This window comes from Vigna unguiculata, chromosome 4 (assembly GCF_037176805.1).
Source record: "Vigna unguiculata cultivar grain cowpea cultivar isolate G323 ecotype 2 chromosome 4, ASM3717680v1, whole genome shotgun sequence".
NCBI classification, from domain to species: Eukaryota; Viridiplantae; Streptophyta; class Magnoliopsida; order Fabales; family Fabaceae; genus Vigna; species Vigna unguiculata.
This window is the reverse complement of record NC_140795.1, coordinates 13,321,435-13,393,523: the sequence shown is the minus strand read 5'-3', so window position 1 is coordinate 13,393,523 and position 72,089 is coordinate 13,321,435. Positions and strand designations below refer to the sequence as shown.

The following is a 72,089-nucleotide window of genomic DNA, read 5'->3' as shown; positions in this document are numbered from 1 at the left end:
TAATTAATATGCATGATAAACAAAGTGGTAAATGTGATATTTGTGTAGAATCTAAAATAACAAAGAAAACTTGTTATCCTATAGAACGTCAATCTGAATTATTAGGGTTAATTCATTCTGATCTAGCCGACTTAAAACAGACTATGTCTAGAGGTGGTAAAAATTATTTTGTAACCTTTATAGATGATTATTCTAGATACACTAAAGTGTACTTAATCAGGCATAAAGATGAAGCTTGCGATGTGTTTTTAAAATATAAAGCAGAAGTAGAAAATCAATTGAATAAGAAAATTAAAAGGATTAGATCAGAAAGAGGTGGTGAATATGTTCTGTTTAATGAATATTGTGTTAGAGAAGGTATCATCCATGAAGTAACCCCACCATATTCACCTGAGTCTAATGGAGTAGCTGAGAGAAAGAATAGAACTTTTAAGGAAATGATGAATGCCATGCTTATTAGTTCTAGCGCACCTAATAACCTTTGGGGAGAAGCCCTTCTTACTGCATGTTTTTTACAAAATAGGATACCTCATAAGAAAACTGGTAAAACACCTTATGAATTGTGGAGAGGTTATCAACCTAATCTTAAATATCTAAGAGTGTGGGGGTGCCTAGCTAAGGTAATGTTACCCGATCCTAAGAAAAGAAAAATAGGCTCTAAAACCTCTGATTATATATTTTTAGGCTATGCCGAACATAGTGCTGTCTATAGGTTTCTTGTTCTTAAAAGTGATGTAATTGAACATAATACTATTGTGGAGACAAAAAATGTGGATTTCTTTGAACATATATTTCCTTTAAAGGATAGTGAGACACCTGAACAGTCTATAGATAATAATAGTGATGCCATGTGTGAAGTTTTGAGAAGAAGTAAAAGACAAAGGAAGGAAACTTCTTTTGGAAATGACTTTTATACCTATCTAGTTGAAAATGATCCAACAAGCTTTTTTGAGGCTACTAGAGTTCCTGATGCAAAACAGTGGGATAAGGCCATTAGGACTGAAATTGAATCAATTCAGAAAAATAATACTTGGACCTTAGTAGATTTGCCTAAAGGAGCAAAACCCATTGGTTGTAAGTGGATATTTAAGAAAAAATATCACCCATATGGATCCATAGATAAGTATAAAGCAAGGTTAGTAGCAAAAGGTTTTACTCAAAAACCCAACATAGATTACTTTGACACCTTTTCCCCTGTGACTAGGATTTCCTCAATCCAAGTTTTGTTAGCCTTAGCAGCTACCTATAAGCTAGTGATACATCAAATGGATGTTAAGACTGCTTTTCTAAATGGTGATTTAGAGGAGGAAATCTATATGACTAAACCTGACGGGTGTGTTGTCCCTGGTCAAGAAAATAAGGTATGCAAGCTTTTAAAATCTTTGTATGGGTTAAAACAAGCACGTAAACAGTGGCATGAAAAAATAGATAGTGTCTTACTATGTGATGGTTTCTTACCTAATGATGTTGATAAATGTGTGTATTCTAAATTTGAAAATGCTGAATGTGTCATTATATGTGGATGACATGTTAATATTTGGTACATGCATTGATATAGTTTCTAAAACTAAATTGTTTCTAGGATCTAATTTTGAAATGAAAAACATGGGTGAAGCCAGTGTGATTTTAGGTGTTAGAATCATAAGGAAGGGAGATAGTATATTACTATCCCAAGAACAATACATTGAGAAACTTCTTAGGAAATTTGGTTATTATGAGTTCAAACCAGTGAGTACCCCTTATGATGCTAACTCTAAATTAATGAAAAATAGAGGAGAATTTGTTTCTCAACCTCAGTATGCCCAGATAATTGGGAGCTTACTGCACTTAATGAGCTTTTCAAGACCTGATATTGCTTATGCAGTAGGTAGACTGAGTAGATACACTCAATGTCCTAATCAGGAACATTGGGATGCACTTGCAAGACTTATGAAATACTTACGAGGTTCAATGGATTCTGCCATTGAATATAGTGGATTTCCCGCTGTACTAGAAAGGTACAGTGATGCTAACTGGATCTTTGATTCAGATGAGACAAAATCCATTAGTGGTTATGTATTCACACTTGGGGGGTGGTGCGATTACATGGAGATCAGCCAGGCAAACAATTATTGCAAGATCAATAATGGAATCTGAGTTTGTTGCTCTCGAAATGGCTGGTAGTGAGGCTGAGTGGTTGAAAAACTTCTTAGCAAACATTCCTCTAGGAATGAAACCAACCCCATCTGTTTCAATTCATTGTGATTGCCAATCGGCAATAGCTATAGCTAAAAACAAGAACTACAATGGGAAGAACAGACATATTCAATTGAGACATAATTTGGTTAAGCAGCTGCTAAAGAGTGTAATTATTTCCATTGATTATGTGAGGTCAGAACAAAATCTAGCAGATCCTCTGACTAAACCCTTGGGAGGAAACATGATATTAGAAACATCAAGGGGAATGGGACTTAAGCCACTTGCAAACAAACAAGTGATGGCAACCCAACCTTTGTGATTGGAGATCCCATGAATAAGGTTCATATGGGTAAAAACAAGTCACTTGTTAGTTCTGATAGCACTAAAATGATTTTAAATCAATTATGTCCATTCCTATGGTGTGTGTGAAAGTGCTAGAGACTACATTTTTAGAGGTTAAACTTTGTCATTAAAATTCTTTACGGTGTAAGAATTTTAGTTTAAACAAAGTTTTAATGATTTTCATATCCCTTACGGGTGGTGTATGATTTGTAGCATACACTTGATGAAATCACCTGTATGAGATCTTGGCATTATTTCTAGAGCACTCATGAACACCGGGCACGCGCATGGCCTAGTAAGCGCAACACAGCGATAACAGCAAAGAATTGTGGGGGTGTATTGTGATTGATGAACCGCTAACACACATCAAGTGTCCTTGGTTCATATAGCTTGCTATACCAACTACACTGTGTGTTAAGTTTCCCAATCTAAGACTGGTTCATATAGCTTGCTATACCAGTTCTGATGCATTACATCTTATATGAAACCCATAATTTTCTCTTTTCTTCTTTCTATCTCTTATCTTTTGCAATATGTGGGGGATTGTTATATATAATAATTTGAATATTGTAAAAGCTGTCAGTTGCAACGACGAGACCGTGATCTTCGGATGCAAAATTGGTGCATGGTTGCAACCATATCCTTTTAAACATTGGGATATTTTATTTCCTTCGCAGGCCATGCATTTTGGCCCATTTATGCCCCCATCCACCATCTATAAATAGAGCATCATTCTCCTCCTTAAAACACACACTTTCATACTTTCATTCTTTCTCTCTAATTCTCTCCTCCTTTCTCTCTTATATCTCTTCTCTCATTCTGGGTTTATTTATTTACTCTTTTTAAGAGTTACTTTGCTAGTTCTGAGATCCTTGGAAATTCTGAGAAATTCCTATTGTATCCTGGGGGGCTTGCGCAATACACCGCAGATAAGTCCTTAAGGGCGGTGAATCTACACGCCTTGGGAAGTTTATTTGGTTCATGATTTGTCAGCTACTATAACAACTATAAACCATATTATGCTTTTTTGAGTTTGTAGACAAAATTAGGATGCGTGGTATTTTCAAAACGATAGGGTTTTCTACATAGACTCTTTCTTGACGTGGAGTTTGCATTTAGCATTGTTCTTGCCATCTCTTATAAAGCTCAATTTTTCCTTTCAACAACACCATTTTGTTGTGGTGTCCTTGGAGTGGAAAAAATATGTTTTATTCCAAAGTTTTCAAATAGGCTATAAAAAAAAATTTGAAATTCCCCATTGTGATCACTTCTAACAAAAATAATACATAAGCTTTTTTTCGTTATAAACTTGTTTTAAAAATTTGCTAAAGATTTTGTAAGACTCATCCTTATGGCTTGAGAATTTCACCCATGTCCATCTAGTATAATCATCTACAATAACTAGACCATACCTCTTACAATTTAAGGATTCAATTCTTGTAGGAACAAATAGATCTATGTTATCATCTTAAGAGGTCTTTGAGTGGAAATTTCAATTTTTCTTTCAAAAGAACTTTGGATTTGCTTGCTCTTAACGCATGACTCATAGAGAATATTATTTTTCAATGAAACTTCTTCCATGCCTCTCACAATACTATGTTTATTCAACTTTGAGAGTAATCAAACTTACATGGCCACACTTTATGTGCCACAGCTAGTGATCTTGTTTTATGGTCATTAGACAAGACACTTTTTGGGCTCACAACTTATCCATATCAATCTTATAAAAATTGTCTTATCTTTTAGAGGTAAATAAGTGTGTTTTATTATAGTTTTTTTAATATGTCTTTATCCTTATTAAACATTACATCACACCCATTGTCACATAATTAGCTTATGCTAAACATGTTGTGATTTAATCCATCAACTAAAAGAACATAACTAATGAATAAAGAAGGTATGAGACTTACTTGACTGATATCAATTATCCTTCCATGCTGGTCTCCTTCAAATGTTATCTTTCCTCCTCTCTTCAACTAAAAGTCTCATAATGTAGTCCTTTCTCCAGTCATATGTCGCAAGTATCAACTATCAAGTACCATGATAGGGGTCTTCTTTGTTGGATTGAAGATGTCTGCAAAATATTTGTTACATATATTACAATTTGTTTTTGTGTTTATACAACTTATTAGAAAGAAAATAAATTTTATAAGATACAAGTACTAAAAAAGAATCAAATAATTCTACACCAAATATTTTTAAAAATATAACATTATAATTATAAAGAAATATATAAATTAATTATTGCCATATATGTGATATACTATTGAATTACTTGTTTTTATTTAAAATTCATAAATTATTTATAATCAAATCTTTGAATTATATATAATATAGAGACACAATAAGTTTATATGAATTTAGTAAATTACAATTTCAATAAATGTTTATTTCCTAAAATTGATTTTAATAATAGTATCTTAATGATAATGTGTTTCAAATTTTACATAATTAATTTATATATATATATATATATATATATATATATATATATATATATATATATATATATATATTAAAATGAATATTTAAATGTTTTGAAATTATATCATATCCTAAATTTAAGTGATGAAATAAAACTATAAAAAATTTTAAGAATTTATGAAATTTTTATGTATAATTCAATTCGTAAGATTAAAAAATTTAACAGTACAACGAATTAAATTTACATTTTATAAAATTTATTAAAGTTGTAGTTTGACTAAATTTTTGTTGTTATATACATGTTTAATCACACGAAAGGTCCCCATTTTTATTAAAAAATCTTAATTGAGTCCTCCATTTCTAAGTCGTCCCAATTGATCTTATTTTTTGAAAATTTATTTTAATTTGACCATTTTCGTTAGGGTATCATTGACGACCTTAATTGTGTGCCACGTGTCAACTCGTGGTTTTTTTTATTTTTTTATTTTTTATTTTTTATTTTTTTCTAAATTTTTCTAATTATTAATATATAAATGGTTAAATTATGTCTTTAGTCCCCATTTTCGTAGAAAAATATCGATTTGGTCCCTTTTTTTATTTGTCTCAATTTGGTCCGTATTTTGGAAAATTTGATGTAATCAAGTCCTTTCTGTTAGTATTGTAATAAAAACGTTAAAGAGGTACCACATGTCGGTCCGTAGTTTTTTTATCTTTATTTTTATTTTTAATTTTTTTTAATTTTTAATTTTTAATTTTTTTTTATTTTAAAAAAAATTAAAAACTTTTCACGTGTCAAGTTGACGTCATGCCACATAGCAGTGATAATGTGAATGTCACAACAACAATGTCATGCGTCATTGTCTCATTCTTAATTTCGTACCTGTCTTTTTATTTGGTCTAAATTTAGTCCTAATTTTTATAAAAAATTTACAATTTCGTCTCTCTCCTAATTGAAACAAAGATTAATTTTTTATATAAATGTTATACAAATAATTTTATTAAATTTGATATTTTTATTCAAAAAGATATTTTTGTTATATATTTTTAACAAAACTAAGTTTATATAAAATTTGTATTTCACATTTAATTTATTTTTCAAAAATATACAATTATTTAAAATATAAATTCAAATAAAAACCTAATATTAAAGTATGATGTAATAAAATATCAATACAATAATTTGAATTTTTTTCTACTAGCATTATTTTCTATTAACAACTTCAAAATAATTTTAAATAAAATTCAATGTGAAATATAATATTAAATAAACTTAATTTTATTAAAATCATTTAATAAAAATATCAATTTTAATAAAAATATTTTATACTATTTATATAAAAATTAAATTTGGTTTCAATTTGGAAAGAGACAAAATTGCTAAATATATACAAATATTAGGACTAGATTGAGACAAAATCAAAATACAAAAACCAAATTGAGATGAGAAAATGACACCTAGAGTGACAGTGATACGTGACATTGTCATTGCTGTAAGACCCACTTTTATTGAGTGCCCTAATGTTAAGGGCTGCCACACTATTGGGCCTAAAGGGCTGGCCCATAGGGTGCCAAGGCCCCTAAAGCAGCCAAGGTCCCTCAATTGCAAGTCATTTTGAAAAATCAGTGCCCTAACTCACCCATTTTCTCTCCACAGAACCTCTGCTAGGGTTTGGATATCTACCCAAGTTCAAGTGAGCTCAACCTCCATCTCCTGTTCACATAAGTTAGTTCTCGAACCTAGTCTTTCTAAGTTGTTTTAGTGGTTTATGTCGGGACTCACTGTGTGAATCCAATCTCCTTTGTCGTGCCACTGTTTTCGTTCATAGATTTGTCCTTGGAGCTACTGGTTTCGCTGGCTTAAGAGTCAAAGTCCAATATTAGCCCTTTTCAATGTAAGGGAAGCTAGGGTTTCACATTAATTCTATTTTATGTGATTAATGTTTTGTGAAATATGAGAAAAGATTGGGGGGTTTTGGTATATTTCTGAGTTAGGGGTTCAAATGTTCATGAAACTGTGATATTTGACGTTATTTCTCGTTGCTGGATGGGTCGCACAGTCGTTGGGCGAGTACCTTTGGTCGCTGGGCGACTCTATGTTTTTCTCATATGCGTATTTTTAGTAAAATTGAATTTACCGACTCCTTAACCGTTGGATTGAGCTCAAATTTTGACATTTGGTTCATAACATGCTATTTTATGGTTTGACCGGTTGGATCGTCGATTAGATGTTTGTAGCTTGAGAAATGTGTCACGCATTACTGCAATGATTTTGGTTTTTGCTGATAATAAATTTTCTTAGGAATTTTGGTGTATAGAATTTTGCTGATTATGGTTGTGGGTTGTGCTTGATTGTATAGAATTGCAGGTACTTAAATGTTGGCACACATTTATTTGGGATGAATACTATTTTGTGATATATGTATGTCTTGGTATGCATTTATAAAGTATGAGATGAATGAATTTGCATGAGTGATGTGATTCATGGATTGTGAATGATGAACTTGGATAAATCTTAGCATGCAATTTCAATGAAATGTTTGGTTTATGATGTACCTTATATAATGCATGAGACCTACGAAATGATATGCATGATATAAGTTGTGGTTACAAATTGGATTGATATGATTGTATGATCTCGGCATGTGAAACAAATGAGATGGTTGGTGTTAGAGTGGCATGGTATTGGCATGAGATGAAATTCCACAACTATGGTTTGAGAGTAATGAATGGGTATGGAACCACTGGGAAAGAAATGAAAGGGGTGAATTATAAAGAGCTGGTATGTGATGTATATGTATGTGTGTGATACATCTTTCTTAATTAGTCTGGTATGCTTGGTCTATGTCAGTGCGTAATTCCTTGGAAATCTCTAGGTGGGATTTCAGGGTCATGCTTCAGTGGTCGGGACGTAATTCCATGGCTCCTGTTAGTGGGTGTCCATGGTTGTGCCCCATCTATCTAACTTGGTAAGGATTCAAGGTAAGGATTGCATCCTAACACTCTAAGGAGTTAGTTAGTCTCACTTAGAGCAAACTGACTCTTGTGGTGAGAGTAGCAGGAGGCCTGAAACCCATTAAGGGCTAACCTTGTGTGTAGGGGAATTTGATTCATTGTAACACTTGTAACACATAGCTCAGGGGTGAGCAGCTCGGGGTGAGGAGAGGTATCCACCACAAGTGTAAGCATCCGCTGAGTCCGACCGGGTTATATGTATCCGGATGAGTCGAGTCGAGTCTTAGTGTATTGATTTGGAAGGTCATAACATGCTTCGATGATGTATGTATATTGGACTGTGAAAGTATATCTGATTGCATTGATGAAATCTTTTTGGCTCTAGCTAACCCTTTTCTCGTTTGAATGTCTTGTATGTTATTCTTCTACTTATGCAATGATCATCAATTTATTGATGGGAGCAGATGCGAGAGGTACTTGTGGTCAACAGGGGAGAGATGATTTCGCTGCATAGTCTACTTGGGCTGGACTTCACGTTTTATTTGGGATTTTCTTTAGGGCTAAGGCCCGTGTATTGTATTGTCCCTAAGGCTTTATTTCGAATATTGGCTATCTCTTACTTCTTTTGGGTTGTAGGCATTGTAGTGAGCTTTAGTATTTTCTTTTAAGTACCTTGGATAACTGTAAGGAGTGACCTTATACTTCGCAACTTGGCTTTTTATATTATCCGGTGTAAGATTTCATTTAATTATGTTATTATTTAAATGGGGTGTTACATTAATGGTATCAGAGTAGTTCCTCCTTAGGATGACCTGAGGTTGTAGGTTTGTCATGCCTCGAGGGCGTAAGGTTTCAAGTATAGTCGAGTTTGTCAGTGAAACCAAAAGTTTTAAGAACAGAAAATATCTTGATAAAGTGATGAGGGTGCACACTCATGACTAGATCGAAGGTTGTTTTTCCTTTCGTAATTCTAATGGTTTGGGGAAGGAAGGGTAACAGACGAAATGTTTGGTTGTCTGTAGATGATTGAGTGTTGCCTTGTATGTTCTAGTTTGTCTTGTTACGCCTCTGTGTTTTGTGTCTCGTGTCTGTAGCGATGAGGGAATGCAGATTTAAGCTCAACTTGACCTACTCACCCTTACCAGGGTTGGTGGGGCCTTTGAGAAAATCTTTTGTCTCAAGGGTGCGAAGATGTAGAGGATTGTATATTGATAGATGATGAAAGTTGAGTATTGGTTTAGAAGGCTGAGAAATGATGTTGAAAGTTAAGAAGCAACGCTTTGGACTGAGAGAGAGGTACAAGATCAAGTTCTAAGATCGTACACCACAAGTTTTAGGAGAAGAGTTGAGTTCAGAGATTAGTATATGAGAAGATATCGGGGCGTGCTCATGCGGTAGGGTGTGAGAAATCAACTTGGTTTTACACCTTGACAATGTCTAAGGTTCGAAGTGTAATAGTGTGGGAGGTTTGAGGTTGAGGGTGGAGGCCATGAACTGTATAGGGAAAGTAGACGTGTAGTTGGAAGCTTATGAGAGGCAGAGCTTTGAAGATCAGCCAAGTGTGATGATGTTATAGGAGAAGGGAATATATTACGAGTTATATACCAGATCAATTCAGTAAGTAGTAGTCGGGTCTCCTTAGCAGTAGTTACCCAAGTTAGGAGGAGAGGGGATGTTTTAAGTAAAGTGGGCCACAAAATAGGAAGGTTTGACATTGGATATGAGATGAACGATTTCAAGCATCAGAAGGAGAAGCACATGGTTAAGTTTGTTGTTGTAGGGAAGGACAATTAGTAATGTCACAACACGAGGAAAGGGGAAAGGAAAACAAAAGTTTTGAGTAGCTATGAGAGTGTTTGCGATGATTAGCGCTAAAGTGGCCAACACGGGTGGTGATTGGATTATGGGCTTTGGCTTCGCTTAGGGTCGTACACTCTTTGATGTCTCTAGTATGGTATAGGAGTCATGGTTGTCTACAAGAAGGAGCTGAGTTTGAGAAGGTGGTTTTTGTTATAGTAGCGACCAAGTGAAGATTCGCTCGGGTGTGTGGTGCCTTCGTGGTGATCAAAGTGTTTAAATTCAAACCCAATTCAAATTGTTTCCTTTGCAAGGTTGGGACATAGTCTCCAAGGTGAATTGGTTATTTTCTCAATCCCATTCCAATGAGCTGAGACGACCAACAAGGTGATGTTCTTTGATTAAAAAAAGGATAAGTCAGTGATTACGTATGAAGTACAGAACAAACTAAATAGTTGGGGCAAAGTGTCACGTGAATCAGAGTCATCTGACAAAGGAAAGTGAATAATAGACGCAAAGGATCCCGGTAGCAGAAGAGTTTGTAGACGTGTTCTGAAACAAGTATTAGAATTTTAACCTTGGTGTGGTGGCGTTCACTTTTGCATTGGTGTCTGAAGGAGGACTTGTGCCAATAATTTCTAATTGGATGGTTCCTACTGAGAATTTGAAGTAAATACAGAGTGAGGGAGATGTTGGAGAAGTAGTGGCTTATACTAAATATAACAACAAGGATGACTGCGAGTTTGGTGAATCTTAAAGGAGAGGTAGTGGGAGGATAGACTGTTCAAGGGTAAACGTTGGATAAGGGAGGATAGACTTTTTGACCTATGGTTTAAAAAAGGTGGATGTGATGTTGAGAAAATAGGAGGTTAAGGCTATAAACAAGGGAGTCAAAAGGATTTTGCAAGTTCCATAGAAGTTTTGGAGGAAGGTTTCTTAGCGATGATTGATTCCTTGTCACGGCATACATGAAAGGAACATCATTTTGAGTAAACAAATAAGTGACTTTGTGTGTTGATCAGAGTAGTGCAACGGGATTACGACAAGTGATGCTTATGAAGGGTAAGAGGTGCGTGAAAAGAACTATCTTACTCACGACCTAGAGTATTACTACGACAACCAGTTCTTGTTGAACAACAAAAGTGTCGTTCTTATGAGTATCAATTAAAGATGTTCAAAGAATCAATTAGAGTCGGAATTATGGGGTTACTCAGAGAAAGTTGTGCAAGAGTAGTAGGAGATTTGATTTATGATTTCAAGTTAGAGTGTCAACTTGGAGTTTATAAAGTGAGAGTAGATGTTTAGCCAGGGAATGGAATTCAAGATCTGTGATTTGACGAGTTAAGAGTAAGGGTTGATTGAGAAACCTAAGTGTTTGGGGTGGAAAGAGAATATGTGAGGAGATTTCATTAGTTTAGTCATCCGACTAGAACTAATCAGCCTCCCAACAAGGTTGGGGAAGAAGCAATTCAGAAAAATCTTAATTGAGAAGTATCTTTGAGTTGATAGGTATAAATCAAACTAAAAATTTCCAAGTCAAGGAAAGAATGGTTCTAAGGCTTTTGTGGAGGGATGGTTACAAGTTAATAGATCAGAAACTAAGGTGAGATGCCGAAATGAATTTGGTGGTTGTAAAAGAGGGAAGCTTAATTTGGAAATGGAATGACTTGGTTGTGGATTTTGTTACCATTGGTTGAAGTTAGTACAAGAGATAAGATGTTATGAGTGTCGTTATGCATAAAAGTGGTCAAGGGTGTTGGTGGTGAGGTAGTAGGCCATAACTCAATAGTGATCAAGTTAGTGGAGTGATGTATAAAGGGGTGAACAAGATGACGGGAAGTGATAACAAACATGCTTTGGTTTGAGACTTAAAGTGATATGAGACTTTGATAAAAACCTACAAGAGGTGTGGAAGAGCATATGTTGGGTGAGTCAGTATATCAGATACAAGTTAGTTGGGCAAGTACGAAAGAGCAACTCCAGTGTTAAGGTTGTAAGTTAGAAGTTTCTTCGAGTGTAATGACTAAACCAATTTACATTGTTGGACACATATCGTATAGTACAAAGGTAAAGTTTCCAGTGACTATAGGTGTTGGAGTCATCAAATATGTCATGTCTAGGTGGTGGTTGTCGGAGGATGTGAGGGAAACGCGGTTTTCTTTCTATCCCATCGGTGAACTTTCAAGGTCGAAAATTTTCTTGTTGGGGAGAATGTAAGACCCACTTTTATTGAGTGCCCTAATGTTAAGGGCTGCCACACTATTGGGCCTAAAGGGCTGACCCATAGGGTGCTAAGGCCCCTAAAGCAGCCAAGGTCCCTCAATTACAAGTCATTCTGAAAAATTAGTGCCCTAACTCACCCATTTTCTCTCCACAGAACCTCTGCTAGGGTTTGGAGATCTACCCAAGTTCAAGTGAGCTCAACCTCCGTCTCCCATTCACGTAAGTTAGTTCTCAAACCTAACCTTTCTAAGTTGTTTTCGTGGTTTATGTCGGGACTCACTGTGTGAATCCAATCTCCTTTGTCGTGCCACTGTTTCAGTTCATAGCTTTGTCCTTGGAGCTACTGGTTTCGCTGGCTTAAGAGTCGAAGTCCAATATTAGCCCTTTTCTAGGTAAGGGAAGCTAAGGTTTCACGTTATTTCTATTTTATGTGATTAATGTTTTGTGAAACATGAGAAAAGATTGGGGGCTTTTGGTATATTTCTGAGTTAGGGGTTCAAATGTTCATGAAACTATGATATCTGACGTTATTTCTCGTTGTTGGATGCGTCGCACAGTCGTTGGGCGAATGTGTGTTTTTCTGATATGCGCAGTTTTAGTAAAATTGAATTTTCCGACTCCTTAACCGTTGGATTGAGCTCAAATTTTGACATTTGGTTCATAACATGCTATTGTATGGTTTGACCGGTTGGATCGTCGATTAGATGTCTGTAGCTTGAGAAATGTGTCACGCATTACTGCAATGATTTTGGTTTTTGCTGATAATAAATTTTCTTAGGAAATTTGGTGTAAGAATTATGGTTGTGGGTTGTGGTTGATTGTATGGAATTGCAGGTACTTAACTGTTGGCACACATTTATTTGGGATGAATACTATTTTGTGATATATGTATGTCTTGGTATGCATTTATAAAGTATGAGATGAATGAATTTGCATGAGTGATGTGATTCATGGATTGTGAATGATGAACTTGGATAAATCTTAGCATGCGATTTCAATGAAATGTTTGGTTTATGATGTACCTTATATAATGCATTAGACCTACGAAATGATATGCATGATATAAGTTGTGGTTACAAATTGGATTGATATGATTGTATGATCTCGGCATGTGAAAACAAATGAGATGGTTGGTGTTAGAGTGGCATGGTATTGGCATGAGATGAAATTCCACAACTATGGTTTGAGAGTAATGAATGGGTATGGAACCACTGGGAAAGAAATGAAAGGGGTGAATTATAAAGAGCTGGTATGTGATGTATATGTATGTGTGTGATACATCTTTCTTGATTGGTTTGGTATGCCTCGTCTGTGTCAGCGTAATTCCTTGGAAATCTCTAGGTGGGATTTCAGGGTCGTGCTTCAGTGGTCGGGACGTAATTCCATGGCTCCTGTTAGTGGGTGTCCATGGTGGTGCCCCATCTATATAACTTGGTAAGGATTCAAGGTAAGGATTGCATCCTGACACTCTAAGGAGTTAGTTAGTCTCACTTAGAGCAGACTGACTCTTGTGGTAAGAGTAGCAAGAGGCCTGAAACCCATTAAGGGCTAACCTTGTGTGGGGGGGGGGGGAATTTGATTCATTGTAACACTTGTAACACATAGCTTAGAGGTGAGCAGCTCTGGGTGAGCAGAGGTATCCACCACAAGTGTAAGCATCCACTACATCCGACCGGGTTATATGTATCCGGATGAGTCGAGTCGAGTCTTAGTGTATTGATTTGGAAGGTCATAACATGCTTGGATGATGTATGTATACTGGACTGTGAAAGTTTATCTGATTGCATTGATGAAATCTTTTTGGCTCTAGCTTACCGTTTTCTCGTTTGAATGTCTTGTATGTTATTCTTCTACTTTTGTGATGATCATCAATTTATTGATGGGAGCAGATGCGAGAGGTACTCGTGGTCAACATGGGTGAGATGATTCCGCTGCATAGTCTACTTGGGTTGGACTTCACGTTTTATTTGGGCTTTTCTTTAGGGCTAAGGCCCGTGTATTGTATTGTCCATAAGGCTTTATTTCGAATACTGGTTATCTCTTACTCCTTTTGGGTTGTAGGCATTGTAGTGAGCTTTAGTATTTTCTTTTAAGTACCTTAGATAACTGTAAGGAGTGACCTTATACTCTGCAACTTAGCTCTTTATATTATCCGGTGTAAAATTTCATTTAATTATGTTATTATTTAAATGGGGTGTTAGAATTGCCACATTACATTGTTATTGCCACATGACACGATGTTAACTTGACATATGACATTTTTTATTTTTTATAAAAAAATTAAATTTGAAAAGAAATTAAAAAAAATAAAAAAAATCATAAACTGATATGTGACACTTATTTAATGTTGTTAGTACAGAATTAGTGAAAAGAACCTAAGTACATCAAATATTTAAAAACAGAACAATAAAACCAAATTAATATTTTTCTAAAAAAGTAGAAACTAAAATCATAATTTAACTTTTATAAATTACAATATTATACTTAATCACGGCCATTTGACCTTTTGTAAGAGTGGCTTCCAGATTATCTGTTTCGAAAATCTTTCAAGAATTGTGAAAACAAAACATTTGGAACAGAGTTTAGAATAAGCTTTCTATAATGAAAATTTCAAAATAACCTCTTTGAAATATATAAAATGATTCTAAAATAAGTTAAATAAAATTTTTAGAATAAATTTTCCAGAATATATATAATACTTTTCTAGAATAAGTTTTCCGAAATAAAATTTTTAAAACAAGGTTTTTCGAATAAAATTTTCGGAAGCTTTCTGTTACAATAAAATTTGTTACCCAACGTGTTCTCGCTTCTTTTTATACAGCCACAATAATGATGGCAATGACAGAGACAATGATACATGGTGCTGTGTGCAGCGGGAGAACAACTTAGAGTATGTTTTTATGAGGCGATGAATTAAGAGAGGAGATGATTGATTTGGGTTGATTAGAAGGTGATATTTATGTTTTTTTTTATGGATTTGGGAGTGATAGTTGAGTATATTTAAGAGTGATTTTTGTGAAAGCTTGTGAAAGATTTGACTGATATGACTAAAAAAAATTTAATTTAATAAATGAAAATGTATAATGACCTATTTGTCTTTGATGTTAAAAAAGTATAATTAAATGATATTTAGATAAATTGTAATTAATTTTTCATAAATAAAAATATTATAAATGTGGTGTGTAATCGGATACAAGTAACATGTATCTGTATACTGAACCATTGATACAACCATTTCTTCCAATATTCTTCATATATCAGGCATCAGTAATCTTGTTCCATGACTACGAGTACAACAACTACGCAACTACGTGATTTTTTTCATAAGGATACTGTAGTAATTTACCACACCTTCAAATCTCTTCAAAAAATAGAGATTCATTTATCTACTAATCCAGTAGTTAATCGTTTTTCCATCGTTGCCTTTTCCCAAAAGCAAACAATTGTTTCTCCTCCTATTCATCGCTTTCCATTCTACTTCTATAGTCTTTCTTCGTATGAGAGTAGGTACTTTTTTTTTTCTTAAAATTTGAGGTGCTATTAATAATAATGTGGTATTTTATTTCATTAGATAATTTAAGATACCAATTTATGTCAAACTTCATTGGATAATCTTTACCAATTTTCTGTCAACAAGTTTAATTCTAAGACTGTGAAAACAAATTTAAATTTTCTTTACTTCCACAGATTTTAAAACTTTTGTAACTAAAATATGTGATATACACACCATGTATTCTTTACATATAAATACAATATGAATACAGACAAATGGAATACAAACAAAATATTTTTCTGTTTTTGAAACAAATCATTGAACCCATAAGCACTTTATTGTCAACTCAAAAGAAAAACCATGCATCACTTTCGATAAAATAAATTAAAATAAATGAGGCATTATAACTTAGAGAGCGCAACTTTACTTAAATCCTTTTCCTGAAGCATTCTTGGGAATGGAATCAACAAATGCTACACGCCTTATTTTCTTGTATGGTGTAACCTGAATCCAAGACAATCACACCAAAATAAAAGTAGAAATATTATTTATGCCATAAATATTTATTTAAAGCTCAAATATTTTTCAGTATATTAATTTAGCAATTGTTTCTTTTGTCCTTAAAAGAAATTTTGCAAAAATTTGTCCTACAAAAAATATAACTGTCCTCTCTACTCCTTGAAAGAATCTACAAAAATAGTTTTAATAAACCGTGTTTGGTCCTCAACACTCATTCTACTACTATTATTGTTAAGGTGACAAATGAAGGATACACCACCCACTTCCATTGAATAATATATTGATTAGAAAATTTCACGGGTATCATTGCACCACTAGAAAAGCATAATTTAATTTATTTTACTTTTATAGCGGAAATAACGCATGTACTGTCAAAGATTTAGTGTTTCTATTGGAAGATCTTCAAACGTTTTTTTATATAAAAAAATGATATTATGATTTTCATGAATTTCATCTCTTATTTTTTAGTAATTTAGTGTGAATAATGCATTATTTGTTTCTTTAAAAAAATAAATAATTTACAACAAAATAGGGAAAAAAAAGGATTTATAATATATTTTTCTTTTTATTATAAAATATTTGTGAAACTACATATGACTGAAAATTGGAAGGAAAAAAGACCTGTTTGGCAACAAAATCTATGACTTGAGCTACGCCAAGGGAACTTTGAGGTTGTCTCACAACAAACGCCATGGGCACTTCGCCTGCTTCATTGTCAGGGTATCTGTAAATCATACGTCAACCTTATTACTTCTTTCTCAGATAACATGTTCAAACTATGTATGGTATGTAGTGTAGCATTTAGTCAGGGATGTTGAAATTTTTAATCCGGTAAAATTAAATTAAACAGAGGTTAAGGTTTTTCTTTCCTTTCACAAAATCGATTTACAACAAATAACCCTTTGTGGATTTTGATAATATGTTAGAAGTGAAAATTTAAATCCAACTTAATCTTATAAAATTAGTTTAGTTTATGATTTAAAATTTAAACTCTATTTATATATAATAAAATTGTCTTATCTTTAATCAGAGTTTCTAATATTAATCGATTCTTTTTTCTTTTCAAAAAGATTTAATGTGATTTTTTTTTCTAAATTAAATTTAACGTCATTTTATTTGATTTGCTTCTGAAACCAAAAAACAACCATATTTTTAGTGATTATATTAACTTATTTATCAATATTATTCTCTAAATAATACAATAAATATTTACAAAAATAAAATAAATCACCTTAAATAAAAAACAGATAATAAAATATTCAACCATCACTTTAAATACATAAATCAAAATGTTTTTTTTAAGTCTATTTTTAGTTAACAACTTTTTATTCCTCTCTTTTGGTAGGTTCTGGTAGGTGTACGACTCTGTAAAACCATTAAAAGAATATAGATATGAAGGCTAAAATATACAAAAAAACAATTTCAATATAAACTAAAACATATGCTTTTAAAAATACTAGACAAAAGCAAAAGAGTTAGTACTAGTATCACAGAAATGGAATGATTAATGAAATAAATAATAGAAGTAATCGATTACAAAAACTAGCGTCCAAATCTTAAAAACAACTTCGTATTTCACAGGGGACAAATGAATATTTTAAAGAAGTATGATGGTATAGTGGAAAAACACATTGAATTGTATAATAATCCATAATTGAATATCAGTGTAGAAAACAATTGAATTTCCTTTTTTCTTTTCCAACAACTTTGTCACTATAAATATAATAACATGTACACCAAACACGATGAAAACCATAAAAATATGCCCGAATCAGATTGGAATAAGACAGTTTGAAAAGTAGAGGAGTGAAAATATAAAATGAAGACCAATTGCCATTTTTTATTCTTTAGGCCCAAGCCAGATTTTGATTAATGAGACTACTTTTGGATTATAATCTTCCATAATTTAAACATAATTCATATAAATTTTAAAAGTCATCTAATAATATATATGTTTTCCTTTTATATTCTCGTTTGAAGAAAATATTTTACAAATTAAGCAAATTATATATATGAACCACCAATTATTATTTTTGTTATAAAAAGGAGTTATTTTTTGTAAGTTTTGATAATCTCTTTGAGAAATGTCTCTCCACTATATTTCATATTAAGTGTAACAAAATATTTTTGTCTTCAACAACGTATTCATATAAAACTATTTAGCAAAAGGTAGCATAATTGGTTGCTAAAAAATTAGAATCTTACGGAATAACTGCAGCATCAAGTATGTCTGGGTGAGATAGGAGCAACTCTTCTAGCTCTGCTGGAGCAACCTGCAATGTACAAAGATATATATTATTTGTAAAAGAAAATTTAGAAAACTAACCCGTAATAAAATAGTAAGATTAAGTCTAACTTATTATTATAAAATTAATTTGAAAAATGAGAAAGAAGAATGTTGGATTTTTAAGATAAAAAAAAATACTAATAATTATATAATAAAACACAGGTTTACTGTGTAATTTAATTAAAACTCATTTTACCTGGTAGCCCTTGTATTTGATAAACTCTTTGAACCTATCGACAACATACAAAAAACCATCATTATCGAAATAACAAAGGTCTCCAGTCCTTAACCACCCATTCACCAAAGTTGCTGAAGTTGCTTCTGGATCATCAACATAACCTACTTCAACATAGTCCATGCATGGGTTAAGTTATAATAATAATAATAATAATAATAATAATAATAATAATATAATTCAATCTTAAGTATAACATATAATGAGATTAGATATTACTAATAATTTGATAACAATAATAAATTTTGTTAAGATATTTTAAGTGAATTTAATACATGTTCATAAGTGTAAGATGATATATGTACCCTTTTATATGCAATAGATTCACCGTAATTAATTGATATAAATTATAATTACCTTTCATAACATAAGGTCCTCTGATCCATAGCTCTCCCCTTTCACCAGGAAACATGAGTTTCCCTGTTTGTGGGTTAACAATTCTTGCTTCTATGTTGGGTATGAGTGTACCTACTGTTCCCACGTGATTAGCCTCCTCAGGAGTCGTTCGGGTAACCGCAGACTCAGTTAAACCGTATCCCTACATTAATATTTACATACCAGATATTCAATTCCTATCATTTCTTCATGGAAAAAAATATATATAAACGAAATTTTATGAAAATCCAATATATTAATCATGTCCTCCTTGCATGATTTTCTCCACAATAATTATTAGTAAAGAAAGATAATAAAAACTTAAAATTAACTTTATGTATAACTTAACTAAAAAAGTTATGTTGGTTTATGTACTCTCCTGAATTTGGACTCGTCAAGCTCGGAAGCATCGAACACCTCGGACAGCTTGCTGAGCTCGGCAAACCTTATAATTAAAGAATATCGTTCACCACGATTTCTTAGGTAACTGACAAGTGAGTATCCCCTTTTTTCTAGGAACATCACCGTGCGAAGTTATTGGAGAAGTTACGGAAAGATAGAGTGGAGGAAATGGTTAGTGGTTAGCTAGAATCCAGGAAACAAGGTAATTGAAGAGAGAAGGGACCTGATAAATCGGAAAAGGAGAAACAACAGAGGACGGTCGTGAAATAAAGAGAGGGAGAGAGTGAGAACACAAAGAAAAAGAAGAGAAGAAACGCTCTGGTCCCATCGGCAATTTCTCGGACCGAAACATTGGCGCCCACCGTGGGGTCCGGTAAAACTTGAAACCGGCACCACTTATAGAGAAAAGACGTCTAAAAATGGTGATTATGACATCAGAAAATAATAACAACAATCAAGCAACCCTGGAGCAGATCATGCAACACATTGAAACTCTAAGACAGGAAAATGAGGTTATCAGAAAGCAAGCTGACGGTGAGCGAACTCAATGGTTAGCGGAGAGCGAGAGACGACGAGTGGAAATGGAAGTCAAACACGAAAGATTAAGGAAAGAGACGGCGGAGGCAAGGCAATGTTTAGACGAATTGATGCGTCAACAGGAACAATTGCAGAAAAGTAACGAAGAACTACGAGCTTGGATGCGGGAGCATAGCAATCTTGGAGACTCCAATATCAGTCGAAGAGGGGCAGAGCAGGACGAAAGTCATCCATTGGCTAGGGCGATCATGGAGGAGGTAATCCCACCTCATTTCCTTATCCCTAAAGTATCTCCTTTCACCAGTGAGGGTGATCCGGAAGCGCATCTGAAAGCTTTCGAGCACAAATGCTGATATCGAGCGGAAGTGATGCAGTGCATTGCAAAATGTTTGTGGGGACACTCGGGCTCAGCACTGAAGTGGTTCGGCAAGTTACCCAACGCTGCCATCCCTTCTTTCACTGTTTTTTCCCGCCTCTTCCTAGAAAGGTTTGCGGTAAATCGTCCCAAGCAGCTACAAATTGCAGATATGTTCGATATGAAACAACGACAGGAGGAGTCACTGAAACAGTTCCTTAACCAGTTCTGTGACGTTAGCATGGGACTCACAAATCCGAGCGAAGAGATGTTGGTGGGAGCCTTTGTGAAAAGGTTACGAGCAAATCCTTTTAGCGAATCCTTAATCCGAGCCCTAGCCGCTACTTTGGCGGAAGTAAGGAACCGAGCCACCATATGCATAGAAACCGAGGAAGCAATGCAGAGGAAGAGATTGGAAGAAAGGTGACCTCCCTCGCAGGAATATAAGGGAAAGGATGTTCGTCGACAAGTATTGGAAACATCCTCTCCCCACAAAAGAGCCAGTCGCAAGTTCACACCATACAATCCACCTCGTCCATTCGATAAGAAGATAACTAAGTCCATGTGTCCCCAGTTGTCGGAGCCCAAGATTCGAATCTTGAGGGATCATGAACTGATCAAACATCTACGCTTCCCCTTGGAGACTAGTTGGCTTCTTGGAAGAGAGCTATCATCTTGGTGTGAGTTCCACAAAACCCATGGGCACAATACTGAAAATTGTTATTCCCTGACATGTCAGTTGATTAGCTTAGCTCGCCAAGGGCTTATGAACAAATACATCAAAGATTACCTACCCAAGACAGAACCCGCTAAATCATCACTTAAGCCGACGCAAGGGTCTCACGAGATTCCTATCCTGGGGAACTTCAACACAATAGGTGCGGATCGACAAGGTCGGCTAGAAAGCGATACGCCCGAAGTGTAATCATGGCCACAACATTGGGACCGCCATTGCCGATCGTCGATCTGATTTTTACGAAAAAAGATCTAGAGGATGTGGTTCCTCATGAAGACGACCCAGTGGTGTTGTTTGTAATTTTGATGGGGAGAAACGTGCATCGAGTATTGATTGATCAAGGAAGTTCCACCGATGTCATGTTCTGGGAAGCATTCGTCGGTTTGCAGATCCCTAGAGATCAACTTCTGCCATTTGATGGAGTCTTAGTAGGATTCTCGGGAGAACAAGTAGAAGTCCGTGGTTATGTAAACTTGAGAACAACTTTCTCCGACGAGCATGCCGCAAAAACGATAATAATAAAATATATTGTCGTCAATGCTCCATCATCTTACAACATGCTGCTTGGACGACCCTCCCTCAATATGCTTGGAGCCGTGGTCTCCACCACTCACTTAAAAATGAAATTTCCAGCGGAAGGGAGAGTAGTGACAATGAGAGTGGATCAAGAGGTTGCATGTAAATGTTACGAAAGAAGTCTACGCTCACGACGAGATACTTACAATGTCTCTCAACTCCCTGCTCGTACAGATCTTCCAGAAACGGAACTCGACCCTAGGCCGACTACAGACCAAGGACCGAGACCTATAGGTGAACTAAAAGAAGTTGAGATCCTCCCGGGGAGAAAGATGAAAATTGGCGCAGATCTTGACCCAATTACCGAGATGGCCTTGTGCCGTGTCCTGCGTACGAACATGACGTCATTTGCATGGCCGGCCCGAGATATGCCTGGGATCAACCCGGACATACTTTGTCATAGGTTGAATATAAATCCCCAAGTAAAGCCATGAATTCAGAGATGACGCAGGCTCAATGAGGAAAAAGCTCGGGCCGCATCCGAAGAGATAAGGAAACTGATGGAGGCTGAGCATATCCGAGAGAAACAATACCCGGATTGGCTCGCCAATGTAGTAATGGTGAAAAAGGCCAATGGGAAGTGGAGGATGTGTGTTGATTTCACCGACTTGAATTTAGCTTGCCCAAAAGATTCTTATCCATTGCCCAATATCGACATACTCGTAGACCGAGTCTCTGGCTGCGGGTTGCTAAGTTTCATGGATGCATATTCGGGTTACAATCAAATCCGAATGCATCCTTCCGATGAGGATAAAACCGCGTTCATGGGCATTAAGGCGAACTTTTGCTACAAAGTAATGCCTTTTGGCCTTAAAAATGCGGGAGCAACATATCAAAGGATGATGGACAAGATTCTTCAACCTATGTTAGGTCGGAATGTCGAGGCATATTTTGATGATATGGTGGTGACCTCCGTAGGAAATGAAACTCATGCCTTGGATTTGCAGGAACTTTTCGATACGATCAACAAATATCAATTGAAGCTGAATCCTGAAAAATGCGTATTCAGCGTCAAAGCTGGAAAATTCTTAGGATTTATGCTAACCGAGCGAGGCATAGAAGCAAATCCGGACAAATGTCAAGCAATTATAAACATGAGAAGTCCAGGTTGTATGAAGGAGGTCCAACAACTGACAGGTAGGATGGCGGCATTGTCTAGATTCCTCGCAAGAAGTGGAGATAAAGGACGTCCCTATTTCCAATGTTTAAAGAAGAACGAGAAATTCCAATGGGCCTCGGAGTGTGAGGAATCTTTTCTTCAAGTAAGAACTGACTTACCAGTAAAGCAAATACTCAAACGACCAGACATGACAGGGCGACTCGTCAAGTGGGCGATAGAATTGGCGAAATACAATGTATCTTACGAATTCCGAGGTCCTATCTAAGCACAAGTTTTATCAGACTTCGTTGCCGAGCTCACCTTGCCCGCCCCAAACGGATCTGACCTTACTGACCAGAATAACGAAGTGTCTGAATGAATACTATTGGTTGATGGTGCATCTAATCAAAAAGGCAGCGGAGCAGGCGTGGTATTAGAGGGTCTAGGTGGGATCCTTGTAGAACAATCCTTAAAATTTTCCTTCAAAGCTAGCAACAACCAAGCTGAATACAAGGCTCTGATTGCCGGTATGTTATTAGCAAAGGAAATAGGAGCGACTCAACTGGCTGCTCGGAGCGATTCTTTGTTGGTTACAGGCCAAGTCAATGGAGAATTTACTGCCAAAGATCCCCAGCTAGCTAAGTATTTAGATTATGTAAAAACATTGGCTACAGCTTTCCATACTTTTCGATTGACTCATGTCCCACGAGAAGAAAATAGTCGGGCCGACCTCCTGTCTAAACTCGCCAGCTGTACCAAACCCGGTCAACAGAGGTCAGTAATAAAAGAGACCCTAACAACTCCTAGGGTCAACTCGTCTAATGATTTCAGGGTAATGACACTGAACAGAACGCCCACTCCAGAATCTTGGATGACTTCCATCAAAACCTTTTTAGTTGACGGAGTCTTACCAATAGATACCGTTGAGGCACAACGTCTCAAGAAAAGTTCAGCACGGTACACCTTAATAGATGGACATCTGTTTCGTTTTGGGTTCTCGAGGCCTTTATTGACGTGTATTGAGAAAGAAGAGTCTAATAGAGTCATGTCAGAGTTACATGAAGGAATCTGTGGCAATCACGTTGGAGGTCGGACCTTGCTATTGAGGGTCTTAAGAGCAGGGTATTTCTGGCCTACAATGAAAAAAGACTGCATGGAACATGCCAAACGATGTGATCAGTGCCAAAGGCACGGAGATTTCTATCGATCTCCTCCTGAAGGACTACACTCTATACATCCTCCTTGGCCTTTCCATACCTGGGGTATAGATATTCTGGGTCCTTTCCCAACAGTTATTCGGCAATTGAAATACCTTATAGTGGCGATGGAATATCTAACGAAATGGATAGAAGCAGAGCCAGTCGCTTCAATCACTGCATCAAAATAGAAAAATTCTTATGGAAGAACATAGTTTGCCGGTTCGGTGTTCCTTGCAGACTCATATCCGACAATGGCACCCAATTCACCAGTGCGCAGGTTCGACACACATGTAAGCAACTAGAAATCACCCAATGTTTTTCTTCTGTTGAACATCCGTAGACAAATGGCCAGGCAGAAGCAGCGAATAAGGTAATTCTGAAAGCACTTAAGCGCCGAGTACTTGCTTCCAAAACTTCCTGGTCGGATGAAATTCCCAAAATCTTGTGGGCATACCACACCAAACCTCAATCAACTACTCATGAAACTCCCTTCAGTCTAGTTTACGGAACGAACGCCTTATTACCAGTTGAGATCGAGAATTTTTCAGATAGCAGAACTAAAATCACCATGGAGGAGAACAACGAAGGAATCCGAGCTAACTTGGATGTCCTAGACGAAATACGAGAATTGGCACGAATCACCGGAGAGGCCACAAAACGAAGAGTTGAACGAAGGTACCAAACCAAAGTCGTTCCACGCGACTTCAAAGTCGGTGACTTGGTGTTGAGAATAGCACATATGACTGAGGTGGAGGACAAACTATCACCCAAATGGGTCGGTCCTTTTCGGATTAGGGAAGTATTACCTGGAGGCGAATACAAAATGGAAACCTTGGACGGGACCTCTATACCCAGGACATGCAACGCCGCCAATCTGCGCTTCTATTTTAGTTAGCACTCTATTTCCTTTTCTTCTCCATTTTTTGTAACAAACTGTTGGCACATTTTCTTTCCTTTGAAATAATAAAACCCCACACTCTTTTTCCCTGTCACACGACACGGTTTTTTAACGAGGTGGGAGTTGTTCAAGTAATGTGTTTAAAATTTTCTCTCTCAATTCATATAACAAAACCTCAGTACGCTGAGGGCTAAGTCGGTCCGACTACTCGATAAAAGGATAATAAAACCTCAGTACGTTGAGGGCTCAATGCGATCCGACTTTATCGTTAAAACCTCAGTACACTGAGGGCTCAATGCGGTCCGACTTTACCGTGAAACCTCAGTACGCTGAGGGCTCAATGCGGTCCGACTTTATCTTCAAAACCTTAGTACGCTGAGGGCTAAGTCGGTCCGACTTCTCAATAAAAAGAAGTTTAAACCTCAGTACGCTGAGGGCTCAATGCGGTCCGACTTTATCGTTAAAACCTTAGTACGCTGAGGGCTCGATGCGATCCGAATTTATCTTCAAAACCTCAGTATGCTGAGGGCTTAGTCGGTCCGAATTCTCGATCAAATGAAGTTAAAACCTCAATACGCTGAGGGTTGAGTTGGTCCGACTCCTCGATAAAAAGAAGTTAAAACCTCAGTACGCTGAGGGCTAAGTCGGTCCGACTCCTCAATAAAAAGAAGTTAAAACCTCAGTATGCTGAGGGCTAAGTCGGTCCGACTCCTTGATAAAAAGAAGATAAAACCTCAGTACACTGAGGGCTAAATCGGTTCGATCTAGCCACACAAAACGTTGAGGATTTCGTCGATCCAACTCAGGATATGTGACCATATGTCCCTGCTTAGCCGAACCGATCATGCGATCGAATGCCGAGCACCTCGTCCATCCCCAAATGGTGAATCGCTCAAATATTTAAGATACATGGTGATTCGCTCAAATATTCAAGGTACTTTTTCCGATCTTAGTAATAAGCATAATAATGTTAAAGCATATTTTCATTTCCTCTTTAGTTGTTATCTTAAGAATATCTCATACTATGAGGTATTATTTCTTCTATATTTCATTTTTTGACCAACGTGGTCCGATTTTACGTACCACTCGCCTCTATCTGGCAAGTCAATCTTATCTACAGGAATTCCTGAGTTAGAATACTTTTAAGTCAAAACATTTTCACCCAGACATAGCCAAATCTCAAACTTAATATAAAACAGAAATTACTCAATGTTCACAAAATTCAAAATCCTTGTAAAATAAAAGAAAATATTTTTGAAGTCTAAACTATTACAAAGATGTTATTAATCATCGGTTATCTCGACGAGCTGGCCATCCACCACTTCTTTAGTAATATCAGCACCTGAGATATCAGCATCAGGGCAGAGTACTTTGATTTGGTTCAAGGCTAGTTGAAATCCTTGATTCAAAGTGGTGCACAGTTAGTCGGCCATCTCCTCCTTTTCATTTTCCAGCTTCTTACACTTCTCTACCAATTCCTGAACTTGAGTTTCATAAGTTTCCATCTTCGGAGTCAACTCGTCGACTTTAACTTTCAGAGTCGCCAACTCGGTTTCTTTGCCACCCAATTCGATTTCTTTATCTTTTAAAACTTGACGAATCTTGACGAGCTCGGCTGCATCAGATCGGAGTTTTTCATCTCCTTTTTAGAAGCCTCAATCTCACGTATCAAGCTAGATTCTTTTAATTCTAACGCCTCTAAGCGGTTGACCAAGAACAGGGAGGACGCTTTGGCTTGATGCAAATAGCGAAGCAGTCCTTCTCGGGTCGAATTAGAAACCTGTTTTGAAAGAATGACATCATCCGTGGCTGAAAAATTATGAGCTCGTCCATGAGCTATGTGTTCAAAATCCTCATCCCAAAAACTCTTCCTCGAACTCGTTACTGTCGCTTTCCGGATCTCCGTGATATCTGGCAAGGAGTCAATATAATCCGAAGTTTCTGAGATGGGAGGTTGATTCCCTCCGCTTACCACTTTCCTTTTCTTCAAAGTTGGCTCTCGTATTGTAATTCCGGGTCCACTCTCTGGTTCCTTATGCGAAGACGAGCCCTGGACTGGGGAGCTCGCCCCGATTTTGATGTTCACTTTCTGTTTGATATGCCGCAAAAGGTCCTTTTGAGAGAGAGCCATTTGTTTTTCTGCGAATTTCGAAAGGTCAGTATTCAAGAGTTATGAGCACAAAGATTGACCAAAATGAGCAATAAACTTTGTTAAGTCAGATTAATACCAACGAAAACTCTTAAATCTACTTCCCGGTACTCAAGCTCTAAGATCTTTTGAATGTCGAAAATGACTTCTAGACCCATCAACTCCTCACAGCCCTTTCGATCAGCTGGGTTTGAGTCTTCAAGTTGACGTGTGACCTTTGGAGAGGGGTTTTTTGTCCAGTACAGAGGGAACCCTTCTAGCAAGGTCGGATTGTGGGAAGGTGCCAAGATTTTTATAAAAGCCCCTTTAAAACCTTTATAGGAGGATTGATATAACGCAAAAAGAGCTCGGCCACTTACTCCATTCAGAGAAGTCCATAGCAGTTTCGAACTATTTTTTAACTCAAAGAAATATAGAAACATGTTCGGCGTAGGTCGGATCCCAAGACCACTGCACAAGATATGAAAAGCACGGACGAAGGCCCAACTATTACGATGTAGTTGAGCAGGCGCCACATTCAACACGGTTAATAACCCTTTTTCAAAATCATTGAAGGGGAGTCTGAAACCGAGTCTTTCAAATAAGGTAACATAAATAAAAGTGAAAGTCTACAAAGGCGGGAGAGTGCCATCCCTACACACGGGTTCGTCTAATTCACACAATCCCACAACCACGTCGTTTTCATCATCCTTACATAAAGCCTATTTTTCCCTAAGGGTTTGGATTCGTCTCTCGGTGCAAAAACCAGTACACTCTCTTTTTAGATTTAATGGAGCCCAAGGGTATTGTGAGTCGTAGGAAGTCATCTTGGATCTACTAAGGTCAAACAAAATGAATTTAAGCATAAACCCTAAATCTCTTAAAAACAAGCAAGAAATAAGACAAATACGACTCCCAGATACACCCGCTGCTTTAAATCTAAAAATTTTCATAGAAAGGTTTTGGAAAGAAAAACGAAAGTAATCTATAAACCTGAGTATCAATCTAAACTAAATTAGGGTTTACCAGCCTGAAAGGTTCAAGAAACAGAAAGAATTGTGCATGCAAGAATGCCATCATCAACAATAAATTTCAGGAAAGGTAAGTGAAATACATACCTTGGTTGGAGTCACAGACAGGGAAAACAGAAACACAATGGTGGAAGTCGCGAAGGGTGCACCGGACAAGGGTTACCGAGAAATTGTTGCAAATAAACAAGAAAGAAGGTGAGGGATGTTTTAGAAAACGAAACGATTACCTTTATTCAAATTATAACCGTTAGATTCAAAAACCACTATCGGTTCGATAAGCTGACACGTGTAAGGTTAGGTGATCGTAATAAGTGAAGACAGAAACGTCATGTCATTGATGGGTCATTGACTGGAATGGGAGATAAGACAACTTCTCACAGTGCAAGCACAATGAAAAGTTGGAGGGCTGTGTACTCTCCTGGATTTGGACTCGTCAAGCTCGGAAGCATCGGACACCTCGGACAGCTCGCTAAGCTCGTCAAACCTTAAATTAAAGAATATCGTTCACCACGATTTCTTAGGTAACTAACAAGTGAGTATCCCCTTTTTTCTAGGAACATCACCGTGCGAAGTTATCGGAGAAGTTACGGAAAGATATAGTGGAGGAAATGGTTAGTGGTTAGTTAGAATCCAGGAAACAAGGTAACTGAAGAGAGAAGGGACTTGATAAATCGGAAAAAGAGAAACAACAGAGGACGGCCGTGAAACAGAGAGAGGGAGAGAGTGAGAACACAAAGAAAAAGAAGAGAAAAAACGCTAAGAGAAAAAACGCTATGGTCCCATCGGCAATTTCTCGGACCGGAACAATTTACTTTTTTTTTTTCATTTATCTATCGCTAACTTTAACTTATGAATAACTTTATTTCATTTTTCTTCTAAAGATACTTGTACGAATATTATAAAACAAAAACAAATATTCAACCCACAACTTGTACAAACAAAAATAAACACTGAACTCAAAAGCTATTAATGAGTTAAATTTTTTTGTTAATTAAATTATTTTGAAAGGCAATAAAATTGGTAATTATATATAAAGTTAATAGAAAGTGATAATATGATAATGATTCAGGGTTTTATTAAATAATATAAAAACCATAATTTGTTCATTTTCAACAAAATATGTATTTTTCTTTATTTACATAACTTGGCTAAGCCAACGATAGGGACAACACATTTTTAAAATAAATATTAAAATTCAATTTATTAGTGTCTACTTTAGAACGATAAAAATAAAAAATACTATCATACAATTAAATAAATAAGTATAAAATATGTATAGTTAATATAGACTAAATCCACTACAACTAATAAATAATTCAAATTAAGATAACGGACTCTAAAATTGTAAGTAGCTAACATAACCTTTTGAGTTACATGATATTTAATAAATATTTTCACTTTATACATTTAACTTTAGTTTAGTCATGCAGTATGCAATAATATTAATTTAATTTAATATTAATCAGTACCGATTTTAGATATTTTAACTCAACTTTTAATTTATAGAAATAGATGTTAGCCTGATAACATTCATATTTTTAGTGTTCTCATTTGTTTGTGATTTAATTCCAATACTAATTTAGTTAGGGCACTTCTATTGCAGAAGTCACTATTTGAAATGTTAATTTAACTTTTATGGGTTTTATATTATTTTAAGTCTCTCTAAATACGTTTTTTATATCGCATAACCGTTATTTTTTTTTTTTGTATTCTTATATTTGTTAGCATAATGGGTGGGGATTGTTGATATTGTTGCGGAGACAAGTTGTTTACAAATACATGTATCCAAATGCACGGTAAAGAGATGTTCATGCAACTTCAATAACGACACAAAACATGCAGAAAAATTCTTCTTATTTATCGAAGCTTCTACAAAGGTTATTAGTCAAAGATTTTAGACAGTTCAGCTCAAACATTATTTTTTTGTTGTTGTAAAGAAGCCAAATACATTACACGAGAATTACATATTTTAAGCACCATTTTTTTTTACGTTGATCAATATCCCTTCTACATTTTGTTTCAACCTGAGATTATATTTCAAGTTATGTTTTCTAAGTATTGTCTCTAGTTAAATTTTTTTTAGGTTTACCTTGTATTGTTTAAAGTCTGTGTAATATTGGGGTCCATTAAATATGTAGCCTGAGAGATGATATACCTCGTATTTATTTTTTAAAAAGGTTTGAATACTCATAGTACTTTATTTCTATTATATTTTTTTTTGTCGATAAAAAAAAGAGAAAAAATTTCTTATCTTCAATTTATTTATTTTTTATTATCATCTCATTTTACCTTTTTTTTTTATCTGATATTAGGTCAAGGATAAACTCATCTGATTATTTAAATCATGTTGATTATGTGAAATATTAAATTTGGAGTCATTTTGACTTTTTCTTTCTATAATAATATTATTCATGCACTGTATTGATTATGACTAATCTCGAAACTTTGGTAAAGTTTTCTCTCAACACGTTTTCCCTGTCCTTTAACTCAAAAAACCTCTATAAAAGGAATGAATCTAACATGTACGGCTTAATTTTAAAAGGCAGATATACCAATTTTTATTTATTATATCTGAATTACTTAGCACATAAAATAAACATATTAATTGTTTCATACTATGATTAAAAAAAATTATCATCGTGTAAAATATTTTTATTTAGTTTATGATAACTATTCCAAAATTCATCACGTAACATGATTTCTAACTTATTTTTGACATGAAAAGTAGATTGACTTTTATAAAATACGTTTTAGAAATGACATCATTTATGCATTTATTTAAATAGTTACAATTTCATTTAGTGAAACAATTTTACACTATTACCTACTACCTACCCTTATATGAAAATGAAATTATTTAAGTTTATACCGAATGAAAGGTTTCGTTAAATTTATTTAATGTTCTTGATATTATAAAATAAAAATAAATTATTTAAAACAACTTCATAACTTCATGTTTATTTGAATTATATTTAAGTTTAAAAATAAGAATAGTTTTAAGATAGTTAAAATAAATAAAATTGGAATGATTAAAATTTTATTTATATTTAAGTTCGAGTACTTTTTTCTCTGTCTAAAATTAAGTCAAGAACAAATAATTGATTTGTAACCGTCAATATAAATTTTAGAATAACTATTTAAATTATACTAGTGTAAACACAGGCGCTATCGCGCCTGTGTGTACGCATTTTTTGAATTATATTAAGACTTGATGATATTGTAATGTTATTAATTTAATAAACAAAATAAAAGTATATTTATAAAAAATAAAATAAAATGTACGAAGAAAATAAGAGAAAAATAACTATTGATGAATAATAAGAGAAAAAAAGAAAAAAGAGATAAGTAAATAATTTTATAAAAACTTATAAAAATAACCGTTAATTTTTAAAAATTTAATAAATAATTAAATTATAAAGGGTAAAGTTGGAATTATGAAATGTGGACACAAAAGAGGGAATCCCCTTTATATATAGTTATAGATTAACTCGCGAACACAGACACGATTGTGCTTGTGTGTTTAGATTTTTTAATTTTTAAGAAATTTAAGTTAAAATTAATAATAAATATATAATTAATTTTTTAAATAATTGTTAAATGTAAAATTAAAAAAATTAAAAAAATATATATATACTTTTTAAATAATGATTTAAGATAAAAGAGATTTTTAAAATAATAATTTAAAATAAAATAGATTTTTAAAATAACGGTTAAAAATAAATTATTTATAAAATAATTAATTTTTAAAATATGTAAAAGTAAAATTGATATTATGAAATGTAAACATAAAAAAAATCTCTTTATAAATTGTTATATAGATATGTAAAAATAGAAAAATAATATTTTAACTACTAAATTTTGATAACTTTCTTATAATTTTAATATTTTCTTTTAAATAATTTTTTATTTTTTATTTTTCTCATTTTTAAATTTTTAAAGCCACTTATAAAAATAACAAATCATATTATAAAAAAAAATTATCAAAATTTAGTAATATATATATATATATATATATATATATATATATATATATATATATATATATATATATATATATATGATTTTACAGAAAACCGAGGAGGAAATATGAAAATAGGATGCAAATTTGAAGTACCTGCATGACTAGGACCTTGGGGAACTTAGCTTTGAAAGCTTCATCGGTTTCCTTCCTCAGTGGGGCTCCACCGCACACGATCCCTTCCAACGACGTCAAATCGTATCCGTCTGTCACTTTGTCCTTCGTCACAGCTACAACCAGTGCCGGCACCATTGTAATGTGCGTCACTCGGAACCTCTCCGTGGCGCTCAGCATTGCCCTCAAACTGAACCTCTCCATTATCACCACCGTATCCGACAGCACCATCGCCCCGAGGCTGAAGGTGAAACCGTACACGTGGAAATATGGCACCGTATAGAGGTACACCGCAGGCTCCGCGCGCTTCGTGCGGACCGTGTCGTTTCCCGCGGCTATTGCGGTTAGGTTGCGGTGAGTAAGCATAACGCCCTTCACCTTCCCCGTCGTGCCGGAAGAGTACAGAATCGCTGCCACGTCGGACTGAGTCACCGGCGTGGGGGACACGGTTGGACTCAGTGGCTGAATCTTAGTCCTGGTGAGCGAGTCGAACTCAGGCGAGTCGAGGAGGACCGTACGGACATGGAACTCGCGTGTTTTTTCGGCGTTTGAAGTCACAGCGAAAACGATGGTGGGTTTGCTGAGGTGGAAGAGGCGCGTGAGCTCGGAGCGTGTGGAAAGAGGGTTCGCGGGGGAGACGACCACGCCAAGGGAGAGGAGCGCGAAGCAGAGGATCGGAACTTGGATGATGTTAGGGGAGAGAACGAGCGCGGTGTGGGCTTTTGATAGTTTGAGAACTGTGGCGAGGTTGGCGGCTAGGTTCTCAGCGCGGTGGATGAGTTCGCCGTAGGAGAGGCTGTGGCCGGAGGTAGAGTCGATAACGGCGGTTGAGGAATCGGGAAAGTGAGAGTTGCAACGGAGGGAGAGAACGTAGGAAGCCGCGGAGATGGCGGCGTTGGGAGGAGGGAGAATAAGTGGTGGTTTGAGGCTGTGGAAGGTTCTGGAAGCGGGATTGAAACCGCTCCTTGGATCTGTGACGGGTGGGAATGTAGCTGCCATCTTCTCCACGTGAAGGGTGTTCGGATGAAGTGTCTCTCGATATATAGTGTGCACTGTCATGTTCGCCCGATAATGCTTTTGGTTTGTATTTACGAAAATAATATTTCGACAAAGGGAGTTTAAAATTTTTTATTACGAATGCTTAATTAAAGCAAACATTACACGTGCGAGAAAGATTGTTTTTACAAACTGAAAGAGAGAGCGCAAAAGGCAGAGAAAGTTCTGAGCATTGTAGTGACAAAGTGAAATAGAGAGAGTGAAATACAATGAAAATTTCGAGCAGTGGTGGAGACAGGGAGAGAGATAGTAGCCGCCCACCTCAAGTTCTCGCCGACAACCATTTGATAGTTCACACCGGAGGCCACTTTCACTATTTCCAGTGAATATCATTCATCCCGACCGTTACATTTATAGTTCAGTGTGATTTTCTAGTGGTCTGTGTGGGGTTTGCGGAGACTACGACGACCTTCAAACGTTGACGGGAAGGATTTCGTCATCCACAGTGTTGCATTGTAAGTTTGTTGTACTTTCATTAGACACGTGCCTACGTCTTCGATGATGATGAAGGTTTTTTTTTTGGTAAAGTTTTGAGCTTTGGTGGAAAAAAGTTGTTTTTTTTTTTGTTTTGGATGGAAGTTTGCAAAACTGATTTGGTGGTGTTGTCGTCACTGTTTTGTGCATTTGTAGTGCCCATTGGTATAGTTTGCTTTTGTGTGTTCTAGAGTTGTGGCTCTTTGCAATTTTTGAAGAAAACACATTCGGGGAATTGTGTATTTGGGTGCTTATGTGTTGTTGTTTGGATTTTTTCATTTTCTATTTCAATGTGATGTATGTAGTAACATTTGTATTATTTGTTTGACATGAAGAACTACAACAGATAAGACAGCAAGACATTTAGGATTGGATTCTAGATTTTGACAACATCCACAGGCATGACGTCCTTCAATACTACGACGTCTTTGTTAAAAGTTAGTTGTTATCGAAGTTCTTTGATGATATTGTAAAGCACTTCCAAGAGCAAAATTCTGGATTGAACACGAATGAAATGAAGTGCATGCAGTGGTGTCAATTAATTTGAGTGGAGTGTGATATTTTGATAAAGTTATTTGTTTTGTTGACTAAAAACATATGGTAGATCCCCTGATTTTTTGTAATGGGTGCCCACATGAAGGACATATGTGTTATTGAAGTTTGACTGAATATTAATTTGGAACTTTGTTGTTCATTTATATGTTGACAGTTTTTATATATCTGCAACTGCAGTGTAAAAATTGCAACAATACTCCCCACATTTGAATGCTTTAGTCTCCACTTATTTAAGCTTTGATGTAATTTATAATTTTGAAGGACCAAAACCACCCATGTTAGTCAATATACAATGTTCAGGTTATGGAAATTGTATGATGTAGAATGTGTGTAAGTGAATGCATTGTGTGATCACAAAACCATATTGAAATTTTTTTAAAAGATGCAATTGCAGTCCAGAATTTACAACACTAGTCCCAGATAATAATTCTTAACTCCCCAATTACTGATGAGTTGAGGATTTTGACAACTTTCAAGCAACATAAGCACGAACTATGGTGGATATGCAGTGTTTCGTTTATTGAAATTGTATGAAGGACAATGGGTGTTATGATATTTTAATTTTTTAACCAACTGCAAGACCGATTAGGAATTTGCAACACTGCTCCCCACATATCAATAGTTGACTCCCCAGTTACGGGTTGAGTTGATGATTTTGAGAATTGTCAAGTAAGACAAGCACCGACGTTAGTAAATGAAAATTAGATGATGGAAAATTTCTTAAAGTGGGTAAATTATGTGACCCCGATACCATATTTGATTTACTTTTAAAAAAATATGCAACCTTGGAACATAATGTCCAACTTAACTCCCCACATATTAATGCTTGACTTCCCACTTACGTATAACATGAGTATTTTAGCAGTTGTCATGTAAGACAACCACCCATCCACTTAAGTGAATGGAGATTGGATGGAAAATTTATTTAAGTGGCTGAATTGTGTGATCCCAATATGATATTTAAATTAGTTTTAAAAATATCTACAACCTGGAAACATAATGTTCAACTTAACTCCCCACATATTAATTCCTGACTCCCTAGTTAAGTATGACTTGAATATTTTGTCAATTGTCAAGTAAGAAAGTACCCACGTCAGTCAATGAAAATTGGAAGATGAAAAATTTGTTTAAGTGGGTGAATTGTGTGATCCCAATACGATATTTAAATTAGTTTTAAAAATATTTGCAATCTGGATACATAATGTTCAACTTAACTCCCCACATATTAATTCTTGACTGCCCAGTTATGTATGACTTGAGTATTTTGTCAATTGTCAATTAAGAATGCACCCACGCAAGTCAATGGAGATTGGAAGATGGAAAATTTGTTTAAGTGGGTGAACTGTGTAATCTCAATATGATATTTAATTTAATTTTAAAAATATCTAGAACTTGGAAACATAATGTCCAACTAAACTCCTCACATATTAATTCTTGACTCCCCAATAACATATAACTTATGTATTTTGTCAATTGTCAAGTAAGAAAACACCCACGTTAGTGAATTGAGATTGGATGATGGAAAATTTGTTTAAGTGGGTGAATTGTGTGATCCCAATACGATATTTAAATTAATTTTCTTAATATTTGCAATCGGGAAACATAATGTTCAAATTAACTCCCCACATATTAATTCCTGACTCCCCACTTTAGTATGACTTGAGTATTTTGTCAATTGTCAAGTAAGAAAGCACCCACGTCAGTGAATGAAGATTGGCTGATGGAAAATTTGTTTAAGTGGGTGAATTGTGAGATCTCAATACGATATTTAAATTAGTTTTAAAAATATCTGCAACTGGAAAACATAATGTTCAACTTAACTTTCCACATAGTAATTCCTGACTCCCTAGTTACGTACGAGTTGAGTATTTTGTCAATTGTCAAGTAATAAATTATAGGGGAGAATTCGGTCCCCTGGAACACGAATTCTACCTTACAAAATGTAATTTTTTTTTGTATCCCAGTCAGAATTCGGTCCCCAAGGACCCGAATTCTGAACTGGGTTTTTTATTTTTTTTTCATTTTCTTTAAATAAATAAGAATTAAGATTTTTGATTCTTGACTCCCCAATAACATATAACTTATGTATTTTGTCAATTGTCAAGTAAGAAAGCACACACGTTAGTGAATGGAGATTGGATGATGGAAAATTTGTTTAAGTGGGTGAATTGTGTGATACCAATACGATATTTAAATTAGTTTTCTTAATATCTGCAATCGGGAAACATAATGTTCAAATTAACTCCCCACATATTAATTCCTGACTCCCCACTTTAGTATGACTTGTGTATTTTGTCAATTGTCAAGTAAGAAAGCACCCACGTCAGTGAATGAAGATTGGAAAATGGAAATTTTGTTTAAGTGAGTGAATAATGTGAACCCAATACCATATTTAAATTAGTTTTAAAAAAATATGCAACTTCGAAACATAATATCCAACTTCACTCCCCACATATTAATGTTTGACTCCACACAAACGGATGACATGCCGATTTTGATAATTTCAAACATTCAACGAAGACCAAGGGTCAATGTTCAGTGTTTTGGTTATGCATTTTGGTAGATAGAAAATTTGTGATAGTTACTGTGTTGCTTGATGAAAAATGAATTTTGTACCTTTTTAAATATCTACGACCTCAGAACATAATTTTCGACTTCACTCCCCACATATTAATGTTTCACTCCCCACTTATAGATGACTTGGGGATTTTGATAATTTTAAAAAACCACAAATATCCACCATGGTCAATATTCAGTGTTTTGGTGACTGCATGGTGTCATCAAATTACCGCAATTATATTTCTTTACAACCTGCAAGTGCAGTGCACATTTTCTACCAGTACTCCCCACATGTTAATGCTTTACTCCCCAAATATGGAAGATTTGACGACTTGAACAATTTGAAAGAGTCACAAACACCCACAACAATGAATATTCAATGTTTATTAAATGGACATTGAATAGTGCAAAATTTGTGTAAGTGACTACATTATGTTATCACATCCATATTTCAGTTCTTTTAAATTCTGCAACTTCGGTCCATAATTTGTAACTTGACTGTCCACATATGTAGTCTTTACTCCCCACTAACAGATGACATGACAAATATAACAATTTGAAATTGCCACAAACACCCAGTTTACTCAACAATCAATTTAAATATTAAATGACATACAATAGCAATAAACTCCTTTTGTTGCAGACTTAATGTATCATTCAGAGCATTGAAAAATGTAACATTTGGGTTAAATAAATGAAAATTTTCAACCTTTATGTTCAATGTCATCAAAAACAAATTTTTGCATGTTCAACTTTCGGCTACTCTGTTCCATAAAATTAAACAAACAAAATAAGGGTTTTGGAAGGAGGAACACCTTTCGATGAATACGCAAGAGGGAAAGAGGTGTAATGGACTCACAGAACAGTGGGGACGAGGAAATGGTTGTCGTCGACGACTTCCGGTACCCGCTGTCTCCAATAACCCCCACACACAGATGCAATGCTTCACTTCTCTCTCTCTCTCTCACTGTCTGCAATGGTGCTTTCTTTCTACAACTTTGCAGCACTCCTTCTCTCTCAGTCTCCACCACTTCCGAAACTCTATCTGTCTTTCACTCTCTCTCTTCCACTTTGCGAAACCAATCCTCCCGCACGTGTAAGCAAATGTTTCATTAAAGCATTTGCGAGAAAAAATTAAAAACTCCCTTACCACATCAGTATTGTAAAAAACGTGTCAAAAAAATTTGTCAAAATATCATTTTCGTTGTATTTATGTATCCTTTCACCGGTAGTTTTTAAACGAGAAATGACATTTTCCTTTAATAAATTTGACAAGTCATATGATTTATATTTAATTATTTTTTTAAATATTTCTTCATAATTTTGGGTACCAAAATAAATATGTTAAAGTTGAGAATATCACAGCTTTTCTTCATCGGCCTGTAATAAAATGTTTGAGGTTGTGATGGACCACATATCCCCTAACCGCTTGACATATACAAGAAATATACTAAAAACTAAAATAAATTATTATATTTTATAAATTTCTTTTGAAATTGAAGAGTTTAGTTGCATAAATCCCCGATTGACTCTCTCTGGATACACTTCTTCTGAATCCGATACAGATGAATCTCTCCTGGATAAAGAGGAAGAACAAGGAAAAACCTTTCCTTAATATCCCCATGGCTAACACCTCGTCCTCCAGGCAGGAACCTATTTATGAATCCCCAGAGAAGAAGAAGAAGTCAGCACTTTCCCTCCTAGAGGAGATAGCCAGAGACCCACCGTGTTGATCTGCCAGAGAAATGAATTGTTCTAGAAGGACTTTGTGAGATTCTTTATCTCTGGAGAAAAGTAAGATATCATCTATGTAGATGATAGCACTGTTCAGGATGGGCTCAAAGATCTTGGTCATAGCTTTCTGGAAGAGAGAGGGGGCTACTTTGAGTCCAAAAGGGAGTACTGTCCACTGATATTGGGCATTAGGGATACAAAATGCAGTCTTGTATCTTTCTGAGGGTTTAATGCCTATTTGCCAGAAGCCAGATTTGAGGTCAAATTTTGAGAAAATTGATGGGATTTCTTGTTATTTATGTTATTTCTTATAAAAGAAAATACGGCTATAACGCCAAGAGGGCAAAAAACGCCGGAAATCTTCTATAAGAGTTTCATAAATGACTGGATAACCGTAAGTGGTATCAAAGCCTAATATGCACCCACCTTCTTTGTCAGTTCTTCTCGATACCCAGGAACCTGATATAATATAAATAAGAGAGTAGAAGAGAGATTCCCTCCTCATGGATACGCCTCAAACCTTTATTTCTCAAAAAGAAATTAATAAATATCAAAATAAAATGAAAATCTTAACAGAACAAATTTATGTTTTATAAAATACAAATTAAATTCACAGGGATACATTAATTCAAGGTAAAGATAAAATACAAAATTTAATATATTAATTACGTGAACAATAAAAGGAAAAAAGACAATACATTTCCATTAAAGTTGTTAAAAAATTCAAAATTTTAAAATAGTTTGTAATCCAAATTTAATTTACATAGATAAGATAGAACAAATGAAGGACTTATTTCTAAATAAATAAAAAATTCATATATTGATAACAATTTTTCTAGGAAAATTAATTACACTAAGAATTTTAATAAATTATAAAAACACTATCACAAATCATATAACTATCTTTCCAGTTATGGAACATTTAAAGGGGATTTTTTCCTACCTCAAACATTACTTCTGCATGTCCAAAAGAAATTTAAATTCTTAAAATATACTTTTATCATTTAATTAGACTAATTCAAATTTCATCCCATATATTTTCGGATATTAACTTCCGGTAAAATATATATCGGAAGTCGACCTAAAAATATTAATTACGATAAAAAATATTAATTACAAACATACTTAAAAAATAAATAAAATTAAAAAATATATAAATAAAAAATAATTAAAATTTAAATTACAAAAAGAGAGAAAATAAAAAAAAATTATATATAAATATATAATTGAAGTTTAAATAAAATAAAAATTATTAAACTCTATAAAAAACGAAAAAAGAAAAAAAAAAAAAAATATATATATATATATATATATATATATATTTAAAATGTTATTAATTTTTTATTTTTACTTTTTTGAAACATTTAATTTCGTTTTTAATATTTTATATTATTTTTGAAATATGTAATAAAGAATAAAAATTAAATAAAATGAAAAGTAAAAAACTAAAAACAAAAAATGAAAATTTTAAAAATTAAACTTTAAGTAAAATTAAAAAACCTGAAAATAAAATAAAAATTATGAAATATATTAAATTAAAAGAATAATAAAACTTTAAATTAAAAAAAAATTTATTTGGTTTTAGATTTTTTTTTTATTTCATTTAATGTTTACTTTTTTTTACTTCACTTTTTTTTAGTTTAATATACTCAAATTTACTTTTTTTTGTTGTTAAAATACCTTTTTGATCACAATTTTCGTCAAGTTTTTTCAAATAAGTTCTAATTTTGGTTTTGTATTCAAATAGGCCCTAATTTTCGTTAATTTTGTTCAATTGGGTCTTTTTTTGCTAACACCGTTTAAATCATTAACGACCATGAATAGTGACTGACACGTGTCACTTCGTGGTTTTTTTGAATTTATTTTTATTTTTATTTTTATTTATTTTTAATTTTTTTTAATTTTTTTTAATTTTTTTTTAATTTTTTTTTAAAATGTACACGTGTCAACCCAGTAGTGTGCCATGTGTCACATCATGGTTTTTTTTGAATTTTATTTTTTATTTTTTAAAAAAAAAATTGAATTTCCACGAGTCAATCCAGTAAACGTGTCAAAGTCAATATTCTATATTCAATTTGGTCCGTATATTTGTTATTTTTGTTCAATTTAGTCCCAATTTTTGTTAACATTAACCAATTTGGTCTCTATCGAAGATGTGACCAAATTTAATTTTTATATCAAAGTTATAATGATGTAAATTTTAATATATTATATAAAAACATTTAATAAAAAATGTGAATTTTAATATAAAAATTAAATTTGGTTTCAATTTGGAGAGGGACCAAATTGGTTAATGTTAACAAAAATTGTGACTATATTGAACAAAAATAACAAATATAGGGACCAAATTGAATATAGAACATTGACTTTGACACGTGGCAGCCTACTCGGTTTACAGGTGGACATTTAAAAAATAATAATAATAATAAAACATAAAAAAATTCAAAAAAACCATGAAGTGACACGTGGCACGCTACTAGGTTGACACATGTACATTTAAAAAAATTCAAAAAAAAAATTCAAAAAATTCAAAAAAATTAAAAAAAAAATAAAAAAAATAAAAAAATTCAAAAGTTCAAAAAAATCACAAAGCGACACGTGGCAATCACTGTTCATGATCATTAATGATTTAAACGGTGTTAGTAAAAAAGGACCCAATTTAACAAAATTGACGAAAATTGGAACCTATTTGAACACAAAACTAAAATTAGGACTTATTTGAAAAAACTTGATGAAAATTAGGACCAAAAAGGTATTTTAACCTTTTTTTTAAAGTAATTTTTGTTTTAAATTTATACAGTTTATAATTTTAAATAATTTTAATATATATTTTAAAAATAAAATAAAGTTTTAATATATTTATATATATAAATATATAAATATATTTAATTTTGTTTGTATATAACGTATTTAAAATTAAATAAAATAAAAGTAATTGAATTTTAAATTTTAAGAAAAGTAAAAGTGAGAAAAAATTTTATATACGTATACTAGAAATCGATTTCCGGTGTGAACCTAGAAAATCATACTTTAAGAGTGACTATGTTTAAAATAATGAGATCCTAGTATTATTTTAATAAATAAACCATTTATATATAAATAGAAATTTCATAAAAGGATTTCATTATTTAGAAAACGCTATCTCTCTAAAACTTTGTTTCTCTAAATTCTCTCTGACTTCTCTGTAAAACCTCTCACTCCACTCTCATCCTTTTGAAGATCAGAGGCCGCCAAAGTGATCGATGCGGCGAGATCTTCGAGTCTATCCAATCAGAATCTTGAGTTGAGTAAGTTGTAATTATGTTATTTTCTTAGTCTTCCTCTTAAAACTCTACATATGATCTTTGTTAATTTTGAAATGATTGAAATGCCAAGAAGGGAGAAGGGGGGTTGAATTGGCTAGTTAAAAATTTAGGCTATCTTTAAAAGCTAAAAACCTCCTTTAATTGAATCAATTCGATCACCAAGTTAGGATGCAAAAGCCACTAGACAATATACTTTTAATCAGTCAAAAATAGAGTTGATCGATTGATTTTACTAGACAGATTCTGTACTTGTATAATCAACCGATTGAAACAGAAAAACAACTGACTGAAATATTGGGAAAAATGCAGAAATGCAGATTCGAGATTTGAACCAAGAACAATGCACAAGAATGATAAAGACAGGTTCTAATTGATTATGCAAATATGCTCAATGCCGCAAATGCCATCAAAGCACTCAAGAATATGAAAAAGATGAATTAAACTCAAGTTCTTTAACCTTTAAATGATTATGCAAGAGAGAAGGGTTAGAGAAAAGATTGGATCACAAGATTTTTATACTGGTTCACTCAAACCTGAGCTACATCCAGTTTGTCAAGGCAACCCGAGTCTGACTTTGCACTATTTCAAAAGATTTACAAAGTTTCCACTCTTACACTTTCAAAATAAGCAAAAACCACACACAAGATTATTGAATCACACAAGAATCACAACAACACAACAAGAACCCTCTTGCAGACCTAGAAAACTACTAATCACACACACAAAGCTTGAGAAAGATCAAACCTTAGTGGTAGCACAACTCTGCCTACCACAAACCACCTTCTCCAAGCTTCAAACACAAGCCAAAAGCTCCAAGAATTGATCCAAGATCAATCTTCAACAACTAAATATGAATGATAACGAAAGAGAGAGATTTCCTAGGTTTCTAGAACAATTTTGTGCTGACAAATGATCAAGTTACCTATCTTTCGAAAATCACAACACTTATAGTCAAACTGTTAAGAAAGTCAACAGGTTGATTTCCAAATCAATCGGTTGATTTCACTTGACTTAAGTGAAATCAGTCGATTAAAAAATAAATCAACAGATTGAATAAGTCACAGTTTAAGACTATTACAGCCAACCTTTTAACCTGTTGAAAAACTATTCAACAGATTAAAAGAGACATTTTAACTTGTTGAAAAACCATTCAACAGATTAAAAAACACAACAAAGACCAAATACATCAAATTAATGCTACAAGGTCTACAATGTGAATTACAAACATCAAATACTCTTTCTTAATGATTTATCCATGTGGAGAGCACACGTTCCAGACTTGATCAATATGAATACCATCAAATCTCCTTATCTTCATCAATGTAGGCTTGATTCCAATGGTAATGGATTCTAAGTAGTTCAAAACGCTTCATCAAATATTCATGAGACATACAACCTTGGCTTCACATGTCAACATTCTCCCCCTGATTTGATGAAGTCAACCTCTATCTTCTTCTATCTTCTATTGCAAATTGCTTCCATTGGTTGGATACCATTAAGTTGATGAAGTGACACCTAAGCTTAAACTTGTGAACTTGAAAATCATTTCCAGTAGCAATATACACAAGCTAGCAAGCACACATAGATGCAAATGCTCCCCTATCAATAATATGGGTTCAATTTCAGATTTGATTATTGATTCCACTTTTAATGCTTCTACTCTAGTCCAATTTTGATCAATTTTCCATTTTTCAATTTTTCTCCCTCTTTGGATTCATCAAATAGAACAAATGCATTAAGAGAACAAACAGTGCATAACATTTCATTGATACTAGAACATGATACATCCAATAGGAACTAAAAACAGAGAATAAAAATAGAAACTGATACAATCAACTAACTAAAAATCAAAATCAACTGACTAAAACTGACAAAACTCAAACTGAAAAATCACAAACACATGGATGCAATGCATGATCTTAAAAGCCAACACACTTAGTCATCCTAAGGATCATTTCTGGTCTGGAATGAAGTCAGCAGGTCATGGATATCATGGATTTGACCATCCAATGCATTGAATCTCTCATTGCAATAGTTGTGATGTGCATGTTGGGAAACATTGAGTTTATGTAGTTGATTCAGCATCATCCTCTCAAAATGTGAGTACATAGGGCCTCTTTCCTCTATAGGGTTGTAGGGAATTAAGTCCATGGGTCCAGCAGTTGGTTCATCTTCTTGATTTGTACCACTTGGACCAACTTCATGATCATGTGCACCACCAACTACAGCAGTTGTCCATGCATTTCCCACCTTGAGAAAGCCCATTTTGGTTCAGCAGTCCAGTTGACTCTTCCGACTCATGTTCTACATCAATTCCAAAGTATTATATCAACTTTGACACCAAAACCACATATGGCAGCCTAAAGTCCGTGAGCCTCTTGGCCTTGAGCATGTGATCACGAAGCACATAGATCTAATCCACTTAAATATTATGTTGGATGCAGTACATGAGAATCAAATCTCCCTCATTCAATGTTGAATTGTTGCTACCACGTGGAACAAGGATTCTTGTGACAATCATACCAAACAACCTTTGATCCACCTTGAGACCACCAGCATGGAAGTGCTTGATCTCAACAACTGGATTCCTCATACATTGGCCATAGTATTGGACCTTATTGAATTCTGGAACAGCTCCAATTTCACCTTTCCTCACTTGCACACCCCTTAATTTGAGTCCAGCCACATCTTTCCAAGCTTTCTTGTTCATCTCCATACGGATACCCTTGATACTTGACAACAACATGTCATTTTTGAACTCTAAGTTGGTGAAAAACACCTTCACTAAGTCTGGATAAATTTTCCCTGAAAGTTTAAGGAAGGACTTCAACCTTTGATGCTTGAGTTGTTGAAATAAGCTCTCAAAGCCTTCAACCCTCAACCACGAAAACCTCAACACCTTAGGAATGTTGATTTGCTTCATGTTCATCTCAATGACGAACACTTAGATGTTGTCCTCATGATCTTCAAACCATGCTTCAATTCTCCCATTATTTTCTTGGTTTGGAGACCTTGGGGTAGGAGGACTAGAGTGTTCATCATTAGATTGAGTGGCTCTTGGTTGACGATGAGGCATGATTAGTGTGGGTATGGCTGTTTCTAAGAGATGTATGATGTAAATGCAGCAATTCAAGTGTAGTATTTATAATTAAATAGGTTGATTTTCAAAAATAGTTGATTAATGAGTGCAGATTTTTCTAATTAATTCGTTTTAGGTTATCCAAGCCAAATTAATGTAGCTAATTACAGTATCTCACACATTCATGGTGTTTCCAATGAGTTTTATGAGTGAATCAATTAGTTCAGATCATGTGAGCTGCATGCACATTGGAATTATACACTACACATGTTTTTTGGTCAAACAAATCAGTAAAAACAACACATGGCTGATGAAATAATTGTTAGGAGCAGATATTACCTGACAAAAAGATGCTTTCTTTGACTAGGCCAGCTTTGTAATTCAATTCGTTAGTAAATTTACAGTTTAAGTAAAATCAACACGTTGAATTTATAATTCAATCGATTAAAATAACATTAAAGCATCAAAGATTAAAACCAGAATCTAGTTAAGTGAAATCAACTGACTGATTTTGAAAATTAATCGATTGAAAATCGTAAAATTGAACTTCATTCTTCTAGATTCAGTTTTAATGAAATCAACATATTGAATTGTGAAATGAGCAGATTAAAATCCATAGCAGATCATATTTTCATCATTCAGTAATAGTTTAAGTGAAATCAACACATTGAAAAGCTAAATCAACAAATTGAAAGATATTACAGATTGGAATTTATGCAAACAAAGACAGATTTAAGTGAAATCGACACGTTGAAATTAAAAATCAACAGGGTAAATATGACAATTTTCAATTTTTGCATACAATAGCTGATTTTTACGAAACCAATGCATGAACATATAAGATTAACATGCTAAAAACACATAAGACCACATTCTTCATGTCTAATATGCCTAGTTCGGTTCTTAGCTTGTTAAACCTATCTCTAGCCAATGGTTTTGTAAACAAATCAGCCAATTGATTTTCAATTTTAACAAATTGAATTTCACAATCTGCCTTTTGAACATGATCACGAATGAAATGATGCCTAATCTCTATATGCTTGGTTTTAAAATGTTGTATTGTATTCTTGGTTAAGTTGATGGCACTAGTATTATCACAATACAAAGGTACCTTACTTAGCTTTACACCATAGTTCAAAAGTTGATACTTCAACCATATGATTTGTGCACAACCATGTCCAGCAGCAATATACTCAGTTTCAGCAGTGGAGAGTGTCACACATGCTTGCTTTTTGCTATTCCATGAGATTAGACTTGAGCCAAGTAGATGGCAAGTGCCACTTGCGCTTTTCCTATCCAATTTGAACCCTGCATAGCCAGAATCTGAAAATCCACAGAGTTATGTTAGAATCACATGGATACTATAAACCAATATTGGTTGTTCCTTTTAGATACTTTATAATCCTTTTTGCAGCTTTAAAGTGTGATTCCTTTGGATTTGCTTGGAACCTAACACATAAGAATACTCCAAACTAGATATATGGCCTACTTGCTGTAAGATAGAGCAAAGACCCAATCAACCCTCAATATTTGGTTGAATCCACTTATTGGCCAGCCTCATCTACATCCATAAGGCAGTTTGTAGCAATTGGAGTGGCAGCTTCCTTTCAATCCTTCATTTTGAACTTTTTCAACAGGGCAAAACAATATTTTGATTGGTTTAAAAATGTTCCATGCTTGAGTTGGTTGACTTGCAGCCCTAGAAAGTAGGTAAGCTCACTCATCATGGACATCTCAAATTCTCTTTACATAACTTCAACAAACTCTTCACACAATGTGTTGTTATTTGAACCAAATATGATATCATCAACATACACTTAAACAAGTATAACATCACTTTCATGTTTTCTAATGAAGAGTGTTTTATCAACTACACCTCTAGCATAACCTTTTGATAAGATAAAATATCTTAGCCTTTCATACCACTATCGTGGTGCTTGTTTCAAACCATATAAGGCCTTTTTCAATTTGAAAACATGGTTAGGATAGAGATGATCCTCAAATCCAGGAGGTTCTGAGACATACACTTCTTCATTTAGGAAACCATTCAAGAATGCACTTTTCACATCCATTTGATGCAATTTAAACTTACACATGCAAGCATATGCTAAGAGTAATCTCACATCTTCTAGCCTAGCTACAAGTGCATAAGTTTCATCAAAGTCAATGCCTTCTTCTTGATTATATCATGTAGTAACTAGTCTAACTTTGTTCCTTACAATATTTCGTCTTCATCCATTTTGTTTCTAAAAACCCATTTAGTTCTAATTATATTCATATCATCAGTTTTAGGTACTAGAAACCATACATCATTTCTTGTGAATTGATTGAGTTCATCTTGCATAGCAACAATCCACTTACTATCATTCAAAGCATCATTCACATTTTTAGGTTCAATTTGAGATACAAAATCAACATGTTCACAAAATACAATTCTACGTTTAGTAGATACTCCCTGTTTGATATCACCTATGATGTTGTCCTTTGATAAACCTCTAGGCAAAATCCCAATCCTTCGGCAAGTTATTGCCTGCAGTTTTTTCAGTCAGCTGTTTTTCCTTTTCAGCCAATTGATTTCCTATAGTAGAGAGCTTTTCTGCAGTAGAAATCTGTTTCTATAGAAAAAATCAGTTTCTACAGCAAAAATATGTTCCTGCAGTAGATCTTCTTCATCTGCATTCTTTGGCACTTGATCTTTCAACTTTGGGTTAGTTTTATCAAATACAACATGCATGGATTCTTCAACAATCATTAATATCTTATTATAGACTATATATGCATGACTTTGTATAGCATAGCCTAGATAAACACCTTCATCCGCTTTTGCATCAAATTTGCCAAGACTTTTTTGCCATTATTTAAGATGAAACATTTACATCCAAATACTTTTAGGTGACTTAAAACAGGCCTCCTCCCTTTGAAAAGCTCATATGGTATTTTTTTTTCAAAATTGGCCTAATCAACACTCTATTCAAACATAGCAAGCAGTGTTGACCGCATCAGCCAAAAAATACTTAGGTAGTGAATTTTCATTTAACATAGTTCTAGCTAGTTTCTCAAGTGACATGTTTTTCCTTTCAACAACACCATTTTGTTGTGGGGTTCTTGCTGCAGAAAAATTATGCTTAATGTCATGCTTTTCACAAAAGCGTTTAAACCTTTCATTTTGAAATTCCCCACCATAGTCACTTCGAATAGACATTATCTTAGAACTCTTTTCATTTTCAAGCATCTTGGCAAGTCTTTTAAAAACATGAAAAGTGTCATTTTTGGCAGCTAAGAACAAAGTCCATGTGTACCTAGAAAAATCATCAAATATGACTAATGCATAAAGATTACCACTAAGGCTCATGGTTCGAGATGGACAAAATAGATCCATATGAAGCATCTCTAAAGGTCTTTCAGTTGAAACAACATTTTTGGGTTTAAAAGAGACCTTGGTCTATTTTCCTTTTTGACATGCTTCACACACTCTATCCTTCTCAAATTTGAGTTTTAGTAGTCCTTCAACCAACTATTTTCTATTCAGGTGATTAAAATGCTGCATGTGTATGGACAAAGTCTCCTATGCCATAGTCAAGTGTCATCCTCTTTTGTAAGCTGTTGGTGTATGGCCGGGTACATCCAGGCCCAATAAGACAGAAATAGCCGGGATCACCCCAGTCCAAGTATGAGGCACATTCGTTGTGGCCCAGTCACTAGGGTACCTGCTTTTCACCTTTTCTCCAACACAACACAGAGGGCCCAATAAGTATAATGGCCGGATATACCCCGGCCCCTCTTGGCCGAGTACATCCCGGCCCAAGGGAGTGACAGATGGAACATGTGATTATGATGCAGAGGTACAGAAGAGCAGAGCACAATCTCAGCAAAAAAGGAAGGAGTTGATATTTGGCGAAGTACAGACGGGCAAACCCCACAAAGGAAGGAGTTGATAGTTGGCGAAGTACAGACGGGCAAACCCCAAAAAAGGAAGGAGTTGATATTTGAGAAGTACAGACGGCCAAACCCCAAAAAGGAAGGGGTTGATCTTTGACAAAAGTACAGACGGACAAATCTCAGAATGGAAAGAGTTGATATTTAACAAAGACACAGAAGAACAATCTCAGCCAATAAGGAAAGAACTGATGCGTGTAACCTTAGTCGAAAATGGAAAGAATCGATCCTCGGATACAAAGGGCCCGCAAATAATAATAACAGGTCCATTAAGAAATTAGTATAAATTAAGGCCTAGTGAACAGGTAAAGGTACACTTTTCCCACTAACCAATTACACCTCATATCAATCACTTTCTGACTTGAGCATCGGAGTGCCTGCAGGTACCTCCACCCCAGAGTGCAGACTGTAGGGAGATCCAGGAGGAGTCCAAGGAGGAGCAAGAGGAGGTTCGACACAGAGGGTTCTTGAGATAGTCTGGTTCCGCACCGAAATGGTACCGATTAGGTACAATTGGCGCCCACCGTGGGGCTAGACAATTCTCAAGAAGGATGGTGTCGACAAAAGTAGCAGTCGATCAAAATATAGTAGCAGCAAAGGTGCAACGAGAGATGAACCGCCAGTTGGAGGAATTGAGACGCAAGAACGAGGAAGAATTAAACACCCTGAGAGAGGAGAACCAGCGGATGCGAGCACAAATTGAGCAGAATCCCATACAAAGGGAGGAATCTCGTAGCAATGAAGAGGGAGGGGACGGTACCGGGCGAGACGAGTCCCGAATACAGACCACCACCAACCAAACAGAAGTAAGGCCCAGAACAGCCAGACGCCACCCCTTCGTGGACGGGATCATGGAGGTGGAACTTCCCGCGCGCTGGAAGGGGTTGACTATGAGCCAGTACGATGGCACTACTGATCCGGAGGAGCACGTAGACGTCTTCACCACCCAGGCAGGATTATATACTTCGGATGATGCAATCCTTTGTCATGTTTTCCCGACATCCCTAAAGGGACGTGCACTCAATTGGTTCACACGATTACCACCCAACTCTATCGATTGTTTCGATACGTTGGCCACCCGTTTTGGCATACAGTTCGCCACCAACAAGCCACACCATCTTACTACTCTAGCATTGGTGAATATACGACAAGAAAAAAAGAGAGTCTCTGCAGGAATTTATGGAGCGATTTGGGAAGATATCTTTGAAGATCTCTAATTTGAATCCTGAGGTCGCCATGCACCACCTCATAACAACACTAAAGTCTGGCCCTTTCGTTGACAGTCTATGCAAGAAGCCCGTGAACAATCTGGATGAGCTTCGGACCAGGACCACCAAATTCATGCAGATGGAGGAACTGAAAGAGTTCCGCAATACAACTCGATCAGACACTCAGGAGAAAAGGTACCATGATAGAGAGCGAATGTTAGCACCACGATCTAGCCACAGGTTCAAAGACTCTAGGCAGCCGAAATACAACAGATACACGCCCCATGTGTCCAACAGAGCCAATATTCATGAGGAAGCACTGAACATCGATCTAATAACAGCCCTTCGAAGGGTCCCGACTCCCCCGAACGTCGATACCACTAAGCATTGTCAGTATCACTGAAATTATGGGCACACAACGGAAGATTGTTTTACCTTGAAAGACAAAATCGAGGAACTGATACAAGCGGAACACCTGAGAAGATTCGTAAAATGGGAAGGCGAGGGATTCTCTTCCAGGGGAGAACGAGAAAAACGCTACGAGGAACAACCACGAAGGACATCAGGATACCGAGAGAGGGAAGGAGAGGGCACCCGAAGAAGGGCCGAACCCAAAAAAGATGATGAGCGGGATACGAGAAAAAGACCACTGAGAGGAGTAATCAATTATATTTTAGGAGGCTTTGCAGGAGGTGGAGCCACTACATCGGCAAGAAAGAAGTACGTACGAGCAATTCAGAGCGTCCATGCCGTAACAGTATGCCCAGGCGGCACATGCCACCCATCACGTTCCGAGACGATGATTTCCAAACGATTAACCCCCAACATGATGACCTAATGGTGATATCAGTAGAAATCGAGGACTTCGCAGTAAGAAAAACCCTGGTGGACACGGGTAGTTCGGTGGACATCCTATATTGGGGCACTTTCAGAAAGCTAAGAATTCCAAAAGGGAAAATCCAACAGTACTCAGAGCCGATCGTGGGCTTTTCAGGAGAGCGAGTGAATACGAAAGGCTACGTTGACTTGTTCACCAAATTCGGGACAGGAAGCATAACACGAACGGTAAAAATTCTATACCTTATTGTTGACGCTCACACCTCTTATAATATTTTGCTAGGGAGACCTTCGTTGAACATGCTTGGTGCGGTGATATCCACATATCACTTAACTATAAAATTTCTGTCAACTTCGGGAGACATAGTCACTGTACATGTAGACCAGCCAACTGCGCGCAGATGCTACACAGACAGCTTGAGAGAAAGACCCATACACCAAGTTGAGAGCCCAGCACCGCTACAATACCAAAATCAAACCCAAGTCCTTTCACCAGGGAAATCTAGTGTGGCGAATGGCAAGTGCTACCCGGAAACACGAGGGGAAGTTCTCGTCCAACTGGGAATAGGGCCATTCCGTGTCAAGGAAGTTGTGGGTAAATGCGCATACAGATGGGAACACCTATCAGGTATCTCTATTCCAACAACCTGGAACGCCTCACATCTGAAGTATTACAGTTAGTTTGTTAAATGCTTATTTTTTATTTTCAGATTTCTTACGAACGATTTGTGAATTGATTACATAATAATGGTGTACTCTTTCTTACCTTGATTCATTATTATTACTCTACGCTTACATTTTCCATCGCTGAAGCACGCACACATTTAAGTCAAGTGCATCAATCAAATACTTTCTTAGCATTCTCTCTATGGGAAAGGAAGCTTCATCAAACTAGATGATCCCCCCATATCTATATCAATGGGAAAGGAAGCTTCATCAAACCAAATGATCCCCTCATATCTGTATCAATGAGAAAGGAAGCTTCATCGTCCTAGATGATCCCCTCATATCTATATCAATGGGAAAGAAAGCTTTATCGCCCTAGATGATCCCCCATATTGATAAAATAAATACGACAAAGATGACACATAACAACACACAAAAGCGGACTTACTAACCTAGTAGGGAAGGAGGCCAACCACATCCCAGCCAGGAATGGCCAGGTACATCCCGTCACGGAATGGCTGGGTATATCCCGTCCAGGAATGGTCGGGTACATCTCGGCTAAGACACATGTTGGTAGCGTCACAACCACATCTCGGCCAGGAATGACCAGGTACATCTCGGCCAAGACACATGTTGGCAGCGTCATAACCACATCCTAGCCAGGAATGGCTGGGTACATCCTGTCCAGGAATGGCCAGGTACATCTCGACCAACCACACTCTTTCTTTCCTTCATACTCAATTTTACACATTTCAGCCTCTTGTTTCACTTCTTTCACTACGAGACTGGGGGGCTGGTGTTGGTGTATGGTCGGGTACATCCCGACCCAATAAGATAGAAATAGTCGGGATCACCCTAGCCTAAGTATGAGGCACATTCGTTGTGGCCTAGTCACTGGGGTACCTACTTTTCACCTTTTCTCCAACACAACACAAAGGGCCCAATAAGTGTAATGGCCGGATATACCCTGGCCCCTCTTGGCCGAGTACATCCCGACCCAAGGGAGTGGCAGATGGAACATGTGATTATGACGCAGAGGTACAGAGGAGCAGCGCGCAATCTCAGCAAAAAAGGAAGGAGTTGATATCTGGCGAAGTACAGACGGGCAAATCCCACAAAGGAAGGAGTTGATATCTGGCGAAGTACAGACGGGCAAACCCCAAAAAAGGAAGGAGTTGATATTTGAGAAGTACAGACGGGCAAACCCCAAAAAGGAAGGGGTTGATCTTTGACAAAAATACAAACGGACAAATCTCAGAATGGAAAGAGCTGATATTTAACAAAGACACAAAAGAACAATCTCAGCCAATAAGAAAAGAACCGATGCGTGTAACCTCAGTCGAAAAGGGAAAGAATCGATCCTCGGATACAAACGGCCCGCAAATAATAATAACAGGTCCATTAAGAAATTAGTATAAATTAAGGCCTAGTGAACAGGTAAAGGTACGCTTTTCCCACTAACCAATTACACCTCATATCAATCACTTTCTGACTTGAGCGTCGGAGTGCCTGCAGGTACCCCCACCCCCGGAGTGCAGACGGCAGGGAGATCCAGGAGGAGTCCAGGGAGGAGCAGGAGGAGGTTCGACACATAGGGTTCTTGAGATAGTTTGGTTCCGCATCGAAATAGTATCGATCAGGTACATAAGCAAATTTCAAGTACCTAGCTCTAGATACCAATTGTTAGTTTTGAAATGGTTGAAATGCCAAAAAGGGGGGTTGAATTGGCTAGTTAAAAATTTAGGCTATCTTTAAAAGCTAAAAACCACCTTTAATTGAATTAATTCAATCACCAAGTTAGGATGCAAAAGCCATTGGAAAATATACTTTCAATCGGTTAAAAACAGTTAATCGATTGATTTTACTAGATAGATTCTATACTGGTATAATCAACCGACTGGAACAGAAAAATAGTTGACTGAAATACTAGGAAAAATGTAGAAATGCAGATTCAAGATTTGATCCAAGAATAATGCATAAGAATGATAAGGACAAGGTCTAACTAATTATGGAAACATGCTCAATGCTGCAGATGCCATCAAAATACTTAAGAATATGAAAAAGATGAATTAAACTCAAGTTCTTTAACCTTTAAATGATTATGCAAGAGAGAAGGGTTAGAGAAAAGATTGGATCACAAGATTTTTATACTGGTTCACTCAAACCTGAGCTACATCCAATTTGTCAAGGCAACCCGAGCCTGACTTTGCACTATTTCAAAAGATTTACAAAGTTTCCACTCTTACACTTTTAAAATAAGCAAAAACCACACACAAGACTATTAAATCACACAAGAATCACACCAGCAAAGCAAGAACCCTCTTGCAAACCTGGAAAACCACCAAGCACACACACAAAGCTTGAGAAAGGTCAAACCTCAGTGGTAGCACAACCCTGCCTATCACAAACCACCTTCTCCAAGCTTCAAACAGAAGCCAAAAGCTCCAAGAATTGATCTAAGATCAATCTTCAACAACTGCAGTCTGAATGATCACTAAAGAGAGATATTTCATAGGTTTCCAGAACAGTTTCGCGCTAAAAACTCATCAAGTTACCTCTCTTTCAAAAATCACAACAGTTATAGTCAAACTATTACGAAATTCAATAGGTTAATTTCCAAATCAATCAGTTGATTTCACTTGACTTAAGTGAAATCAGTCGATTAAAAAATTAATCAATTGATTGAATAAGTCATAGTTTAAAACTACTGCATTCAACCTTTTAACTGTTAAAAAGCCATTTAGCAGATTAAAAGAGATATTTTAACTTGTTGAAAAAACATTCAACAGATTAAAAAACACAACAAAGACCAAATACATCAAATTAATGCTACAAGGTCTACAATGTGAATTACAAACATCAAATACTCTTTCTTAATGATTTATCCATGTGGAGAGCACACGTTCCAGACTTGATCAACATGAATACCATCAAATCTCCTTATCTTCATCAATGTAGGCTTGATTCCAATGGTTTTAGGTTTTAGGTTAAAATGGTTTTAGGTTACGTCATAATCGTTCGAGTCAATCACATGTAAGGGAAGCTAATAATTGATTTAATTAATGATTTTTTTTGATGCAATTGTGGTGTAATTAGAATTGACAACCTGTATGTTGTGAATTGGTGAATTGATTGGTATTATTGAATGAATTGAGATGTGATTATATTGTATGAATTTGGGTTAAATTGAGAAAAATGGAATCTTGAATCATATATCTAATTGGTATTATCTTTCTCAGTTTAAGAACTATTTTAAAACTAAAAATCTATAATGGAAGTGCCAATTAGAGTCATGAAAAATAAGTAGCAAATTTCTCAAGAAAACCAGACCTGTGTTGTTTTCTGGTGTGATACTAAGCGTTAGGATCGACACCGAGCGCTAAAAAATGCGAGACAATCAACGCTGAGAATCGTTTAAGCGGTGCCTGAGTGCTGAAAAATGTGAGACGATTGGCGTTAAGCGCATGCCAAGTAGTGCCTGAGTGTTGCGACCTTTGCAACTATGGAAGTGATTTTAAGTTCGGTGCTTAGCGGTGGAATCTGGCACTAAGCATTGGTTTGCCTTGTTTTACATGATTATTGTTTAGATCTTTTTGAATGCATTGAATGATTTTAAATGGATTTTTATAACTTTATCACTATGATATGTATGAGATTAGTGGATGTGAGCCTGTTTTGTGTGGATCATGGAAGAGTTTCACGAAGAAATTCTAAGTGTTGGTAAAGTAGTGTATGCAAGGACATAAGGACTCAGTTTTGGTTGGCATTCTGACACTCCAATAATCATTAAGGCTCACGTAGAGCATAATGAGTTGTCTCATGAGGAGTAGTAGAAGGTCTTAGTCATTGGACTCAATAAAGTCCTAGGTGCGAAAGGAGACTTACTTGGTGTGTGATTGGGTGATAACCCCTTGAGGCCAAACTCTGTAGAGTTTGGGAATCATACACTGGTGCTAGCCACCAAGAGGTCGGACATCACTTGCATATATCCGAATAATTGATTCTAGAGTCAATTGCTGATATGTATTGGAATGTTTTCTATATAAGTTTGTGATAAAAAATGTTAATGTGGTTTTGCTCTAATTGAAATTTTCTTTAATTATCATTAGCTTACCCTGTATGTTTTGTGTTTGCTTCATCTTTTGGTTTATTCTTTACAATGATCACTTAATTGTGTGAGTAGAGGAAGTTGTAGGTGAGGAGGCTTCACGAAGGGTTAATAGTACGACTGGGCAGTAGTACATGGCCATGCTTATAAATAGATTTTTTTTTGCAGTTTATAGTTAGAACCTATCTATCTCTGTTCATAGTAGGCTTGTACATATAGTTATTGCTACTCAGTTTTGGATGGCTGTATAAGACTCTATATTAAAGTCCATGCTATCTATTTTGTGCTATCACTATATAATGCTTTATTTAGTAGTTTATAAGCTATTAAATGAGATGTTACATCTGGTGTGTGTGTGTATATATATATATATATATATATATATATATATATATATATATATATATATATTACGGATGTTGACTTCCATAATATATATATATGTACCGAAAGTCAACTTCCGGTAATATCTAATATTTATGTTACTTGATATCCGGAAGTGTAAAATCTTTACCGGAATTCGACATTTGGAGGCAATTTTGGGGGTGAGATATGTTTACTCTATTCAAATGGTCAAAGAACATTTTTAAAATTTAAAAAATAGGTTAAAATACCTTTTTTGTCCTAATTTTCGTCAAGTTTTGTCAAATCAGTCCTAATTTTGTTTTTTTGCTCAAATAGGTCATAATTTTCGTCAATTTTGTTCAATTTGGTCCTTTTTTGCTAACTCCATTTAAATCATTGACGGCCATGAGCATTGACTGTCACGTGTCACTTTGTGATTTGTTTGAATTTTGTGAATTTTTTTGAATTTTTTAAAATTGTTTTGATTTTCATTTTTCATTTTTTTTTTCAATTTTTTTAAATGTACACGTGTCAACCCAACAACGTGCCACGTGTCAAAGTCAATGTTTTATTTTTAATTTGGTCCCTATATTTGTTATTTTTGTTCAATTTAATCTCAATTTTGTTTAGAATTGAGCAATTTTGTCCTTGTCGAAGATGAAACCAAATTTAATTTTTATGTAAAAGTTATAATGTAACACCCCATTTAAATAATAACCTTAATTTAAATGAAATGTCACACAGATAGAATGAGAAACAAAGCCATGAAGTGTAACGTTACTTCCTATTAATATCTAAAGACATCCAGGAAAAGATTTAAGGCATACCACGATGCTAGATACAAAGTGAAGTAAGAGATTGACAGTAAATCAAATAAATCCTAAGATAAAACAATACATGGGCCTCAACCCTAAATGATAGCTAGAATCCAACCCATGGAGGCTACGCAGTGGAATCATCGTTTCCCTGTTGACCACAGGTAGTTCTCGCATCTGTTCACATCAATAAATTGATGATTATCGCAAAAAGAGAAAACCACACATATAACACATACAACAAACAAATAGAAGGGCAAGCTAGAGCAGAAAACAATTCATCATACAATTATATACATCTCCATAATCCAAAATGCAAATATCACCCATTCATGTTATGACTTGCACACAATACACTAAGACTTGAGACACGACTCATCTGGATACATATAATTAGTCGGATTCAGCGGATGCTTGCAATTGTGGTGGACTTCCCTGCTCTACCGAGCTAAATTGTTACAATGTCTCCCCCCCCCCCACACATAAGGTTAGCCCTTAATGGGTTCCAGGCCTCCTACTACTCAGACCACTAGAGTTAGTACGCTCTATGTGAGACTAACTAACTCTTTAGAGTGTTAGGATGCAACCTTACCTTGAATCCTTACTAAATTATATAGATGGGACACCACCATGAACTCCCACTAACAAGGGTCATGAAATTACGTCCCGACCAACTGAGGCACTACCATGAGATCTCACCTAGAGATTCATGGAATTACGCCATAACCAATGAGGCACCACCACGAAACTATCGTGGAATTACACCCTAACCACATACGAATCATATTCCACATCCAAGTATGTAAATTTTATGCATGCAGATCTCATGCCAACATTTATAACCAACCTTCATTCATATTAAATACCAAAGCCATACCAAACTCATCATTTTTAGCCCATGAATCATTCCATACATGCATCATGTTCAAATCATGTTTAAGCTCATCCATCACAAATCATAAATCATCTCACTCATGCATAATCACCCAATTCATGCTTTAAAAGTATAAACAATCCAAACATATGGCCAACATTTAAGGACAGAGAAGCAATAAAACAAAATGCATTCTCGCCCAGCTTCTCGCTCAGGCAGAAAGGTCTTGCTCAGGCGAGAGGGACTCTCGCTCAGGTGAGCTCCTTTCGCCTAGGCGAGAGCTCGACAAACAAGAACAATGGCCTTTTGCACTTTCTCGCTTATGCGAGATCTCCTTGCCTGAGCGGGACATTCCCTCGCTCAAAATGACCTGGGCGGGACAAACTCGCTTGGGCGAGATTATCAGATCTCACCACTATTCGTACGTGTAGCAACCATACTTTCATACCCACAACATAGAACAAAGCATTTTATCCAACCACAGTAGCATACACTTCATACAAACTCGAGGTAGATAAAAAGTAAGCAACAAATTTGAAAATACGAGGAACCTTAGCTTCCCTTACCTAGATAGACCTAGCCAAACGACTTCGACATTGAAACGAATGAGTATGAGAGTTCCCGGAGCAAATTTAGGAACTAAAAATCCTAATACATATGAGGCACAAGATTACTCCACAAAACCCTAACAGAAAACACAAAGAACCAAATCAGAGAGGAAGAGTATGGGTTGACGAACAACTTACGTGAGCAGAAACGAGGTCGAGCTAAACTTGAATCTGACTGAACTTCAAAACCCTAGCAGAGCTCTGGAGGAGAAAAGGAGGGTAAGTAAGGTGTTGTTTTGCCAGAATTACAAGAGTGGAAGAGGTTTGGCTGCCTTAAGGGCCTTGTACGCCCTATGGACCAGCCCTTAGGCCCATTAGATTGGGGTAGTCCTTAAAATAAAGGGTTAAAATGTAAGTGAGCCTTACATATAATGATATGAATTTTAATATATTAAATAAAAATATTTAATAAAAATTGTAAATTTTAATATAAAGTTAAATTTGGTTTCAAATTAGGAAGGTACAAAATTAGTTCATGTTAACAAAAGTTAGGACTAAGTTGAACAAAAATAACGAATATAGAAACCAAATTGAATATAAAACATTGACTCTAACACATGATACGCGGTTGGGTTGACACGTGAACATTTAAAAAAATGACAAAAAAATAAAAAAAAGAATAATAAAGTGACATGTGACTGTTATTGTTCATGGTTGTTAATGATTTAAACGGTGTTAGCAAAAAAGGACAAATTGAACAAAATTGATGAAAACTAGGACCTATTTGAGAACAAAAATAAAATTAGAACTGATTTGACAAAACTTGACAAAAATTAAGACAAAAAAAATATGTTAACCTAAAAAATATTTAGAGATACAAAAAAAAAAAAACTTAGAGGTGCAGGAAGAAATCCCCCATTCAAAACATGATGGATTGTTTGAAAGCCTAGATACATACAATTTCGGCCTTTATGTCCGTCCTTAGGTCCATATGTCCTATAAATAGTATTAACGTTGAGAGGCTTATTCTCAAACTTAATTCAACAACAACTCCGAATCTCCATAATATGGGGTTGATTCTAATAATGAATTACGAAGTTGGAAGAGAGAGAAAAGAAAAAATCACTTCCGTTACCAATAATGAATCTTTCTGACATTAGAGTTTTTGAGTTTTTGCTAAAACAAGTTTTATCAAAAACAAACTTTCAAGAAAAACTAAGCACACTAAAAATACTTTAATAAATTATAAGTACAGTATAATAATTTGTTTGATTATCCTTTTAGTTATCTTATTTATTTGATTTCACTATTAATAAAAAGTTTAACAAAATCTCTTAAAATCTAAAAATGCAGCAATATAATCAATTTCATCTCATTGGCAGTAAAATAATAACGAATATGTCAATTTTAATATACCAAGGATCTTGTTTGATTTTTAAAAGTTGTGGAACTTGATTCAACATTGAAAGAAAACATTTCTAATTTTTAAAAGTGAAGGACTTAATTAAGTCAAAAGAATTTAGATATTAAATTTTCAGTATTACATTAGAACTTGTTCATCGCAAGTGTAAGTTGAAATATATATATAATCTTAGTATTCAATACAAGGACTCAACATATTTTTTAGTAAAATAGTAAAAGAATAATGCAATAATGTGATTGTTTTTCCTCGTATAATAATATCATGTTCGTCACAATAGTAATTAAGTGAACAATTCAATGGCTACGTCGACCAAGAACAAGTCTCATCGCAACACCGCATCCGTGAGTCACGGCGGCAATAATGGCATGAAACATTTGTTTATGTTTAAACGCTTTCGCGTGTTATCTTTTTTAAAACAAAAAAACAAACTGAAGATCAAGAAACAACCGACCCTGACACCATACTTTCATACTTCCTAAGAAAGTGTTTTCTCGTATATTCATTTAATTAATTATTATTATTTTTATTTTTATTATTTGTATAGTATGTAACCCTTGTTTCACTTATTGACCCATCGGATGATTGGCTGATTAGTTAGGTGGATTGGTGAACAGATAACACCATTAGTTGAAGGTAAAACACAATTAACAACAAAAAAAAAAAAAAAAAAACAGATTAAGCACTAGATGAGGATCATGTCAACCGAGAAGGTAAAAGTCCAACACAAAAATATAAATATGTGAGTCATTTATTAGGCTAGGTAATAAATTAATTTAATTACTCTATCATTTAAGGACAAAATGTCTTGTCCAGGTACCATTAAAGTGGTGAAAAGAAACAAGGATTGATAGCAGTTGGAAACCATTGGAATGAAAATCATCTAACCTTACAGAAACATTATTATTTTAAAGCAAATTATTGGGTGCATTACGATAATTACAAAATCATTAGCCGGGTGGTGGTGGTAAAAGTTGTATTTGAAGTAATCTAGTTATAATGTCAGAAGTCGGGTTAATATTTTGGGTTAAACTCTTTATACTTTGTGTTGAAATTTCAATAACCAGTGCTTTTTATTTATATTAAGGTACTGAATATCGATAGGTAAGTAAAATTATGAAGAATGATTAAGTAAGATCATAACAAAGATTCTTGAAACGTTTGATTAGTGTTAGATTGTTATTATGTATTTGATAGACTCACTAAATTGTCTAGTCTCTTAGTATTTATTGAGTCTTAGATCGTTTGGTAAAAACATCTTATATAACAGTTTGATGGCTAGTATATTTTGTAGTAAGAAACGCTTATTATTTTTATCTAGACATGTTTTACCTGTGTCAATTATAATAATATTTGTTATATAAATATGTTCTTGTAGCTTTAGTTGAAGCTAACTAACGGAGAGCTGTAATTTGAAGTCTTATCATGAGTGAGAGTTTGTTGAGGGAAAAACTCTTGTAATCCATGTACTATAATAAATTCTTTAGTAAACGTAGCTTGAAGTTCTGTGATAATTCAATTGAACTACATTATTACTTTGGTGTATGATACTTTATTATTTTTCTATTTATCTTTATCATTTAACACTTGCATCTGTTATCGATTTTGTTTATGTTGATGCTTTGTAATAAATTTGTGAGCTAATTCCTAACAAAAATTGTCAAGAGAAAAAATAATTGTTATGAAATTAGTGTCAACATGACTCACTAAATGTTAAAGTAGACGTAGAATTTTAAAAGTATGAATGTTTGAATTGAAGAATCGTGTAAAGTGTATCTTATTATAAATTTGACGTCTTCAATAAAATTATGAATGATGTGTTGCTAGGTTGATTTTGTAGTTTATAGTGTTTTTGAGTTATAAGATTTACATTTAGGGTGCAAGTAAGTTTTACAATGTTTGATCTTTGATTTGTTTTGAAATAAATATATTTTGGAAATGTTTTTAGCTATTTAAAAGTTAAATTAATTTTATTTGATTAATTTATTTTTAATTAGCTCAATTGATATTGATCTTACTGGACTTTAATACACCTTAGCTGATTTTATGGCTAAAGAATGTTTTATTTTAACTAATTAAAACGTGATTTAGTCAACGAAAATTAATAAAGGTCCTTTGATGAAGTGATTTTAATTTATTAAAATAAGGATTTAATCAACTAAAAAGTTGTTTAGACCTTCATTTTAAGTAGCTTTAGTAGATTAAAACTAGTTTTTAGTGTGGTAAAACTATTGGTACAACTTTGCAAAGACTACTTTATAATAAAAAAAGAGAATTTGGAATTGAGGTTTAAAGATTTGAAATTTTTGAAAAATATTTCTACAAGGATTTTGCCTATTGTTAAACACACGAAAAGAAAGGTTAGCTCTAAAAAAGGAGGAGAAAGATATTAAAAACCGAACTTCCATGAAATTATGTCTATCACCTTCCCTGTCATTTATGTCTATTAGAGCACCGAAAATATCTGTGAAATTGCACAGATAAAAATGTGAAATTAAATTACTGTGATAATCGTATGCATGAATATTTATTTTATGTTTGAAAATTACTTGCTTGAAAGTCGTCGTATGTGAAATAAGTTTGAGAAGATGTTTTCTCGAACGGAGTAATAATGCTCAAGCAGTTACTATGTTTTACACTAAGGCTAGTAATAACCTAACAAACTATCAGGCCCTTCTAGCTTGAATGAAAATGGCTCGAAAAATGGGAATTATTTTCTTCATTAGTCTCGATCACGTCTTTATTACCATACTAAACCCTTTTATTATAGGCACAGTTTTTTTAAATTAAAAAATATATAAAAAATAGAAATTAAAAAATGTAATAAAATATCAAAATTTTTAATTGAAATTTATAAAATTATAAAATAGAAAAAGTATTAAAATTTATTAAAAAAAAATTATTTAGAAAAAAAATATAAAAATAGAAATTGGATATTTTATGCATCTCTTTTATTATTTTTTTAAATTTAAAAAGTTGAGTATTATAATTTTTTTTTAAATTTTAATAAATATTTTGCAATGTATATTCATTTAGTAAAAATGACTAATTATGTAACATCCTTATTTTTCTTAACATTTTCAAAGTCATTTAGTTATAAATAATTAATTATTCTAGTAAAATATCCCGAAAACATGATTTTGAAAAGAACATTTTCTTTAAAGCTAAATTTGATAAGTTTAATAGACTAATTTTCAACTCGTCTAATGAGCGTAATGACTTCAAGTTCTAGTCATCTAATGCTTAAGTATACAATAACCACTTACAAATCTTATTAAAAATAAATGAAGAACTTTAAGACTTTTATTGAAATGGAGAAAACATAAATCTATTATCTATACAAAATAATTTCGAGTAACATGAATAAAAGGAAAATTATAAACTATAAATTGCTAGTCCAAACTCATCGCACTCTTTACTTGTTTATCCTTACTATGCATTTAATCAAAGAATTATCAATATCATATACATCTCATAACACATAATCTCAGTAATAGTCATGGAGACATGCCTAACTCGTAGCAATCATAGGGACATGCCTAACCCTAAATCGTCATGGGCATCTGTCCAAACCGTAGCAATTTTGGGGACCTTCCCAAACCATACTAGTTTAATTTTAATTTAACTTTTCCATCTACTATGTTTAAATAATTTGAACAAAAAACATTTAAAAATCCAACACAAATTTTGGTTCCTCAAGAACAAAATTTCGATTGATTTTCTTATATAGAATGGACACATTGAAGGTTAGAATTTAGATCCCTAAGGACTGAATTTTGACATGCAAACAAAGTCATGTTATCCCTGTAAATAGTGCACACAGTGTGCTATATTGAGAAAAAAAAGGTTCTTACTATGCTTATAAAAACAATTAAAAGAAATGCATATAAAAATTAAAGAAAAAACATCTTATTTAAATAATTAAATACAAAAACACTAAATTCTTAAAAATATTTCTTTACACTTACATATTTAAATATAATAAAAATATTCAATTTTTTTTTTCAAATATCTTAAATTGTTATATCTCTATAGACAAGTGGACTCTTGCATGGGGTAGTGGCCAACGTTGGGGACATATCACTACCAATCTCAGTGAGCCCATTCTTGAAGAAGACGAGAAACCTTCCAATATCTTTAATGGTTATGGCAACATACACCCATTGCAAGAAATTCTTTATCGAAGAGGTAGACAGGTCACAACCATGATGGTTGTTGGGCATGTCTACTCCGAAGTTGTAGCAAAGGCATTGGAAGATGCATAATCAAAGACAAACACTCATACAATGTTTTCTTTTGACAGGAGCACCAAATATTTTATACAAGAAACGCAAAAATCCAAGAGACATTTGACATAGAGGAAGTTTGCAGTCCGCTTGGACAAATTGTGGTGTGAATGTGATAAATTCCAAAAAAAAACTACACCTACCATGCTCGTATATGCTTACAACATGCAAATATGCACACCACAATTTTGAAAATTACATCGCACATATGTATAGATTGAACCAAGTCTTTCAAGTATACAAAGGCCTATTTGGTGAACTCGAGAATGAAGATTGTTGGCCTCCTCACACGGCCAAATACTACGTCCAAATCCATAAATGAAAAGAACATCAAATGCCAAACCTAAGGTATGTCGGATAAGAGCAAAGATGGACTTAAGGGAAAAATATGGATGGTCCAAAAAATGTTCAAACTGTCAAACAACAAGAGGCACAAAAAGATATGTTTGAACATTGTTGAGGCGTCCACTTCTCGCCATTGATTATATTTCACCTAAAGTGTATTACTAATTATATATCTATTTTTTTACTTACTTCTTTTGAAATAATTTTTTTACTTTACTTCTTTTGAAATAGTTTCACCTACAATCAACTTATTATTTTATTTTATTTTTCTAACCCATCACACCAAAATTTTACAAATTAAATTATTTTAACCATATAAATATACATTCGCTACATTTAAATTTTCTTTAAGGGTGTTTCAAAGGCCTTTGTTTGATCAACTCCCCACTTAAAGTCCACACCTTTCTTAACCAACTCATTTAAGGGGGCGCCTATTGTGCTAAAATGGGGCACAAACCTCAAATAGAAGCTAGTCAACTTTGAAAATATCTAAGCTCACTCACATTCTTAGGTGTAGGCCACACCTTGATAGTGACCACTTTTTCGTGGTCCACATGAACCGCAAAAAAGCATTTTTCTTAATTAGTATAGAAGAACTCCTTCCTTAGGGTCCCTAGCACATTCTTAAATTATGCAAATGCTCTTCCCTATATAAGTTATAAACAAGGATATCATCAATGTAGACCACTATAAACTTGCCAAAGTACTTTGTAAGCACATGATGCATGAGTCTCATGAATGTACTAGGCATTGGCGGTCCTTCATAAGAGAGCCATGGCTCCCCATTTTATTTATATTTTTTATATATATATTTATATATATTTTAAAATTATATTTATATATAACTATATTATTTATATTAAGTTTAAGCAAATTTCTAATAATTTTATTTATATATTTTTAATTTGTATATCTTTATTGTTTAAAAATAAAAATCAATTTGATGGATGTTGGTTAATAAAGTTAATAAAATCGATTATGGTTCCATCTCTGGTCATAATAAGATTATTTCTCAACAAGTCATCAAGAAAGTATTAAAGTAGAAAGAAAAGTAAGGAGATAAATCGAGAATGGAGATTGAAGAATAAAGAGGTTGAAGAACGCGTTATCACAATATCTCTCATAAATCAATATTAGTATTATATTATGATTTATGCATCTTAAATTTATGATTCTCCTATTACAATGTTTCTTCCAAATTAAGTTTTATCCAAATTAGTATGAACCCTAATCATGATTTTAGGAATTATTTAATCAAATTGGCATGAATCTTAATTATATTTTTACCCAAATTAGTACAACCCTAAATTATGAAATTTAATGATTTTTGTGTTTTCTGCTGCATATGGTAAAATTTATGGATATATCTTGGGTTGCATTACAAATTTCGCTGCACATAATGAATTAGTTGGATAACCTTGAATTTGAATAAAAATTAGAATACATCTGTTGCAAGATTCAATGAATTAGAAATATTAGAAATTGAGAAGTGCATATGTGAATCACTCTATGAAAATGGTTTAAGTAGAAAAAATGAAGAGTCTTTTATTTAACTAGAAAAAATAATTTATATATAAAAAAATTAAAGTTGGCGCTCCTAAAACTTTTATTCAAGTTCCGCGACTAGTACTAGGTGCATTGATCAAAACTAAAAGGCATGACAAACCACTCATTGATATGTCCCTTATCTTTTGGGTTAGTTTATTAGTTAATTGCTAGTTTTTAGATTAGATTAAGTTAGAGAGCATCTTAGGTTGGTTTTGTAAATCTAGCTTAGTTCGGTGTTTTTAGAAATGAATATAATCTTACAATGGTTTTTAGTTTTCAGTTCTGTTTTCTTTAATGCATTAGGTAAGTGGTAAGTTTGAGTAGTTTAGTTAGCTTTTAGGATAATAGAATAAATTTTACGTAGTATAGTAATTAGTCTCATGGCTTAGAGGTTTTAAAGTTACATGTTCAGCATTAGTTAAAGTTAGTTCTAGGTTATGGTATTATAATAAAAAAAAAACATTTTATATTAACGGTTATTTTGCAGCAGTTAAAGAAACAGCTAAAAATGTTTTTACTTTTTGTCAATTTTTCTGATTGTCACAAAATTTTCTGTTATTGTAAATTTAATTATTTGGTTTTGTAAAATTTTAGCTTTTATATTCAATGTTTCTCCTTTTGTCTTTTGTTTCTGCGGAAATAAATAAGAGATGTCACGGAACACAAGTAATGTCTTACCCCGATCCTTGACCTCTCGAGCTGGCTCCTTCTTGACTTGTGCATGTCGTCTCCTAATGTAGGCGGTTTGGACCCTTCACTACTAAAAAAACTCATATTTCTTGCAAATTTTGTTTGGAATTTTTTTTGTAGGAAATACTTATAAATTTTGTTATGAAAAAAAAATTTGCAGGAAGTTGCAGCCAATTTTTTTTGCAAAATATTTTGTATAAAACACTTTTCGCAATAAATTTTGTAGGAAATACTTGCGAATTTTATAATTTTGTAGGAAATAATTACCCACAAAGGAATTACCTGTCAATTAAAATTCTTAGAAAAAATAGCAGGAAAAAGTCTTTTCTTGTAATTTTTTTTAACAAATTTGCAAGAAAATTCCCATGTAATATGAGAATTTTTAGTAGTGCTTAAGGGGTTACCTGCGGAAAGAGCTCCGACGAACAAGTCAGTAAAGGATCTCAAAAGTCAAATATCAGATTAGGGAATTAATGAAAGCGTACCTTAAATTGTTGGGATCCACACGTATTTATGGGGTCATTAAATGTGTCTGCCCCTTCTTATGGGTTGGACCCCTTTTGAGTCATTTTGAGCCAATATTCAGATTCTCTATGGGCCTGGGCTGAGCCCAAGTTCTGAGCATTTGTGAGAGGGCTAAGTTCAAAGTTATTAGCCCTATATTACAATGAGACATTTTATAGTAGGCGGCCTAGGCCGCTATGTAATCTTGTTTAGTTGACTATCCATCTATTGGTTTTATTATAGGACTATATGTAGGCGGTTTAGGCCATATAGTTATCCAAGTTCGCCTAGGTATAGTACATCAATCCCCCAGCCTTTGGCGGGATATATATCGCGTCGAAGGTTTGGATGCTTATCATTTTGGAGTAAGTGACGGGTTGTATCAATGCTAATGATGTATGTTCAACATGCTGGTCTGGTGATCTTTGGTAATACGAGTTATGTGACAATCTGCCTGTTGGTTTTGATAGTTCTCGGCAAGAAAAAAATTACTTCTTGGTATGGTATAGTAGTCCCCTAGTCTTGAGATGTCATGACCATTGCCAAGACTATGTCAGAAGTGATGGAGGTAGGTGAAGGGGTGTCAGTTGTCAGGGGTCCTAGCAGAGGGATTTACGCAGCCATTTTTAGACGTGTGATGCTCGCATTCGTCGTGACGTTTGTTGTGCTCATTGTTTGGGCGGGAAAAGTTTATAGTGGCTTAAATGTTGATTATAAATACAGGTGGTTAGAAATATTTGTTCATCCTGCTTCATTTGTAAAAGTTTGAGAAAAGTGATTTGTGTGCGTGAAATTTGTCCGATACGTCCATTGTCTCTGTCGTCATCTTAAATTTTGAAAAGGTATGTTAAGTGTTAGTAGTAGCGTGTCATCATCTAGTCCGGGTAGTAGGGGTGAACATTCAGGGGGAGAGGGTAGTGGTCAGTTAGGGAGTGAGGTTAGTGGCTAGTTGGCCGGTGAAGGGAGGATCCCAATGGAGGTGACTACTGAAACAAGGAAGGATCTGCCAGAGGAGATAGTAGAAAGCAGCTTGCCGGCAAGAGCCGAATACGGTTGGGTGGCCGAGGATGTGCGAACCCAACATTCTTTGTTCAGATGGTCCTGGCTGTTAAAATCTTGGCTAAATTGCATACCTGTTTTGGGGAGGAATATCAAGCGGGATATTGTGACCTTGGTCAGAGTAAGCACGATTGACTATGTATGCCATGGCCAGGAGGAGCTTTAGAGGGGGTTTTCTACATGTATATGTGCCATTTCTCACAGCTGTGCGTGAGGTTGCTCTTTGATGACTTCACAATGGGTGTATCTACAGGCTTTTCGAGTGTTGTGCCAGCCATTGTATTTGCAGCCGTCTCCTCAATCTTTCTTATATTTTTATGTTACTCGACCCAAGAGTCCAACTACTTGGCGGTCGTTGATAAGTAGGCCAGGAATAAGCAGACTGAAGGCTTTTACTCAATCGTTTAAGCACTTTAAAGATGTTTTCTTTAGAGTGGTAGTAAAAAAGCTAGGTCGTTCCTACTTTTATAACAACGATGGGAGTACGAAGTTCCCATTCAGTTGGACCGACAACCCTCAACGTTATAAGGATATGAAAAGGGAGAAGTTGTTAGTAGCTAACAGGGAGGTGGGGGAGACCCTGATGAAGTTTAATGATAAGATACCCATTAAGGGCTTAGTTAGAGTTTATTTATCCATGCATCCCATTGTTGATTTAAAAGGTATCCTTTTGTGTTTTAACTACTATGTTGTTTTTGAGGAAACTAACTGGTGTTTATCGTTATTGCAGGTCATATGGCTCAACTAGGGAAGAAAAAATTGAATTTGTTTCAGACATTGTGGAAAAAGAAGGCTGCGAAAGCCAAAAGCGCTGGGAACACTGAGGTTCCTAACTTGCAAGATCCTCTGGTAGAGGTGCATGTCCACGAAGGTATGAAGAGGAAGGCGGAGGTGCTCGCCAAGCAAGGTGGTGGAAAAAATGTTAAGAAGGTGAGGGCTACCTTGTTGGGGCTGGGATCCTTTTCTGGTGCAAAGAATCCCGAGGCCGGGCTGATCGAGTTGCTGGAGACTACCGTCTGACGTGATATTAAGATTAATCTGGCGTAGTCTCTGGTTAAGTTTATAGACAACATGGAACCCAACGCCATGGTCAAGGCTATGCTAGAGTTTAGCAACAAGGCCTTAATCTTGGGACAAGAGTAGGTAACTTGTATCAGAGAGAGTTGAAGGAGGGTAGCGGGTCCAAGGTAGAGGTGCTCAAAGAGGAGTTGAAGATCCAAGCTGACAAGCACGCAAAGAAGAAGGCGACTTGAAAGAAGGAGAAGGAGGAGTTGCTAAAGCAGAGGAAACAGTTGGGGTCATGTAGGGTCAGATGTTTAGATTCTGAGAAAAAGCTTAATGAAAAGATAAATGACCTGGAGAAAAAGCTTAATGAAAAGATAAATGACCTGGTGAACGATTATGATGAACTGAAAAAGAAACATGATGGGCTTGAGAGCGAACTGGAAGACCTGAAGGGTCATATCATTCAGGAGCATATTAACAGCTTCCATAAGGGTTTGAGGTAAGCTGCCTTTTTCCACAAAGATATAGATGCGTCTGACGCCAAGTTTGACGTGCATAAAGATGTGGTTGATGGGCAACTTATGAACGATTGATGAGAAAGTTTTTAGAAAATAATCGAGAATTTAAGAAAACGACATAACAACTTTGATGTTCGACCTAGGCTCCTATTTGGGTAGGTGGTGGGGAATTTAGAAAATCACTAACGACTTTTGAAGAAACAACGCAATAATATTGATATTCGGCCCAAGCCACTTACTTTAGTAAGGGGTGAGGGGAGTTTTATGAAATAAACTTTGGCAAGTTGTGTTCGACCCAGACCGCTTACTTTGGTAAGTGGTGGGGAACCTAAAAAATAAACTAAATAATTGATGTTCGACCTAGGCTGCTTACTTTGGTAAGTGGTGGGGAACTTAAGAAATAAACATAGTAATCAATGTTTGACCCAGGCTGCTTACTTTGGTAAGTGGCAGGGAACTTAAGAAATAATGTTAATAATTGATGTTCGACCCAAGCCGCTTACTTTGGTAAGTGGTGGGGAACTTAAGAAGTAAACTTGACAAACTGTGTTCGACCCAGGCCGCTTACTTTGGTATGTAGTAGGGAACTTAAGAAATAATGTTAATAATTGATGTTCGACCCAGACCGCTTACTTTGGTAAGTGGTAGGAAACTTAAGAAGTAAATTGCGAATATGTTGAGTGAAGGAAAAACCCTTTGCTTTTATTCATGAAGCTTGGGTGCCTTTTTAAAAACTCCCTGGCCAAAACCCTCCTCAGGGAAAAAATTCCAAGTGAGAAAAAAGAGTACACCCAAGGTTACAAATTGTGTTCATTACATTGATAGGATTAACTAAACTAGAACTTTAAGTGAGATACATTCCACGTGTTTGGTATCTCTTCTCCTGATAGTTGCTCGAGCTTGTAGATGCTTCCTCCTGCATCCTCTCGTATTTGATATGGTCCATCCCAATTGGCTGAGAACTTGTACTACTGGCCATTCTCTAAACTAGGTCCCCTTTGACGAACATTCATGGGCATAAGTTTGAGTTGTATTTTCTGGCCGCCCTCTGTTTTACCGCTATATTCCGGATTTATGCTTTTTCTCGTAACTCAATTAACAAGTTTAGGTGGGTGCATAGGTTTTGTTGGTCCTGGTTATGGTCGTATACTTGCCAGCGTAAGGAAGGTTCTCCAATCTCGACCAATACCATTGCTTCTGCCCCATAAACCAAGCTAAAGGGGGATTCGTTGGTGGCAGATTGAGGGGTGCATTTGTAGGCCCATAATACTTCCAACAAATCCTCTGGCCATCGGCCTTTTGCGCCATCTAATCCTTTTCTCAATTCGACCAGTATGACCTTGTTGGCGGCCTCAACTTGTCCATTGGTTTGTGAGTGTTCTACTGAGTTGGTGATGTGTTTGATTCCTAGTCCGGTGTAGAATTTGACGAGTTCCTTATCTATGAATTGCCGACCATTGTCGGTTATGATAGTGTGTGGGACTCCATAGCATCATATGATGTCCTTTCATACAAATTGTTGGACTTGTTGTGTTGTGATTGTGGCGAATGGCTTAACCTCTATCCATTTCGTGAAATAGTCAATGCCAACTATGAGGAATTTCACTTGTCCTTTCCCTGGGGTGAATGGTTCCAAGATGTCCATTCCCCATTTTGCGAATGGCCACGGGGAGAGTATGAAGTGCAATTGTTCTTGTTTCTGGTGAATGACATTGCCATGTTTCTGACGTGGTATGCATTTCTTGACGAAGACTTGATAGTTCGCCTCCATGGTGGGCCAGAAGTAGTCGACTTCAAGTATTCTGGTAGTCATGGTCCGTGCCCCTGAATGGTAGCCGCATATTCCTTCATGTATTTCTCTAAGTATATATTCAGCTTACTCCTTTGTGACACATTTAAGCAAGGGTTATCCATATTCATGTTTGTATAACTCGTCGCCTATCATCATGTATCGTGCTATTTTTGCCAGCCATCCCTTGTTGGTGTTGGGTGGAGGGTTTCCAATTGTTAGTGTGGCCCAGGTTAAGGCAAATGTTTGTTGTTGATGGTGCAGATAGCGTTTGTTGTAGAAGGGACTTATGCCTTCCTTTAAGTTTAGTACTTGCTAGCTTGGACAAGACGTCTGCTTGTACATTCTCTCCTCTCGGGATGTGCTGGATGCGTACCTTGTCAAAACCGGATTGCATGATATTGCGGACCAGGTGAAATTGGAGGAGATTTGCATCTTAATTTGAAACTCGTCATTGAGGTGGCCAACAGTGAGCTTGGAATCTGTTTTGCATACTAGTGAGCGTACTCCGACTTCGCGCGCTAGTGATAGGTCAACGAGGATGGCTTCGTACTCGACCTGGTTGTTGGAGGTTTTAAAGGTGAAGTGTAGGAATTTTTTGATGAGGATGTGGTTGGGGCCTTCTAGGACGATACCAGCACTTGTGCCTCTTGGATTGGAGGAACCATTAACGTAAAGTGTCCACTGGTCCTCTTCAGGGATTTGTTGGAGGTCATTAACAAAGTCTAGTAGACACTAGGCTTTGATGGGGTCATGTGGTTCGTAACGGATGTTGAATTCGGAAAGTTCCATGACCCAAAATGACATTCGTCCGGCAAGGTTGGGTTTTTGGAGGATTTTCAGGATAAGGTAGTCAATTTTGACAATGATATGGTGGTTTTGGAAGTATAGGCGTAGCCGTCTTGCTG

The 72,089-nt window shown here is 35.2% G+C and overlaps 1 long non-coding RNA gene and 1 pseudogene across 2 annotated transcripts; one reads left to right on the top strand and one right to left on the bottom strand.

Annotated features, from left to right (window-relative positions):
• Positions 1-15,604: 15,604 nt before the first annotated feature.
• On the bottom strand, positions 15,605-32,977 carry LOC114182425 (4-coumarate--CoA ligase-like 9; annotated as a pseudogene). Its single transcript, XR_014994645.1, has 6 exons — positions 31,901-32,977; positions 18,808-18,988; positions 18,412-18,554; positions 18,134-18,201; positions 16,550-16,652; positions 15,605-15,913 (listed from the first exon to the last, which is right to left on the bottom strand). The product of XR_014994645.1 is annotated as a 4-coumarate--CoA ligase-like 9 (transcript).
• A 279-nt stretch (positions 32,978-33,256) lies between these two features.
• LOC146886823 (uncharacterized) lies at positions 33,257-34,156 on the top strand. Its single transcript, XR_014994646.1, has 2 exons — positions 33,257-33,429; positions 33,784-34,156. It is a non-coding gene; the product is annotated as an uncharacterized LOC146886823 (long non-coding RNA).
• The last annotated feature ends 37,933 nt before the right edge of the window (positions 34,157-72,089 follow it).